The following is a 72,089-nucleotide window of genomic DNA, read 5'->3' on the forward strand; positions in this document are numbered from 1 at the left end:
AGAACGAAAGTCTAAGCTTCGACCACGAGCAGATGGACCCTTCAAGGTGCTCGCACGCTATAACGACAACGCTTACAAGATCGACCTCCCGCGCGACAAGTACAACGTGAGAGACATCTTCAACATCAAAGATCTCTATCCCTTCCATGGTGATGAAGAACTCGATCCGAGGATGGATCTTCCCCAAGGGAGGGGAGATGATGCGGAGCATCCCATGACCATCCCCATGGATGCCACCTCAACTATCCAAGCTCCAAGTGGACCAATGACAAGGGCTAGGGCACGTGCTATTCAATCCGAGGTGACATCACTCCTACTTGAGTTTTCCCCCTCTTCAAGTGAGACATGGCTACTGCCTAAGTCCGAGATACTATGTGTCATCAGGTACAATGCTCAAGACTCGGAGCCGAGGACTGTAGAAGAAGAGACAGGCCTCAACACTCTAGACAGCCCGGAACTTCCGGCCCCCGGACCTTCCGGCCAACCCGGAGCATCCGGCCACCGATGACTTCGACCAGCCCAGGCGTGCCAACTCTCAGGTTAGCCCGGCCCCGTCCCGGACCTTCCGGCGCCCGGAACCTCCGGCCTGCCCGGACCTTCCGGACCCCAAATGCCAGCACATCTCCACCGCGCCAACTCTCTGGTTAGGGCGGACCCTCCCCAGAACCTCCGGTGCCCAGAACTTCCGGCCCTGCCTGCGCGCAACCACTTGGGCCGAGGCCCGTGTACCCTTTCATCACCTAGACTATATAAACTCTATCCCGTACGACTTTCTAGGGTTAGCGCTGGTTTAGCTCATACTCAGAGATAGAGCTTCGCTCATCCATATCGGATCTACTCCTTGAGAGAGACCGCGGCCCCTCTTCGGAGAAGATCCACCGTGGATTCAAGACCCCTTTACGAGAAGATCCCCTTGTGGATTCAAGACCTCCTCACGAAGAAGAACCGGCTACCCTTGTATCGTCCTTAGTTGTCCGTGGATTCGTGTATCGTTCTATGTACCCGAGGATCTAGCACATGTGTGACTTGTTCTTTTTAGTTTGAGTGTTCCTCTTGTGTTTCCCCTTGTGTTTTCCCTCGTTTCCCTCCTCGTGTTCTTTGCATTCTTCGCGGGATCCTCTCCTTTCGTGAAAGATCGGGCCACTATCTACCCTACATCATTTTTGCTAGCATATTATAAGCCTTCCCAGCTCCACATACATCTACGTCGTGCATTTGACTCTCCCTGGTAATAGCTCTATCCAAGCTTTGATAGTTTTGACTACGACGGTTGCCGATCACCGCCTGCTGCTGGGTAAGAACTGGTAAGAATTTGAGATTTGCTTGACGGATTTGTGACATCCACCACCACCTCTTGTTAGTATTCTATAGGATCATATTCTTGTGTGTTTCTATTGCTGCTAACCATGGCAGGATCACAAGCCGACGAGACTGACCAGGAGAACCTGACGAATAAGGAGTTGCATGATAAATTTCAGCAAATGATGAGTGGACAGGTGCAAGATGTGCTAAACAGATTTAAAGAGGCCATGGAGAAGATAGATGGCATGGAGAAGACGTTCGAAACAAAGCTCGATAACAAGTTTAATGAATTGCTCGCGCGTCTTCCACCACCACCACCGGCTGCCCCTAACGCACCTCTCCAACAACAACAACAACAACAACAACAACAACAACAACAACATCGCTTTCCAAATCAAGTGGGACGAGCACAGCGTGTTCCCATGGACCCTGGGCAAAATTCTGGTGCCGCTGTTGATGCTTCTGCCGCTCCTGCTGCTACTGCAGAGGTGGAGGACCATTACGAGGATGAGGTTGACCAAAATAAGACTACATGCAACCACCCGCACCACCAGCACTAGGTCGTCCTCATGCATATCATCGCAACGGTAGGGCTGCCCCACCACCCGAGGTACATGACCATCTTCCTAAACTAAAATTGAATATTTCACCATTTGAGGGTAGATAAGTTCCTGATATTTTTCTTACTTGGGAGTTAGAAACTGAACAATGATTTACATGTTTACAATATCCTGAGGAGGGACGTGTTCCTGCTGCTGTTTGTGCTTTCATTAGCTTTGCATGTCTTTGGTGGTCTGAACATTGTAGATTATATCCTATTCCAGCTACTTGGGCTGCTTTAAAAACTGCTATGCGTACTCGTTGGGTTCCACCATATTATCAACGTGAATTACTTCAAAAATTGCAGCGTTTAAGACAAGGAATTTTTTTTGTAGAAGAATATTATCAGGAATTACAAACTGGCATGATTAGATGTGGTATTGTTGAGGAGAATGAAGCTCTGCTTGCACGTTTTATGGGTGGATTAAATGGAGAGGTTCAGACCATTCTAGAGTATAAGGAGTATACTAATATGACTCGTTTATTCCATCTTGCTTATAAAGCCGAACATGAAGTGCAGGATCGACAGGCATTGGCACGAACTAAGTTTTCTGCAGGTCGATCTTCATCATGGACACCACGTGCATCCTCTACTTCCACTCCACCAGCACCTCCATCACATGCCACCTCTAGCCGTGATACAAGAAAGCAGGCACAACCACCACTATCTGCCAAGAGCACACCTGCCGGACCTGCGCAAAGCTCTTCTTCTTCCATGGCATCAATAGGGCACACAAGTGATATTATTTGTCGTCATTGTAAGGGAAGAGGACATTTTGCGGGAGAATGCCAATCTCAGCGTGTGATGATTGCTACTTGATGAGGATATCAATACCATTGTTACAACCACAGCCCCTACTACTACCTATAGCGGACCAATTACTAGAGCTCGCGCACGCCAATTAAATTATCAGGTACTTTCGTTTCTTGGTAATGATTCTAATGTTCATGAGAATATGATGCTGCCTAAATTGGATACATTTGTTTTGCTTACAAATGAAGGGCCTGGCATGGATAAGAGTGATGAACATTGGAGCAAGAACAAGCATGGAGCTGATGGCATGCGCAAGGGGAACAAGAACGGAGTTACAAGTGATGATTTCAGGACATTGAAGCCACCATAATGAGTGCATGAAGCCTTGGACGAAATATACCAGATGCCATTTCATAAACTTCGTCCAGAGGCTATTCTAGGTTCTGCGTCACCTTATTATTGGGCCAGGCCCATGTAATTTCGAAGTACATAAGTATAGGCTGTTTTTAGAGTCCGTATGTGTGGGGAAACAAGAGATAGGGTTGGTTTCGGACCCCTTCCCCAAGGGCCACGAAATTCCCCCCTCTTCCTCCATATATACAGCCCTTAGGGCACCATTTAGACTTTGGGCATTTGTTTAGTTAAAAGTTAGCCATTGCAACGTTGTGTACTTCGTTTGTGTCCAACGACTAGACCAAGACCGCTTACGGATCCCCACCATTATCAATACTTCATATATATATTCACAATATTCAGATTGCTTTATCATATTCTTGCTCGTTCTTCGATTGCTTGCAGGAATAGACCTTCGTGGTCAGGCTGACCGTGCTTCCGGCATCGTCAGTAACCTCAAGAGATTGGTTTAGCGATTGCTAAGGTGCAACGTCTTGCACGTTTGTAGTCGGATCGTCAAAGTCGACTCCACCAAATCGATAGTTATCATCTAATCGAAAGATCGGGACCCTCGCCTCTATCACTACTGAGGATGGTGGGTATGAGTCTGCTAGTGACTATAATGAGGAGACGTTGGCTCTTATTACACATCAAGAACATGGTGGAGAGGATTCTGATCATGAGACGCAATACATGACTGCTGAAGATGCTGACATGTATGAATGTTTAGTTGCTCAACGTGTTTTGAGTGTGCAGGTTACACAAGTCGAGCAAAATCAGAGGCATAATTTGTTCCATACAAAGGGAGTTGCGAAGAAACATTCTGTTCGCGTCATCATAGATGGAGGGAGCTGCAATAACTTGGCTAGCATGGAGATGGTGGAGAAGCTATCTCTCACCACAAGACCACATCCTTACTACATCCAATGGTTCAACAACAGCGGCAAGGTTAAGGTAACACGTACTGTTCGTGTGCATTTTAGTATCTCTACATATGCTAATTATGTTGATTGTGATGTGGTACCTATGCAAGCATGTTCCTAATTACTTGGTAGACCATGGCAATTTGATAAAAAATTTGTACACCATGGTAGAAACAATCAGTATACTCTTGTTCATAAGGACAAAAACATTACTTTGCTTCCTATGACTCCTGATTCCATTTTGAAAGATGATATTAATAGAGCTAATAATGCAAAACAGGAGAAAAATAAAAGTGAAAATCAGATTGTGGCAAAAGAATTTGAGCAACAACTGAAGCCTAATAACAAACCATCTAGTGTTGCTTCTAAAATTAAATTGAAAACTGCATGTTTACTTACCACCAAATCTGATATTGATGATTTAGATTTTAGCAAATCTGTTTGCTATGCATTTGTGTGCAAAGAGGCATTATTTTCATTCAAGGACGTGCCTTCCTCTTTGCCTCCTGCTGTCACTAACATTTTGCAGGAGTTTGCTGACGTCTTTCCACAAGACATGCCACCGGGATTACCACCTATTCAGGGATTGAGCATCAAATTGACTTAATTCCCGGTGCATCATTACCCAACTGTGCACCATACCGTACCAATCCTGAGGAGACGAAGGATATTATGCGTCAAGTACAAGAACTGCTCGACAAAGGTTATATACGCGAATCCCTTAGTCCTTGTGTTGTTCATATCATTTTAGTGCCGAAAAAGGATGGTACGTCGCATATGTGCGTTGATTGTAGAGGCATTAATAATATTACTAGTCATTATCGTCATCCTATTCCTAGGCTAGACGACATGCTTGATGAATTGAGCGGCTCTACAATATTCTCCAAAGTTGATTTGCGTAGTGGATACCATCAAATTCGTATGAAATTGGGAGATGAATGGAAAACAACATTTAAAACTAAGTTTGGATTATATGAGTGGTTAGTCATGCCTTTTGGGTTAACTAATGCACCTAGTACTTTCATGAGGTTAATGAACGAAGTTTTACGTGCTTTCGTTGGACGCTTTGTGGTAGTTTACTTTGATGACATATTGATTTATAGCAAATCTTTGGAGGAACATTTGGAACATTTACGTGATGTTTTTATTGCTCTACGTGATGCACGTTTGTTTGGTAACCTTGGAAAGTGCACCTTTTGCATTGACCGAGTATCTTTTCTTGTCTATGTTGTTACTCCACAGGGAATTGAAGTTGATAAAGCCAAGATTGAAGCTATTGAGAGTTGGCGGTAGCCCAAAACGGTCACACAAGTGAGGAGTTTCCTTGGCCTTGCTGGTTTCTATAGGCGTTTTGTGAGACATTTCAGCACCATTGCTGCACCTCTCAACGAGCTTACAAAGAAGGATGTGCCTTTTGTTTGGGGGCACCGCATAGGAAGAAGCCTTCACGGTATTGAAAGATAAGTTGACACATGCTCCTTTACTCCAACTTCCTGATTTTAATAAGACTTTTGAGCTTGAATGTGATGCTAGTGGAATTGGATTAGGAGGTGTGTTATTACAAGTTGGCAAACCTGTTGCGTACTTTTCTGAAAAATTGGGTGGGCCTAGTCTGAACTATTCTACTTTTGATAAAGAATTATATGCTCTTGTTCGGACTTTAGAAACATGGCAACAATATTTATGGCTAAAGGAATTTGTTATACATTCTGATCATGAATATTTGAACCACATTAAAAGTCAAGCAAAACTGAACCATAGACATGCTAAATGGGTTGAATTCATTGAGACTTTCCCTTATTTCATTAAACACAAGAAGGGTAAAGAAAATGTTATTGGTGATGCATTGTCTCGTTGTTATACTATGCTTTCACAACATGACTTTAAAATATTTGGTTTGGAGACCATCAAAGATCAATATGTGCATGATGCTAAATTTAAAGATGTATTGCAGAATTGTAAGGAAGGGAGAACTTGGAACAAGTTCGTTCTTAACGATGGATTTGTGTTTCGTGCTAACAAGCTATGCATTCCAGCTAGCTCCGTTCGTCTTTTGTTGTTGCAGGAGGCGCATGGCTAATGGGACAGTTTGGCATGAAGAAGACGGAGGATGTACTTGCTACACATTTCTTTTGGCCAAAGATGAGATAGGATGTTGAGCATTTTGTAGCTCGCTGCACTACATGTCAAAAAGCTAAGTCACGACTCAATCCTCATGGTTTATATATGCCTTTGCCTCTACCTAGTGTTCCTTGGGAGGATATATCTATGGACTTTGTTTTAGGTTTACCTCGAACAAAGAAGGGGAGGGATAGCATATTTGTTGTCATGGATAGGTTCTCGAAAATGGTGTGCCAAATATTTGCTGTTAATCTTCCTGATTTGTTCTTTCGTGAAATTATTCGCTTGCATGGTGTGCCAAATACTATTGTTCTAGATCATGATACTAAATTTCTTAGCCACTTTTGGAGATGTTTTGGGCGAAGTTGGGGACTAAACTGCCTTTTAGTACTACTTGTCACCCCCAAACGGATGGTCAAACTGAAGTAGTCAATAGAACATTGTCTACTATGCTTAGGGCTGTTTTGAAGAATAATAAGAAAATGTGGGAAGAATTCTTGCCTCATATTGAACTTGCTTATAATCATTCGTTCCATTCTACTACTAAGATGTGCCCTTTTGAAATTGTGTATGGTTTCCTACCTCGTGCACCCATTGATTTGTTGCCTCTTCCATCTTCGGAGAAGGTTAATTTTGATGCTAAAGAATGTGCTTAATTGATTTTAAAAATGCATGAATTGACTCTTGATGAGGACATCAATACCATTGTTACACCCACAGCCCCTACAGTTATACATACTGGACCAATTACTAGAGCTCGCGCACGCCAATTGAATTATCAGGTACTTTCATTTCTTGGTAACGATTCTAATGTTCATGAGAATATGATGTTGCCTAAATTGGATACATTTGTTTTGCTTACAAATGAAGGGCCTAGCTTGGACAAGAAAGATGAACCTTGGAGCAAGTTCAAGCATGGAGATGATGGCATGCGCAAGGGGAACAAGAACGGAGTTATAAGTGATGATTCCACGACTTTGAAGCCACCATAATTAGTGCATGAAGCCTTGGACGAAATATACAAGATGCCACTTCATAAGTTTCATCCAGAGGCTATTCTAGGTGCTGCGTCACCTTATTATTGGGCCAGGCCCATGTATTTTCAAAGTACTTAAGTATGGGAACATGATAGCCCTGAGGATTTTGCTACTCAAAATTCCGAATGTTGCTGTGCTATGCGCTAGCTATCCCAAAATATCTATCCACCTAACGGTCATATCATTGAAGGGCATTTATGTCTTATCATGTCGGGCTTCTCCCTAGGCTATAAATAGCCGCCCCCTACAGCCACTAGCTGGTTGGCTGCTCCGAGAGAAACTGACACTTGTCATTTGAGAGCAACCCATCCTCCAAGGACTTTGAGCGAAAATCATCAAGTGAGGAAAAACCAAAAACCCAAAACCCAAACACCTACAAACCCCAAGTGATTGAGCATCACTGAAGAGATTGATCCTACGTGGATACGACGCTTGTTACCTTTGAAGACTATGCTTCTTCCAGACGGTTAGGCGTCATGGTCTAGAGCATCCAAGAGGAATTGTGGATCACTAAGTGACCGAGTCTGTGAAGGTTTGGAAGTCGCCTGAAGACTTACCACGAGTGATTGGACGAGGTCTGTGTGACCTTAGTTCAAGGAGAATACGGTGAGGACTGGGTTTCCAGAGCTGCGTGTTCAGGACTGGGTGTCTGTGACTGTGTGTCCTCGAGTTTAAATACTCAGCCACTCCAACCAGACGTACAACTGAGACAACAGTTGGAACTGGTCTACCAAATCATTGTCTTCACCAAGCTTACTGGTTCTATTTCCTCAATTCTTTCATTTCCTCATAACTGTGTTGTGTGCTTGTTCATATCTGTGTTTAAAGACTTTGACTGAAGACTTTCTCAATTTCCTCAGTTCAATTTCTTCAGTCTGTTTGTCTTCATCCTGTGTTATCCTGTGTTTACGCTTCTGTACTCTGTGCCTGTCTTCATTACATCATGATGACTATGCTTGTATTATGTTATGTTTACTTTTGAGTACTCATTCCGCTGCTGGTAGTTCTTCGCTAAGGAATTTCCTCACCAGCAAATTCCTCAGTGAAGAATTTCATAAAAATCGCCTATTCACCCCCCCTCTAGTCGATATAATGCACTTTCAGTTGGTATCAGAGCAAGGTACTCCCTTGTTCTGTGTGATTTTGGTTTAACCGGCTGGAGTTTTCGTTATGTCGAGGTATAATTAAGGTCTCTGCTGGGTGTCCTACCTTCGATGGGACGGACTATCCCTACTAGAAGAATAAGATGTTAATGCATCTTGAAGCAATTGATAACGATCTCTGGTATGTTGTGGAAAATGGTGTTCCCTTAGTCACACCTTCTCTGAATGATGCTGATGTGAAGAGATTCAAGCAACTCGACTCACAAGCAAAGAATATCATATCTGGCCATCTAAGCAAAGGACAATATGGCAGAGTGAGTGCTTTGGAGACAGCGAAGCTTATCTGGGACAGGTGGTCCAAAGTGAATGAAGGAGTCTCAACTCAGCGTGACTCTCGAATTGATGTTCTTCGCAATCTCTTCAACCGCTTCAAAAGACTTGACAATGAAAATGTTCAACAAACCTTCGATCGCCTCACTCACATCTCAAATGAGCTTCAAGCACTTGGTGCCACTGACCTCACCGACCATGAGGTGGTGAAGAAATTGCTGAGATCTCTTGATTCCTCATTTGACACTCTGGCATTGATGATACAAGAACGTGCTGATTAGAAGTCACCTGATCCCGCTGATATTCTCAAAAGGCTAAATACTCATCAGTTCCAACTTGCTGAAAAGAGAGATCTCTATGGTTCAAGCTATGGCAGAACACGTGCACTGAAGGCCAAGGCCATATCTGAGTCCGAAGATGAAGACTCTGGTAGCAGCCTTGGTGATCCTGAAGAACTAAGCCATGATCTGGTTCTACTTGTGAAGAAGTTCCAAAAGTTCTCAAGACGTGGTCGCTTTGGGAGACCCTCAAGGAGCAGTGATTCCTCATCAAGTGACTACAAGAGGACGCTCTGCCACAAATGCAAGAAGCCTGGACATTAGATTCAAGATTGTCCTCAATGGGAAAAGGAATCAAAGAATAAGAAATACAAGGATTACAGTTCTGATGATGCGAAGAAAAAGAAGAAATCCACAAAATCCTCATCATCAAAATCCTCAAAGCCTTCACATCACAAGAAGAGCAGCTCCAAGAAGGCCAAGGAATTCATTGGCAAGGAAATGGACTCTGAGGCTGAATCTGAAGAAAATGAGGAAGAGGAGCCATCTGAGGAGTCCGAATCCAGAGTGGCAAGCCTAGCTCTCGCTTCTACATTCATCAGCAAGTCTATCTTCAACACTGAAGAAAATAACCTCACCAACAAAGCTGATGAAGGGGATGATGACTACGCTCCCACCTACTGCTTCATGGAAAAGGGTGCCAAGGTACTCAAATATACCTCATCTGAATCAAGTGAGAATGAATCTGATGAAAATCTTAATCCTAGCTATTCTAAACTTGCTAAGATTGCTAGACAAAAGGGCTTTAGAAAAGGTTCAAAACATGCTAGACAAAAGTGATGATATGTTGGGTGAAGAATTGGATCGAACTAAAGCCCTGACTGAAAATCTTCAGAGATTTCAGACTAGGTTTGACAATCTTCAAAGTCATCATAACACTCTCTTATCCGATCATGAGAAGCTTTCTTATGAATTTCTTCAAAGAAAGCAAGACCTTGAGAAGCTAAGAGTGAGTTATGAAGATCTTCAGAAGGAGCGGAATTCATTACTTGCTCAACAAATCAGCGCTTCTCAGGAAGAATTTGTTCCTCCATGCTTGAAGTGCATTGAACGTGAATTTGCTAATTCTTCACCTGAATGTTCAAATGCTGCTAATGTTTCAAATTCTTCACATGCCTCTGCTATCACTAATTCCTCATCCGAGGACATTGCTAGTATCACTAACGATGCAGGGCTGAAGGAATTGTACACGACAGGCATGTACAAAAGCCTCAAAGGGCATCAGGCTATTTGTGATGTGCTTAAAAAGCAGATCCTCAACAGGAACCCTAGGAAAGAGGATATCACCTTTGAGAGGAAACTCAATGCTGATGGTACATATTGGAAGCCTGAGCAGTACCCCAAAACTAGATGGGTTGCTGCAAAGGGACCTCCAGTTGATTAATCTAACTTATCTGGATTTGCATGTGAATCTCCTCATTCTGATGATGAGTCAATTGACTCCAACTATAAACTGTTCAAAAATCAGAATGGTGAAGTATTTGCTAGATATGTTGGCACTAACTGCAGGAACGGCTCCCCTATGAAGAAAATCTGGGTTCCCAAAAGATGCCTTGAAAATCTTCAGGTGAATGTCATCATGACGCCACCTGTGAAGAATAGGAACCCCAGATCAAATTCTTCATATGGACCAAATTATTCATATGGATTCAAGTCCTCATACGGACCAAATTCCTCATATGGATCAAAGTCCTCATATGAACATCATCATGCTAACCCATCTGTTTCGCAGGGAAGATCTAAGGATTATGGATATGTGCATTATTCTTCAAATCATTATGTCCATAATTCCTCGAAGAATTTCTCTGCATACTCTTATGCTTACTCTAACCCCTCTTATGTGAAACGAAATGGACTGGCTTCTATGCCATCCTTCTCGTATGGAGCTCGCAGAATGATGAACTCTTTGCCACCCCTTCAGATGTGGGTGGTGAACAAAAAGAACTAATCTCTTCTACAGGGTCAGGTCTCCAGACATACGTAATCTTCTGAAGAATTTGCTGGAGACCTGACGCAGGCTAATCATGAAGAAATGAACTTTCATTTCTCACGTCCTCCTATTGCGTTATCAGTTCTTTTACTTGATGAAATTGATCTGATGAAATGATGTCATATTCTTCACTGATGAAGTATATGAGTTTGTAAGCTGCACTAATTCATCTGCAGGATGATCAACCCAAAGCCACTGAGTGGGTCCTCGATAGTGGATGTACAAACTACATGACTGGTGACAAGAATCTATTGATGGATGCTCCTTTATCTCCGTCGCATCTGAAGCATATCATCTTTGCTGACAAAGGCAAAAGTCAGGTATTGGGTCTAGGTAAGGTTGCGATTACAAAGGATCGACACATGGACAAAGTCATGCTTGTTGAGTCCTTAGGATACAACCTTATGTTTGTCTCAATGCTTTGTGATCTTGATATGGTTGTTGTATTTGGCAAGTACCGTTGTGTTGTGGTTATGGAAGCTGACAATTCCAAAGTCTTCGAAGGCTTTAGAAGAGGAGACCTGTATATTGTTGATTTCTCTACAGGACCACAACCAGCCGTGTGCTTACTTGCAAAAGCTTCAGAAGGCTGGCTCTGGCATCGACGACTTGGTCATGCAGGCATGAGGAATTTGCACACGCTTGCGAAGAATAAGCATGTCATTGTCATCGAGAATGTCAAATTCCTCAGGGATCACCTATGCGGAGGCTGTGAAGCTGGGAAGATGACCAAGGCCAAGCATCCAACGAAGACTATCATGACCACCACTCGCCCATTTGAATTGCTTCACATGGATCTCTTTGGTCCTAATCATTATTCTGCTATTTCAGATGAAGCATCTCAATATGGCTTTGTTATTGTTGATGATTATTCTCGCTACACATGGGTACACCTTGTTACTTACAAACATGAAGTGCAGGAAGTCTTCAAACGATTTTCCTCGAGGTCTTCAACCAACTTTGGTGTGAAGATCAAGCACATTAGAAGTGACAGTGGCAGTGAGTTCAAGAATTCTGGTCTCGATGACTATCTTGATGAACTTGGTATTACTCATGAGTTATCTGCTCCTTATACTCCTTAGCAGAACGGCGTCGTGGAGTGCAAGAACAGGACTCTTGCTGAGATGGCTCGCACTATGCTTGATGAATACAAAATGCCTCGTCGTTTCTGGACTGAGGCAATTGATACTGCGTGCCACATCATCAACAGAGTATATCTTCACAAATTCTTCAAAAAGACTGCCTATGAACTCCTCACTGATAAGAAACCCAATGTAAGTTATTTCAAAGTCTTCGGTGCTAAATGTTGGATTAGAGATCCTCATCACAACTCAAAATTTGTACCGAAATCACATGAAGGTTTCATGCTTGGTTACGGAAAGGACTCGCACACCTATAGAGTCTTCAACAACGTTCTTCACAAAGTTGTTGAAACTGTAGATGTGCGGTTCGATGAAACTAATGGCTCGCAAAGAGAGCACCTACCTACTATGATAGATTAACCAGCACCTGATGAAACTATCAAGTTCAAGGCTACTGAGGATGTCATTCCTACTGAAGAATCTGCTGAAGAATTCATTCCGGAACATGAAGAACGTCGAGCTAATGCACCTGAAGAAAATGTTGAAGAAAATGGTGCTGAAGAAAACACTGATCAAATTCTTCAACGACAACCAGCTCATCCTCGCATTGCAAAAGAAGTGCAAGTTGAAAAGATCATCAATGACATCAAAGTGCCAGGTCCTCTCACATGCTCAAAAGCTTCACATTTGTCTAACTTTTGTGGGCACTATGCTTTTGTCTCTATTACAGAGCCCACTAAGGTAGATGAAGCATTTCTGGAGCCTGAGTGGATTCAGGCCATGCAAGAAGAATTACATCAGTTCGAGCTCAACAATGTCTGGGAACTGGTCAAACGTCCAGAGCCTCGCAAGCACAATATCATCAGCACAAAGTGGATCTACCGCAACAAGCAAGATGAAAATGGCCTTGTGGTGAGGAATAAGGCACGGCTTGTAGCTCAAGGCTACACACAGGTTAAAGGAATTGATTTCAATGAAACTTTTGCACTTGGTGCTAGACTTGAGGCTATTCGTATATTACTTGCTTATGCTAAGCATCATGATATCACTTTATATCAAATGGATGTGAAAAGTGCATTCCTCAATGGTAAGCTTGAGGAAGAAGTATATATTGCTCAACCCCCAGGTTTTGAAGATCCAAAGAATCCTAACAAAGTCTTCAGACTCAACAAGGCCCTCTATGGCCTCAAGCAGGCCCCACGGGCTTGGTATGATACTTTGAAGGAATTCCTCATGACGAAAGGCTTCAAACCCGGTTCACTCGACCGTACCCTTTTCACTAAATCTTATGATGGTGAATTGTTTGTGTGCCAAATATATGTTGATGATATTATCTTTGGCTGTACTGACCAACGTTATATTGATGAATTTGCCTATATGATGAGTGAAGAATATCAAATGTCTATGATGGGAGAGTTGAAATTCTTCTTAGGTCTTCAAATTCATCAACAACACAATGGCATATTCATATCTCAGGAGAAATACCTCAAGGATGTACCGAGGAAATTAGGCATGCAAGATTGCAAAGGCGTCAAAATTCCATTGCCCACAAATGGCCATCTGTGCATTGATGAAAATGGTATTGACTTCAATCATAAGGTATACCGCTCCATGATAGGTTCTTTATTGTACTTATGTGCATCTAGGCCAGATATAATGCTTAGTGTTTGCATGTGTCCCCGATTTCAAGCTACACCGAAGGAATCACACCATAAGGCTGTGAAGCATATTCTTCGATATCTAGCTCACACACCAACACTTGGATTATGGTACCCAAAGGGCTCGGCTTTTGATCTCATTGGATATTCTGACTCTGACTATGCTGGTGATTGTGTGGACCGCAACTCAACATCTGGTACATGTCATTTCCTCGGACGATCTTTGGTCTGTTGGTCCTCGAAGAAACAGAACTGTGTATCACTATCTACTGCTGAAGCTGAGTACATTGCCGTTGGTTCTTGCTGTTCCCAATTTCTATGGATGAAGCAAACTCTCAAGGACTACGGCGTCAACATGAAGAATGTGCCTCTCTTCTTTGACAATGAGAGTGCCATCAAGATTGCTCACAACCCAGTTCAGCACTCGAAGACAAAGCACATTCAGATTCGTCATCATTTTCTTCGTGATCATGTGTTGAAGGGCGACATTTCTATTAAGCATGTGAAGACTGAAGAACAACTAGCCAATATCTTCATAAAGCCCTTGGATGAGAAGATATTTAGCAAGTTGCAGCGTGAGCTAAATATCCTAGAATCTTCGAATGTTCTTTGAAAAGGACACTCATCCTAACACTTATGCAAAAGTGATGACTTAGATGTGCAACACATGAAGAAACGTTTTTCTTCAATCAATGAAGAATAACACTCTTAGTGTGAAGAAATTAATGAAGAATTTGATTCTCAGAACCCTACGATAATTGTACGCGGTGTCTGAAATCATCATTCTTATACGGTGGATCACGCCACCACCAAAAGTTGAAATTCCTCAAATTATTCATATTCTTCAACTTTGCATAGTCTTCACTGGTTCCGTCGTTTTTCTTCATTGGCTATATATATATGAGTTTATGTCCTCTACAGCATTCACTTATTGCTATTTCTTCAAGTTGGTTTTCTGGTAAGTGAATGTGATCGGACCCTTCCCCTCTATGCTATACTCAACCCAATCTGTTCACAAATTCTTCATGTGCGTTCTATTTGAAACTCGTTCAAAATCTTCACTGTGTCCTTCTCAGCTGAAGAAATTGCGAACGGAACTTCAAAACCTATCTTATCGAAATTTTTGTCTTTGCCGCTCAAACCGTTCCGCATCCCACGATACACTCATCCACTCACCCATGGTCTAACACGATCTCCACCTCTCACTACGTGGGTGACACATGTCATGCAAATGAGAAGGTCCAGGGGCACGTTCGTCCAATTTCTTCGGGCGAGCAGTTTTTCACCGTGGCAATAAATACCCCTCCTTCCCTTCCTCACTTCTTTTACTCCGCTCGATCTCTCTCTAGCTCGAGTTTCTCAAACCCTAGCGCTGCCGCTACTTCATCGCCGCCGGTGAGGAAGAGCTTCACTGCCTCGACCTCGTCGTCGACGTACTCGCGCCGACCGCGGAAATCTTCACTCCGCCGCCGCCGTAGCCGTCTTCCTCCGCCAAGTTAGGGCGTGAAGATCTGCTCAAACAAACTTCACATCTCCTCACTCCAGTTCGTCGTGTTCTTCATCCAGGGTAGTTTAAAGTTACTTTTACTACCCTCCTTGATTTGAATGATTATCTTCAAAATCTTCAAAGGTGTTTTTCTTCATAGATTCACACACTAAACACCTCACAGGTCATCTGTTCTTGATTCGTTTCTCTAAGCCATGTTTTTCTTCAAGATTCCACAAATGTGTGGATTTTTAATCGACACATCTCTGGAACCTAAGACAAAGAACGCTTAGTGAAATTCTTCAAGACTCATCTGGTCAAATTCCTCTAACTTGTTCTTTTTACAAAACCTTCTGAGAATGCATATGACCTCTCCAAATTCCTCGCAACTATACTCTATTCACAGGTACACATGTCATCTACTGAATCACTAGGTTCTCATCAACTTAACTCATTTGCAGCATTCCTCGAAGAAAAGTTGCATACTTCTTCAGAGAATTCAATTGTTCAAATTCCTCAACTGATGAAAATGGCTGATGGTAAGAAGCCACAGAAGGGAGGAAAGAGGCCTGAGGTAAATACAGCGTTTGAGATCCCTGATGAAATATATGCTGGGTACTGCACACCTACTGAGGAAACCAAGAATGAGCGCAAAGTGCGCATTCAGAAGATAGAGAGGAGATGGGCAAGAGAGTGGAGGGAATACAGATATGTCACTCCTAAGTACATGAAGAAATTCACACTCAATCCTCCATGCCCAAGACCTCCATTGGCACCTGGCCAAATCGCTGATCCCACCAGCCTCAAGCGCGGTGAGGACTATCCTGATGAATGGGCCAAGCGCCAAGCCAAGTTGGCTAAGCAAGCTAGAGAAGAAGTGAGGAAATTCAATGAAGACTCTGCTGCTGCTGCTGCCTCTGCTGAGGCCTCTGTTGTCAAGCCAAAGAAGGCTATGTCAAATAAGCCTGCGCGCAAGCCAAGTGCTTCACCAACAATGCCCTCAAGGCCAAGTTCCTCAGCAATGCCCTCATGGCCAGAATCCTCAAAGCCCTCACGGCCAATTCCTCATGCTGCTCCTGTTCCTCCAAAGTCCTCAGCTCCTCCGCCAAAGCCCTCAGTTGTTCCGACTAAATCCTCAGCACATGTGCATCTCGCCTCGTGCCAAAGGACTGTAGGCATCTCCATTGCCTCAGGTGTCTCAACTAGTTCCTCAGCTGCACCAAGCCCCTCAGCTAGCCCCTCACTGTTGAAGACAAAGGCCACTGCTGGACGAGGTCCTCGCCCAAGTCCTCAAAAGAAACAAGTCACTTTCCAAGTACCGTCTGAAGAAGACGAAGTTGATGATGATGAACTTGCAGAAATCATCAGAGACAGGCAAGTTAGGGCCGCTAGAGCCAAAGGATCAGAGGTGCCACTGCTTTTAGATCCCAAGTTGATCCTCGATTACATTAATGTCTGGCACAAGGACCCCAACACTCCCTTGCCTGACTTCAAGCTGACTCCTGGCCAGAGTCACATGCTGACCCACTTCATTCAAGAAGAGAAGTGGAAATTTGAGAAGGCCAGGCAGATCAAGAAAGCGCAGTACAAGAAAGAGCGCTATCTGAAGAAAAATGTTGTCTCTATGACAACTGAAGAACTTGTCACTATTCAGACTGAGATTAAGAAACTCAGTGATGACTTTGACGCATATCGCGCTGATTGGCTTGGAGCCAAGGTTCATTTTGTGAAACTTGCGGATAACTTAACTTCCAATGTTGCAGCCCCAACACAACAGGAAATTTCTCAAGGTGAAGTATCTCCTCAGCCTACTGAAGAAAATACCAGCACCGCTGATGACAATTAGGCTGCTGAAGAAAATGTGAGTTCCAGGGCTGATGATTGCATCCCAGCCACTGAAGAAATTGCCAGGGCACCCACTAGTGGTGCGCCTGAAGAAACTGAAGAACTCGGGGCAACTGCATCAGTTGTGCCTGAAGAAAATCAACCAGATTCCTCAGCTGCTCCTGCACCAACTTCAACTCCAATCCTTCCATCTGCATCGGATGTGAAGAAGACCAAGGCTGCAGAGCGTGCTGCAGTGAAGAAAAGGAAAGCATCAGCTGCTTCAGGTTCTTCAGCTCCGAAGAAAATGAAGCCTATGACAAGTTCATTTGCAAATCCGATTGATACTATTCCCATCTCAACCAGGCCATCAAAGGACCTTGTTCCTTTTGATGAAGACTATGTGATATCCAGCGGAACTGATGAAGAAACTCCTTCTACTGCTTCGTCTGAACCGTTGGATGAAGAAATTGAAGTGGATGTGATCCCTTCAACACCTATCATCTCCTCGCCTATGTCTCAGTTCACAGCTAAAGAGGCTGGCGTTGAAGAAATGGAAGATGAAGATGTGGACATTGGCTGCTCCACACCCGTAATCAGTGATGAATTCTGGGAAAGTCAGCATCCAAACTCACCAATGTTCACCCCTCTACAGCAAATTCCTCAGTCCCCCACACAAACTGTACATATGGGCTCTGAAGAAACTCATCCCACTGCATCGGTCCATGAGGAAATTCCAGCCACTAGCGCTGAAGAAACTGTTGCTGCTGAACAACCAACGACGCAGACTGTCTCTGAGGAGGCACCAGAAATTCCTCAGCCTGAAGAACCTGCGATTGAGATTCCTGAGGTCGTGATGCAACTCACTGACACTCCTCCTCCGAAGCCAAAGGACCCATTCTCACACAAGCAAAAGTTCAAGGCTGATGATTTCTTCAGCGAGCACGTATTCTTCGAAGATTACAACCCATATAACTCTGCTCACATTAGGAAGATGCGTTTCTGGACTGCTAGGCAAGCCAATTTCTATTCCTCAGTGCTGTTCAACAAGGAGAAGATCTTCTACCATGAGCATATTCCTCACGTGGATATGGAATCTCTGCCGTGCTTCGCACCAGTCCTCAGTGTTCTTCACGACGCTGGACTGCTAAACTTTTGCTCTAACATCTGCGATTGGAATGAAGAACTGATTCTTCAATTCTATGCAACGCTGCACATCACTGGAGATGCTGAAGATGTGAATTCCTGGGTGTTGGATTGGATGTCTGAAAACACTCACTACACTGCACCAGACTCTGAATTGCTTCATGCTCTACCACTCAGTCCTCCCCTTGAAGAAGCTCACTGCATCTAAAGTGAACCTGAGCTCAGACATCATTACATGCAGGTGCTGATGAAACCTTTGAAGACAGGTCAGGCACCAAGAACCAAATTCCTCGTGAAGGAATTGCTGTACGTGCCCAGAACTGTCTATCGTATTCTTACGAGGACAAAAAGTCCTATCAAAGTCCATGACTCATCTGATGAGGAAATTGTTGGCATTATGAAAAATCTGGTATTCATCATCGTTCATGGCATTCCTATCAATTATCACAATTTCTTCATGAGGGCTATGGCCAATGTTGCACTGTCTCCGTTTGAGCTAAAGCCTTATGCAACTTGGATTATGAGATTCCTCAGGACAAGGTCTTCACTCAACTACAAAGCTGATTTCCAGAATCACCTCAGCTACTTGCCCCCAATTGAAGTCCTCAAGCAGACATATTCCTTAGTTGATGGAAAGGGCAAGGCACCAGCTGTAATAGATGAAGGCATTCGTCCATTGGATGGTCAGTTTCGCAAAGCTGCATCTTATTCCAAAAATGATGACTCTGCCACACATGACTCTGCCAATGCACCCAAGTCCACTCCTCAAGCCACTGCTCCGCGCGTGATGACTGACTATGAACTTATGCTTAGTCTTCACCAGAAGGTGGATCGAAATCACAAATGGGTTAAGCGTCCGTTTGGTTCACTTCTTCACAACATGACTGCCACACACAATGCAGTGAAGAAAAACCACTACTACTTCCATCAAGTCTTCGGTCGCACCTGGGCAATCCTGTCACATTTGTATGGTGACGAAGATCTGAAGAACATGGGTCTCAAAGAAGATTTTGACTGGTCTACACCTCCACCGAAGAAATTCAAGAAGGTCAAGGTTCCTTCTCTGGTGGCCAGCTCATATTCTTCATCGCACGATACTGATGAAAATGAAGACTTGGACGACACTGCGGCAGGCCCTACTACAACAAACGACCCCACCAACGCTGGCGCTCCTTCATCAACTTGATATTCTTCAGGGGCGTTAGTCCTCATATTTGTTCCTTTTGGTCATTTGATGACAAAGGGGGAGAATTTTGAGTTAGTCTTCAAGCGGGTCTTTCTATATGGGCGTTTTTTTGTTAAAGTTACAACTCTCATTCTTCTGCGACTTTATTGGATCGAGTTGTAAACTTAAACCCGATGGTGCTCTGATACTCTTGATACGTTTTTTTGCATGCTTATTCCTCGTTAATATTATTGCACGCATGCTGAATTACATCAGTCACCATATTTCATCATGCATTTAAAATTCTTCACTGTTATATATCAAATGTGTGTATGAATTACAAGATATAGGGGAAGATCTCCATGATTCAACTCTTCAAGTGTGCATTGCTTCAAAAGCAAATTCCACACTATGCACATCTTCAGGGGGAGTTCTTCTATATCTTGCAATCAAATTCCTCAATATTAGTAGTTACACTTCATATGTTTATCCCCGTTGAAAACTTAACCTATATTGTCATCAATCACCAAAAAGGGGGAGATTGTAAGTGCATCTAGTGCCCTTAGTGATTTTGGTGTATTGAAGACTTATAGGTTAAGGGACTAATGTGTTTATGAGTGTACACAGGTCTATAAGTCTATGAGGAGTTTGATATTTACAGAGAAAGTCGACCCCTAAAAATGAAGTTCTTCGTCTGAAGACTTTGGTATTCTGTAGACTTTCGGAAGACTTTGAAAGTGAAGAAAATGGTGTGACCTTGAAGACTTGGTATTCATTCAAGGAACATAAAGCGTGAAGACTTTTGTTTTCATAGTTTCATTTTCTCTTTCCTGAGTCATAGGAAACACAGTACTGTTAAAGGAGGTCGAGGAAATGCTAAGGAAAAATTTCCATGTGATACTCAACTCAAAATCCTACACCTACCAATCCCTTCGAGTGAAGCCATTGGAGATCTCATACAGTCCAGTCATATTCTTCAGTGACAGAGACGAAGTTCTTCTGGTTTCTGAGGAATTTGTTCTGACTGAGGAGTTAGGAATTCGCCAGTGCGGATTTCCTACACAGTGAGGAACATGATAGCCCTGAGGATTTTTCTACTCAAAATTCCGACCGTTGCTGTGCTATGCGCCAGCTGTCCCAAAATATCTATCCACCTAACGGTCATATCATTGAAGGGCATTTATGTCTTATCATGTCAGGCTGCTCCCTAGGCTATAAATAGCCGCCCCCTACAACCACTAGCTGGTTGGCTGCTCCGAGAGAAACTGACACTTGTCATTTGAGAGCAGCCCATCCTCCAAGGACTTTGAGCGAAAATCATCAAGTGAGGAAAAACCAAAAACCCAAAACCCAAACACCTACAAACCGCAAGTGATTGAGCATCACTGAAGAGATTGATCCTGCGTGGATCCGACGCTTGTTACCTTTGAAGACCGTGCTTCTTCCAGATGGTTAGGCGTCATGGTCTAGAGCATCCAAGAGGAATTGTGGATCGCCGAGTGACTGAGTTTGTGTGATTGGATGAGGTTTGTGTGACCTTAGTTCAATGAGAATATGGTGAGGACTGGGTGTCCTGAGCTGCGTGTTCAAGACTGGGTGTCCAGGACTGTGTGTCCTCGAGTATAAATACTCAGCAGCTCCAACCAGACGTACAACTGAGATATCAGTTGGAACTGGTCTACCAAATCATTGTCTTCACCAAGCTTACTGGTTCTATTTCCTCAACTCTTTCATTTCCTCATAACTGTGTTGTGTGCTTATTCATATCTGTGTTTAAAGACTTTGACTGAAGACTTTCTCAATTTCCTCAGTTCAATGTCTTCAGTCTGTTTGTCTTCATCCTGTGTTATCCTGTGTTTATGCTTCTGTACTCTGTGCCCGTCTTCATTACATCATGATGACTATGCTTGTATTCTATTATGTTTACTTTTGAGTACTCATTCCGCTGCTGGTAGTTCTTCGCTAAGGAATTTCCTCACCAGCAAATTCCTTAGTGAAGAATTTCATAAAAATCGCCTATTCACCCCCCCTCTAGCCGATATAACGCACTTTTAGATATTTTTCTCAAATACAATCCCAATGAAGGAAGACTTCTATCATTTAACCTTTTTTCTAAAAGAGAGATGGGTAAGAAACATGTAGAAAATATGATCAGAATGTTATAAAATTTCATGATGCGAGGATACGCACACGCTTCTTAGAATGGAGTTGACATTCTTTTGCTAGACTGGAGCGGACTAGTTCTTTGGCCAGTGGAATCTTCTTATTATCAGTGGGAGTTGGGTTTCTCTGTGCTGGAGCAGTATCTATGAAAAATGGAGTTGGTTTATTATCTCCTAGTGTTTGAATCTTTTGCAAAGACCTGGTTTGTAATCCCTCAGATTCTAACATAGCCGTCTTCCCCTTGCATGCCTTATATAGAAGAATGGTGCTTCAATTATAAAACGTGCTATAGTAGAGATAAATAGATGGGTGTAGGCGTATTGCAGTTCTAGATACATCCAGGTTTATCCATTTCTGCGACATGTAATCCGGACGGAGGGAGTATGATGTAAGAGCTAGGGATACGACAGGACAACACAGTAAAAAAACACTGAAAAACCCACTGCAGAACCAAAGTAATCAAACCCACTGATATGAGATAGTACAGTCATGCAGCTTAGGATGCAAAACTACCAGGCAATTTTCCTTACAAAAATCAACATTTTGGCATTTAATCATACATTTTTCTACAACTAAATTTACATCAGATAAAGGTTGGATTCACGCCGATTAACAAAATACATGCTGATGTAAAAATATAGTGATATACAATAGGTACTTACATCTGCATTGGAGCACAGAGAATTCCTCCAAGAATCTTTCCTCACAGACGATACCAGTGCAGAAATTCTTCTATCTGTTAAGCTTATTTTCTAAAAGAGAGATTGGTAAGAAACATGTAGAAAATATGATCAACATGCTATAAAATTTCATGATGCAAGGATACGCACACACTTCTTAGAATGGAGTTGACATATTTTTTCTGGACTGGAGCGGACTAGTTCTTTGGCCACTGGAATCTGCTTATTATCAGTAGGAGTTGGGTTTCTCCGTGCTGGAGCAGTATCTATAAAAACTGGAGTTGGTTTATTATCTCCTGGCATTTGGATCTTTTGCAAAGACCTGGTTTGTAACCCTTCAGATTCTAACATAGTCGTCTTCCTCTTGCATGCCTCGTATAGAAGAATGGTGCTTCAATTATAAAACATGCTACCGCAGAAAGATGGAATAAATACTGAAGAATATAAAGGCATGACATATTGACATGTATTCCCTCCATCCGGAAAAAATGGATGGGTCTAGGCGTATTTCAGTTCTAGATACATCCTTTTTATCCATTTCGGCAACATGTAATCCGAACGGAGGGAGTATGGTGTAAGAGCTAGGGATATGACAAGACAACACAGTAAAAAAATACTAGTTGAATGTAAAATTGTATGCTAGCGGAATACATACATAAAAATCTAAGGAAACATACATGTGTATGATTGGGAAACTAAGATGGCATTCCAACAGAACACTAGAACAACACTTCAATGTAAAAAAACATGGTATGGTAGACAGATGATGATAGAGGCGAAGGTGTCCCGATGTTTTGATGAGATGGTGGCTATCATTTCCGTGGGAGTCGACCTCGACAATACGACTACGAACGTGCGAGACGTCGCGCCTTAGCAATCGCTAAACCAACTTTTGAGGGGTTATTGACCACGCCGGTGTCACATCCCTAGCTTCTGGTAATGCACTAGGCTAGACCTCTTGCTGCATCATGTTTAAATTCAAATGAAATTTGGATTGAGGAATTTTCAAAGCCTCAGAAACCTCTAAAAATAACCAACAGTTAAATCTTCTCAAATATGTCCAAGAAAATGTTCCTGTTATCCTCTGGAAATATTGGCAAGAGGTAAAATCCAAACCAATATTTTTGGTGTCTCAGAAACATTTAATTTGGGCATTTGAATTAAATCAATAATTATTTGAATTGGATTTATATCTACTATTAAATAAATATAGGTCCAATAATTCTGAAATATTTTGTGGAGCATTGTTTTAATTCTTTTAGCTCCTAAAAATATTGTCAGAAGCAAAATAAATTGAATTGGTTTCAAAACCAAATTCAAAACAAACCTGCAAAATAGAAAACTGAAATAATTAGAAAAAGACAGAGAGAGAAGGGAATTACCTGGCGCCACTTACCTGGCCCAGCTGGCCAGCCCATCTGGCCGGCCCAGCCCACCTCCTCCTCCCCCTTGTCCTCTTCCTCCTCTGCCAGGAGGACGGACACCGCACGCACGCGCGCACGCGGAGGCCTCCACCTCCTGCTTCGCCGTGGCAGCCTCCCCGACTCCCTCGCGACGCCACGGAGACGCCCTCGACCCCCTCGACCGCCTCTCTCTCTCTGGACCCCCTCTCTCCCTCCCCTGACTCTCTTCCCCGAGCCACCCGAGAGTCGCCGTCGCCGCCGCTCGCCATAGCCACGGCCACCGACCACCACTCGCCTCGCCGACCAATCCAGAAGGACCGCATCGTCGTCCTCCTCGTCCACCCCGAGCCAAGCAACCAGGGGAGCGCTGCATCGCCGCCCCGGACGTCTTCTCCAACCTCGGTGCCGGCGATCTCCGTCGCTTGATTCGCCGCGTCCAGAGCCTCCCCAGCCCCGCCGTCTGCATCGTCTGACTCGCCGTGAGCCACTTACCTTATCCCCTAACTCCTTGTGCTCGCCCCCGTGCTGTAGCGCCATTCCCCACGAGCCCGAAAGCTCACCGCCGCCGGCCATGCCGCCGTCGTGGCTACAGACGCCGTAGCTCGTGCCTGGGCGCGTCATAGCACTCGGTTTGCTCCCAGGAGCCCATAGCGCCCACCAGCCCCTCCTCCCATGCACCATAGCGTCAACCCCGCACTCACCCGAACTGCGGCGCCGCCGCGAGCGCACTTCCGGCGAGCTCCGGCGCCCCCGCCACCACCCTCCTGCTCCTTTGGATATGGGAGAGCACGGGCTACGCCCCGGTGGTCTCCGCGAGTCCAGCCGCCGCCTGTAGCTCAAGTCCGGCGAGCCTCCGTCATTGTTTAGGTCGCCGGCGGGTTAACTCCGGCCGTGCCGACGTGGCACCGTAATTAGTGGCTAATGATGCCACTAACTAACCCCCCCCCCCTCTCACTGACTACTCGGCCCACGCCCCTAACTAACACTAGTTTAATTTCGGTTTAATTTTATCTAATCACTGTGGACCCACACGTCAGAGTTGACCATGATGACGTGGATGTTGACCTGACCCCACCTGTGAGTGAGCTAACAGCCCTGTGTCACTGACGTGTGGCCCCCACACGTCAGGTTTGACCTGGAGGCGCCCAGTTGACCTGCTGACGTCATGATGATGTCAGGCTGGCGCATTAATTCAATTACTGGATTTATTAATATTCAGGAAATTTCAGAAATGCCCTAAACTTCAATAAATCATAGAAAATTAACCGTAACTCCAAATTAAATAATTTATATATGAAAAATTATCAGAAAAATTAAAGGAATCCATCTGTACCATTTTCATGCATGTTAGAACAACTTATCACTACTGTTTAGGGCAAATGAAGTGAATGGCATTTGAATAATCACATATGGAGTTTGAATTTGAATCTTGTATTCAAACCAACTTCATTTAATCCGTTGCTAGTTGCATTAGCCCAAAACACATTCATTTTGCCATGTCATGATCATGCATCATATTGTGCATTGCATTGATTGTGTTCCCTTCTGTGTTGCCGGTATTTGTCCCCTCTCGATAGACGTGATACCGATGATGTGATCGTTGACACTGATGAAGACTCAATGTTATCTTCACAAGTGCCAGGCAAGCAAAACCCCCTTGTTCATTCCGATGCAATCCTACTCTCTCGCTCCTGCTCTCTTTTAATGCATTAGGACAACACCGATTCATCTGTTACTTGCTGCGGTAGCTGAACCCCTTTATCCTTTGCATGACCTGTCATTCCACAGTAAATAGATGAAACCCACTAGTATGAGTAGGAGTTGTTTGAGCCCTGTTGTGCCTACTCATTCTTGCTTGTTTGTCATGCCTGCTACTGCTTAGAGTTGAGTCAGGTCTGATTCATCAGGGATGAATCAGAGGTGTGTGAACATGTCCTACTGTGTGTGAGCTAAGTGGTAAACACGATTTGGTAAAGGTAGCGGTGAGAGGCCATGTAGGAGTACATGGTGGGTTGTCTCATTGCAGCCGTCCTCAGGAACTGAGTTCTGTGTTTGTGATCCATGATTCAGTTACTACCATACATTGGGCCCTGAAATATGACCCCGCTCGACTTCTTATTCACCCTTGTCCTTTGTCCAGGAGTTGCAAGTAGTTTCTGGTGTTTGTAGCTTACTGGAGGCCGTGGACAGCGCTGACCGTAGGGGTGGGCTGTGATGCGGTAGGTACGTGGCACGGTGTACCGGATGCCCGTTTGGTATCTCGGGAACCCTGTTCACATCGTTTGGGGCTGTGAGCGAAACTCCGGCCGGATCTCCTCATAGATGGAACCCGAATAGGCGATAAACCTGGACTAGAGACTTGAGTGTTTAGGTAGGTCGTGGTCTACACCCACGTCGGCTTTCGCTTGAAGTCTACCGAGCACATGTCGTGTGCAGACGCTAAGTGGTGGAAACATGTATGAAGAAGTACACCCCTGCAGGGTTAACATCATCTATTCGAATAGCCGTGTCCGTGGAAAAGGACTACTGGGTTGCTTATATCAGTTCATAGACAAGTGAAAGTGGATACTCTAAAATACGCAAGATAAGCGTGAGTGCTATGGATGGCGTTCTCGTAGGGAGATGGGAGCGGATCCATAGTGGTGTATTGATATGGTGAATATGTGGACTCGTGTGCGCCACCTCAAAAGTTACATTGCAGTCGTAGTTCAGGATAGCCACCGAGTCAAAGCTGGCTTGCTGCAGTTAAACCTCACCACCCCTTCGTTGATAATGATGCATATGTAGTTAGTTCTGATGTAAGTCTTGCTGGGTACATTTGTACTCACGTTTGCCTATTTTATGTTTTTGCAGAGAGACTTCGGTCTCGCTAGTAGTTCCGCGTGGACTTCGACGTTTAGCTTGTTACCTCAGCTACGATCTTGTGCCCTCGGCAGGATCTGGTAGATAGTCAGGCTTCTCAGCCTTTTTCATTTATAGATGTCTGTACTCAGACATGATAGCTTCCGCTTGTGCTTTGACTTGTATGCTCTGATTGTTGGGTCATGAGACCCATGTTTGTAATATCTCGCTCCTCGGAGCCTATTGATTAAAATACTTGAGTCATAGAGTCATGTTGTGATGCCTTGTTGTATTTGCACATATCGAGCATATTGTGTGTATGATTGAAATGCTTGGTATGTGTGGGATCTGACCATCTAGTTGTTTATCTTTAGTAGCCTCTCTTACGGGGAAATGTCTCCTAGTGTTTCCACCGAGCCATGGTAGCTTGCTACTGCTCCGGAACACTTAGGCTGGCCGGCATGTGTCCTTCTTCGTTCCTGTGTCTGTCTCTTCGGGGAAATGTCACGCGATGAATACCGGAGTCCTGTTAGCCCGCTACAGCCCGGTTCACCGGAGTCCTGCTAGCCCAGTGCTACAGCCTAGATTCACTCGCTGATGACCGACACGTTCGATGCTGGGTCATGGATGCCTGTCCCTGTAAGTCTGTGCCACTTTGGGTTTACGACTAGCCATGTCAGCCCGGGCTCCTTATCATATGGATGCTAGCGACACTATCATATACGTGTGCCAAAAGGCGCAAACGGTCCCGGGCAAAGGTAAGGCGACACCCGTGGGAATACCATGCGTGAGGCCGCAAGGTGATATGAGGTGTTACATGCTAGATCGATGTGGCATTGAGTCGGGGTCCTGACAGCCGGATCACGATCAACCTGTCCACGAGGGTTTGTTTCCTGTGAGCAAGCGAAGAACAAGCAAGAAACTGAGATTGCAATCTGGATATTGTGAATATAAGATGAAAGCTTTATTGATCAAGGTGGGGTTCTGTGACGTCTTGGTCTGGTCGTTGAACACAAACGAAGTACGCGAAGTTGCAGCTATGGCGAACTTTTAATCTAAACAAAACCCAAGGTCTAAACGATTCCCTAAGGGCTGTATATATGGAGTAGAGAGGGGGAATTTCATGGCCCTTGGTGGAGGGGTCCGAAACCAACACTAACTCTTGTTTCCCCATACATACAGACTCTAAAAACAACGTATACTTAAGTACTTCGAAAATACATGGGCCTGACCCAATAATAAGGTGACGCAGCACCTACAATAGCCTCTGGACGAAAATTATGAAGCAGCATCTTGTATTTTCGTCCAAGGCTTCATGCACTCATTATGGTGGCTTCAAAGTCATGGAATTATCACTTGTAACTCTGTTCTTGTTCCCCTGGCGCATGCCATCATCTCCATGCTTGAACTTGCTCCAAGGTTCATCTTTCTTGTCCAAGCTAGGCCCATCATTTGTAAGAAAAACAAATGTATCCAATTTAGGCAGCATCATATTCTCATGAACATTAGAATTGTTACCAAGAAACAAAAGTACCTGATAATTCAATTGGCGTGCGCGAGCTCTAGTAATTGGTCCAGTATGTATAACAGCAGGGGTTGTGGGTGTAACAATGGTATTGATGTCCTCATCATCCTCCCCTTCTTGAAATGAAGTCATCCTCGACGAAAGCTCATCTTCCACACCAAAATAAGGCTTCAAATCTGCAATGTTAAAAGTGGGACTAACCCCAAAATCTGCAGGCGGCTCAAGCTTATATGCATTATCATTTATTTTGTCTAACACCTTAAAAGGACCATCAGCACGTGGCATTAGCTTTGATTTGCGCAAATTAGGAAATCTATCCTTACGCAAATGTAACCAAACAAGATCTCCAGGTGCAAACACGACATGTTTTCTACCCTTAGCTCCAGCATGTTTATATTTAGCATTCATATGCTCAATGTTTTCCTTAGTTAACTCATGCATTTTTAAAATCAATTCAGCACATTCTTTAGCATCAAAATTAACCTTCTCCAAAGATGGAAGAGGCAACAAATCAATAGGTGCACAAGGTAGGAAACCATACACAATTTCAAAAGGGCACATCTTAGTAGTAGAATGCAATGAATGATTATAAGCAAATTCAATATGAGGCAAGAATTCTTCCCACATTTTCTTGTTATTCTTCAAAACAGCCCTAAACATAGTAGGCAGTGTTCTATTGACTACTTCAGTTTGTCCATCAGTTTGAGGGTGACATGTAGTACTAAAAAGCAGCTTAGTCCTCAAGTTAGCCCATAAACATCTCCAAAAGTGGCTAAGAAAGTTAGTATCACGATCTGAAACTATAGTATTTGGCACACCATGCAAGCGAATAATTTCATGAAAGAACAAATCAGCAACATTAACAGCATCATCGCTTTTATGACATGGTATAAAGTGTGCCATTTTCGAGAACCTATCCACGACAACAAATATGCTATCCCTCCCATTCTTTGTTCGAGGTAAACCTAAAACAAAGTCCATAGATATATCCTCCCAAGGAACACTAGGTACAGGCAAAGGCATATATAAACCATGAGGATTGAGTCGTGACTTCGCTCTTTGACATGTCGTGCAGCGAGCAACAGAACGCTCAACATCCCATCTCATCTTTGGCCAAAAGAAATGTGTAGCAAGTATATCCTCCGTCTTCTTGACGTCAAAGTGTCCCATTAATCCTCCTGCATGCGCCTCCTGCAACAACAAAAGATGAACGGAGCTAGCTGGAATGCATAGCTTGTTAGCACGAAACACAAATCCATCGTTAAGAACAAACTTGTTCCAAGTTCTCCCTTCCTTACAATTCTGCAATACATCTTTAAATTCAGCATCATGCACATATTGATCTTTGATAGTCTCGAAACCAAATATTTTAAAGTCAAGTTGTGAAAGCATAGTATAACAACAAGACAATGCATCAGCAATAACATTTTCTTTACCCTTCTTGTGTTTAATGACATAAGGAAAAGTCTCAATGAATTCAACCCATTTAGCATGTCTACGGTTCAGTTTTGCTTGACCTTTAATGTGTTTCAAAGATTCATGATCAAAATGTATAACAAATTCCTTGGGCCATAAATAATGTTGCCATGTTTCTAAGGTCCGAACAAGAGCATATAATTCTTTGTCATAAGTAGAATAGTTCAGACTAGGCCCACTCAATTTTTCAGAAAAGTATGCAACATGTTTGCCATCTTGTAATAACACACCTCCTAATCCAATTCCACTAGCATCACATTCAAGCTCAAAAGTCTTATTAAAATCAGGAAGTTGGAGTAAAGGAGCATGTGTCAACTTATCTTTCAATACCGTGAAGGCTTCTTCCTGTGCGGTACCCCAAACAAAAGGCACATCCTTCTTTGTAAGCTCGTTGAGAGGTGCAGCAATGGTGCTGAAATCTCTCACAAAACACCTATAGAAACCAGCGAGGCCAAGGAAACTCCTCATTCGTGTGACCGTTTTGGGCTGCGGCCAATTATAAATAGCTTCAATCTTGGCTTTATCAACTTCAATTCCCTGTGGAGTAACAACATAGCCAAGAAAAGATACTCAGTCGGTGCAAAAGGTGCACTTTCCAAGGTTACCAAACAAATGTGCATCACGTAGAGCAATAAAAATAGCACGTAAATGTTCCAAATGTTCCTCCAAAGATTTGCTATAAATCAATATGTCATCAAAGTAAACTACCACAAATCGTCCGATGAAAGCACGTAAAACTTCGTTCATTAACCTCATGAAAGTACTAGGTGCATTAGTTCACCCAAAAGGCATGACTAACCACTCATATAATCCAAACTTAGTTTTAAATGTTGTTTTCCATTCATCTCCCAATTTCATACGAATTTGATGGTATCCAGTACGCAAATCAACTTTGGAGAATATTGTAGAGCCAATTAATTCATCAAGCATATCATCTAGCCTAGGAATAGGATGACGATAACGAATAGTAATATTATTAATGCCTCTACAATCAACGCACATACGTGACGTACCATCCTTTTTCGGCACTAAAATGATAGGAATAGCATAAGGACTAAGGGATTCGTGTATATAACCTTTGTCGAGTAGTTCTTGTACTTGACGCATAATCTCCTTCGTCTCCTCTAGATTGGTATGGTATGGTGCACGATTGGGTAATGATGCACCGGGAATTAAGTCAATTTGATGCTCAATCCCTCGAATAGGTGGTAATCCCGGTGGCACGTCTTGTGGAAAGACGTCAGCGAACTCCTGCAAAATGTTAGTGACAGCAGGAGGCAAAGAGGAAGGCACGTCCTCGCATGAAAATAATGCCTCTTTGCACACAAAAGCGTAGCAAATAGATTTGCTAAAATCTAAATCATCAATATCAGATTTGGTGGCAATTAAACATGCACTTTTCAATTTAATTTCAGAAGCAACACTAGATGGTTTTTTATTAGGCTGCATTTGTGGCACAAATTCTTTTGCCACAATTTAATTTTCACTTTTATTTTTCTCCTTTTTTGCTTTATTAGCTCTATTAATATCATCTTTCAAAATGGAATCAGGAGTCATAGGAAGCAAAGTAATATTTTTATCCTTATGAACAAGAGTATAATGATTGTTTCTACCATGGTGTACAGAATTTTTATCAAATTGCCATGGTCTACCAAGTAATAAGGAACATGCTTGCATAGGTAACACATCACAATCAACATAATCAACATATGTAGAGATACTAAAATGCACACGAACAGTACATGTTACCTTAACCTTGCCACTGTTGTTGAACCATTGGATGTAGTAAGGATGTGGATGTGGTCTTGTGGTGAGAGATAGCTTCTCCACCATCTCCATGCTAGCCATGTTATTGCAGCTCCCTCCATCTATGATGACACGAACAGAACGTTCCTTCACAACTCCCTTTGTATGGAACAAATTATGCCTCTGATTTTGCTCAGCTTGTGTAACCTGCACACTCAAAACACGTTGAGCAACTAAACATTCATACCTGTCAGCATCTTCAGCAGCCGTGTATTGCGTCTCATGATCAGAATCCTCTCCTCCGTGTTCTTCATGTGTAATAAGAGCCAAAGTCTCCTCATCATAGTCACTAGCGGACTCATACCCACCATCCTCAGTAACAATCATCACACGCTGAGATTGGCATTCTCTCGGAAAATATCATCTTCCCTTACAACGACGACAGATAATATCACTTGTGTGCCCTATTGATGCCATGGAAGAAGAAGAGCTTTGCGCAGGTCCGGCAGGTGTGCTCTTGGCAGATAGTGGTGGTTGTGCCTGCTTTCTTGTATCACGGCTGGAGGTGGCACCTGATGGAGGTGCTGGTAGAGTGGAAGTAGAGGATGCACGTGGTGTCCATGATGAAGATTGACCTGCAGAAAAGTTAGTTCACGCCAATGCCTGTCGATCCTGCACTTCACGTTCAGCTTTACAAGCAAGATGGAATAAACGAGTGATATTAGTATACTCCTTATACTCTAGAATGGTCTGAATCTCTCTATTTAATCCACCCATAAAACGTGCAAGCATAGCTTCATTCTCCTCAACAATACCACATCTAATCATGCCAGTTTGTAATTCCTGATAATATTTTTCTACAAAAAAATTTCCTTGTCGTAAACGCTGCAATTTTTGAACTAATTCACGTTGATAATATGGTGGAACCCAACGAGTATGCATAGCAGTTTTCACAGCAGCCCAAGTAGCTGGAATAGGATATAATCTACAATGTTCAGACCACCAAACACATGCAAAGCTAGTGAAAGCACAAACAGCAGCAGGAACACGTCTCTCCTAAGGATATTGTAAACATGTAAATCGTTGTTCAGTTTCTAACTCCCAAGTAAGATATATATCAGGAATATATCTACCCTCAAATGGTGAAATATTCAATTTTAGTTTAGGAAGATGGTCATGTACCTCAGGTTGTGGTGCAGCCCTACCATTGCGATGATATGCATGAGGACGACCTGGTGGTGGTGGTGCTGGTGGTTGCACGTAGTTCTGATTTTGGCCAACCTCATCCTCGTAATGGTCCTCCACCTCTGCAGTAGCAGCAGGAGCGGCAGAGGCATCAACAGCGGCACCACAATTTTGCCCAGGGTTAATGGCAACGCGTTGTGCTTGTCCCACTTGATTTGGAAAGCGACGTTTTTGTTGTTATTATTGTAGAGGTGCGTTAGGGGCAGCCGGTGGTGGTGGTGGAAGACGTGCGAGCAATTCATTAAACTTGTCATCGAGCTTCGTTTTGAACGTCTTCTCCATGCCATCTATCTTCTTCATGGCCTCTTCAAATCTGTTTAGCACATCTTGCACCTGCCCACTCATCATTTGCTGAAATTTATCGTGCAACTCCTTATTCATTATGTTCTCCTAGTCAGTCCCGTCGGCTTGTGATCCTGCCATGGTTAGCATCAATAGAAACACACAAGAATATGATCCTACAGACTACTAATAAGAGGTGGTGGTGGATGTCACAAATCCGTCAAGCAAATCTCAAATTCTTACCAGTTCTTACCCAGCAGTAGGGGATGATCGGCAACCGTTGTAGTCAAAACTCTCAAAGCATGGATAGAGCGATTACCAGGGAGAGTCAAAAGCACGACGTAGATGTATGTGGAGCTGGGAAGGCTTATAATATGGTAGCAAAAAGGGTCAGCAATAATCAATTCAGAGATGCAAAGTTGAATAAAAGCTCAACGACTGTACTGTGCTGGTCCTAGGCTAGACCGTGCTAGAGACGCGAGCCTGGAACACTAACAAAATCACGGCACTGCACGTAAAGAAGGGAGGAGCAGGCTTTGAATTTTTTTCACTTTTTTTGCACTTTTTTGTTTCCTCTTTTCCTCTCTTTTTTTGCTCCCCAATTTTTATTCGAGAAAGTCTACAAATGCTCTAAAAACTGCCTAGCCAGAATTTTTTTCACTTTTCCAGAATTTTTTTGAGTTTGGAACTATTTTTCTTCTACGGATGGCTCAAAAGTTGGGGAGTCCTACTCTGTCACGACTCGGAGCATCGCGTGATCTGGAACTCGAAAACAAAGCAACAAATACTAGACTCGGACTAGGACTGGTGGCGGAGATGAATCTGGTGGAATCTCGGACTGGTGGCAGCGATGAATCTGGTGGAAATCGGACTGGTGGCGGATATATGTTGTAGGTGCTCTCGGATTGGCGTGATGGCGGCGGATATGTGGTGGCATATATGGACTCGGATTGGTGGTGAATATGTGGTGGTGAATATGGCAGCGACGATGAAGTTGGTATGGTGGTGGTATATGGCAGCAGCGATGATGATGATGCGGTGGTGATATATGGCAGCGGCGACGTGACAACCTGTGAACAGAACTCGAAACTCTAATGGACTAGACGCTAAGACCAGCAACTTGACACGACGATGCAACCGCAAATTCAACAAAGCAAATACAGAAAAGATTATGCAAAGGCTCAGATTGGTTCGGATAGGGTGAACTAACCCTATTTTTTGGCTTTTTCGTGGACTATAGGTACGAAGAACAGACTTGATCTAAACTACCAAAAACTGTAAAATCACACTGAGCAACCTGGAAATATGATACCACTTGATCAAGGCGAAGGTGTCCCGATGTTTCGATGAGATGGTGGCCATCATTTCTGTGGGAGTCGACCATGACAATCCGACTACGAACGTGCGAGACGTCGCGCCTTAGCAATCGCTAAACCAACTTCTGAGGGGTTATTGACCACGCCAGAGCATGGTCAACCTGACCACGAGGCTCTGTTTCCTACGAGCAAACGAAGAACAAGCAAGAAACTGAGATTGCAATCTGGATATTACGAATATAAGATGAAAGCTTTATTGATCAAGGTGGGGTTCTGTGACGTCTTGGTCTGGTCGTTGGACACAAACGAAGTACGCGAAATTGCAGCTATGGAGAACTTTTAATCTAAAGAAAACCCAAGGTCTAAACGATGCCCTAAGGGCTATATATATGGAGGAGAGAGGGGGGATTTTGTGGCCCTTGGTGGAGGGGTCCGAAACCAACCCTAACTCTTGTTTCCCCATACATACGGACTCTAAAAACAGCCTGTACTTAAGTACTTCGAAAATACATGGGCCTGTCCCAATAATAAGGTGACGCAGCACCTAGAATAGCCTCTGGATGAAACTTATGAAGCGGAATCTTGTATATTTCGTCCAAGGCTTCATGTAGTCATTATGGTGGCTTCAAAGTCCTGGAATCATCACTTGTAACTCCATTCTTGTTCCCCTGGCGCATGCCATCATCTCCATGCTTGAACTTGCTCCAAGGTTCATCTTTCTTGTCCAAGCTAGGCCCTTCATTTGTAAGCAAAACAAATGTACCCAATTTAGGCAGCATCATATTCTCATGAACATTAGAATCGTTACCAAGAAACGAAAGTACCTGATAATTCAATTGGCGTGTGCGAGCTCTAGTAATTGGTCCAGTATGTATAACAACAGGGGCTGTGGGTGTAACAATGGTATTGATGTCCTCATCATATGAAGTACGTACTGATGAATAACAATGCATAAGATATTCAGAAGCATGATGTCCAAGTTAAGCAGATGGCAATGCGATAGAGTAGAATGACAGTACTTGAATTTGAAAACATGTTATCATGAATGGAATAGGTACTGAAAAACAGGAAGGCATGACATATTTACATGCATGATCACCATGCTAAGCATGTGGCATTGCAACAGAGTAGATACACTCCAGGACATTATATGCATGTTGTACCCATATCACGGGCCAAGTTAGAGCAAGGACCTTGTGGGGTGAAGAGGATTCAACATCTTTCTGCAAGTCTTCTGAAGAACTACCTTTACATGTTCCATCATATTGGGTACCATTGATATCAAGTTTATTGGCCTTTATATTGCTCCGTGAGGTTCTTGTGGATATATCAGTGTGTGCAATTATATTTGACATACATGGAAGACAACTAGTAGTTAGATTTATGTAATGAGTGCCTGTAGGAGACACATAAATAGTAGGACTGGATTAACTAGCAGCAACAGGTCTCAAAAACTAAAGGGAGAACACAGTTGAAAGCTACAGAATATGTATCGTTTGTACTCGAGATTAACTAGATGGCACACAAAAGTATTAAAGAACAACATAGGTAATACTAGAAGTGGTATAATACTATAATCACCAGCCTATGGGATAGCATCGGCTGATGGATGATAACTATGGAACAGCGTTACCTAAAGAACAAGTATCTTAGCTGAACTATGGAACATCGTTAACTCCTGAACAAGACTTGTAAGAGATCAACATGAATATACAGTGAAATGTGATAATCTATTTTCCATTCTTAGATGAATAACAAAGCCAAAAATGTTGCACACAAGTAAGATGAGGGTACAACCTATCTGGCCGCCATCCATAGGAGTGAGAATCATGTGCTGACTTGTCGATGGCCCTGCAGTTGTTGTGACTGTCCATGTCGGGCATGCGGATTCGATGCAGGAAACTATTGAGTGGGGACTATAGCTCCCTTCTGGTGTATGCTTCCCTTGTTGGAGCAGCTGCGGTGAGTCGGAAGGTGGTGTGGCTGAAGATGCAGATAACGCATAATGTTAAGAATGACACATCTCTTTGATATGAAGAAATACACTAAGAGATCAACAGCAAGGTACGAGAGTGGTCACACGTCTGTTGACTGAAGACTAAATTGGGGTCACACGATTTTATTTTATTTTCGTACTGTTCGATCTATGCCGGATGGCTTGATGGCCGTCTTGTGCCTCTCAGCTGACACTGTTAGGATTCTTCCCTGAAGAGCCAGCGACCAACGGCAGAGCAACCTGCCTCCGCCGTGAGTGGCCCCGGCCAAAACCCCGCTCCCCGCCCCACCGCACTGCCGTGGTTGCGCCGCCCCCAGGCCAATCCACAAAGACTCCCCGTCATCCAGATCCGACGGTGGCAGTACCTTCAACCCACGCAACTCTAAGATAACCATCTAAGCGCTGCTCCCGCGGCGAACTTGCGGCCCCACACCCTTATGTTAGACACCAGCCAACCGGCAGCCTAGGAGCTCCGCGGCCTCGAGGGGTGCTGCTTCCCATTGGGAATCAATTCGCCCAGAATAAAAATTCAGACAACTGACGCCTAAATAAAGTGATTTGAGATGAGGGTGCGACCTATCTGGCATTATGGTGAAGTAGGAAGGTCCAGCTGCCGAGTCGGTGAGGCCGGCGCGATTGCGATGGCGACCGGCGGCAGGGAAACATCGATGTTGCGATGGTCGACGGCTACTGGGAAGTTGCGCCTGGACTCTGGACAGATTCGAAGTTGGAGCCGCTCCGGCGCGGTGAACAACGGCAGGGGTGAATCGGCTCCGGTACGGTTCACGCGGCCGTCGTCGAGGTAGCTCCAGCAGCACGGAGTAAGAGGCACACGGCCCAGTGCACGACGGCAAATGGACAGCGTCTCCGACATTAGGGAGGAGGGCGGCTGTTAAATTGGTGCGGTGGGGGCGCCATGGAGGAGGGGCTGAGGTTTCGCGGCTCGGGAGAAGGGAGCTTCCAGGGAGAAGGTGATTTGGTGCCCATGCGGTAAGAATGGGGGGGGGGATTGGGAGGGGAGTGGAACCATGTTTTACGGACGCAGTTGTCTGAAATGTGAGGTGGATTTATAGTTCAACCCCTGCCTTTAGGCTTCTCGGCTTGGGTCTGTGTACTGAGGGTCGGGGATAGTACAATAACTTTGCTTCTTCCCAAATAGTGGGCGGGTGCGATTTCGGGCGAGCAGAGCGTGTTTTGCCGACCATGGTTTATAAATTATTCGGCACATGTCATTTCGGCCGAGGAGAAGGCGCACTTGGATGAAGTTATGCACCTACCCTCGATGTACAATGGGCCAATTGATGCGTGTCCCACATAGGACGGTAATTTCGCGTCTCCCATTTATTTGCTCGAGCGAATTCCACCGAGCACAGGTTGTTTAACGGTTCGTTCAAAATTTGGGAGAACGAGCATCCACGTCTACCTTACCAAGTCGATTCGAATCAAATTTTGAAATATTAGCATGCCACTTCTTTTTTAGATGGAGAGATGATGCTCGGGAGTAATGTGTTTTTACATGCTCGTTGCTAGCGATTTACTATATGACAAATAGTTGACCCACTCAAAAATAGGAATCAAACCCAAAATGAAATATCTGGATTCAGTGAAATAGCTCATTCGCCACGTCAAAATAGTGAACTAAATCCAAAATTGAACACCTCAATCAAGTAGCATGTTGTACAGTATTATAGTACTCCATGAACATATTGAAAGTCAAATTAATGAACTTGTTTGATATACGCATATATCCGTTCATGTGTGGATTGCAGAAAACATGTTCTCCAATTTAAGTATTTGAATGCAAGTTTATATCGAAACATGGTTTATATCAGTCTTTGATGCATAAAACGCGACCTCCCCCTCTCCCGGACTCATGCTCTCTCTCTCTCTCTCTCTCTCTCTCTCTCTCTCTCTCTCTCTCTCGTCGACAATCTTCAATTCTGTTGCACACATCCAACACAGAAACCTTGTTGGTCCCTCTCGCTTTCTCTCCATCTCTCTCTCTCTCTCGTTGTGTCTGTGAGGGGGGGTCTTTCTAGTTCGCATGCATATATACTCCATCTATAGGTCTCTCTCGCACACTATGTATGATTCTCTAGTCCAAGCTAGATATCTTGGGTGCACTCATCGTACGCACACAAATTCCTTGGCTCGTTGCCCGTAACTCTCTCACGCACCACTCTGTCGTCTCGGAGCTCTCCCCCCTCTCTCTCAAACTCTCCATCTACCTAGGTAACACATACACATGCATATCTCACTCGCACTCGATAGGCCCATCTAAAACTCTATCTCTCTCCCTCATTCAATCTCCATCTCACACGCACACACACACACACAATCTCATGCCTAGCTAGCCAAGTATGATGGTCTCTCACTCATTTGTAGGTACACGCAGTCCCCCTATATGTATATGACTAGCTAATCTTTCTATCACACACGCACCTCCCTCGATCTCCCACCCATATATTCCCCTCGCGATCTCGAGGGGATCTCTCTATCCCAAACACACCCTCTCGCCCTCCCCATGGGTCCATGTTCTCCATGTGTCCCTCTCGACCGTTGTTCCTTGTTGCCCAGACCTCTATTGGACATGTGCTATAAGGGTGTCTCTCTCTATTGCAAACAATCACACACTAGCTATCTTCGTGTATCTCCTCGCCTCGCTTATCCATCTCGAAGATGCAAGCGTGAGATGTTCGCTTAAGAGACGAAAACACACACTCTCTCTAATTTATCATTTGTTGTCACTTTGTCTTTCACACACATACTCTTTTTGCATACTTATTCTCCTTCACACGCACTTGATCTCTCTCGATTTAGGCACTCTTCTCGGTCCACAACATATTGATTTATTGAAAAGTCAAACATCACAATGTTTGACCATATACGTGGAGAAAAACAATTACATCTAGAACGGCGAACATATACCATTAGATTCACGATGAGATGTAGTTTCATATGATGTATCTTTGGTATTGTAGATATAAGTAACATTTGCGTAAACCTGATCAAAGTTTCCAAAGTTTGACTTCTAAAAAATAAACATGCACTGCATTATCGAGCGGATGGAATATCTCTTTCCCCCTCTCAGCTATCTGACGCACCACTCAGCCTTATCGGGGCTCCTCAATCTCTCTCAAACTTTATATCTCCCTGGTTCACACATACACATGTCTCGCTCACGCTATACATATAGACCCATCTGATGTAGGGTAGAACCCTAACGGCCCGATCTTTCACGGAAGGAGCGGATCCAGTCCAAGAACGCGAAGAACACGGGGGGAAAACGAGGGAAAACACAAGAGGAAACACGAGAGAATCACTCAATCAACAACAATAGATCACACATGCGCTAGATCGATGAACACAAAGGTGAGATATAAGATCCAAAGTTGATAGAGGCTAAGGTATCCCAAAGTTTCGATGAGATGGTGGCTATCACTTCTGTGGGAGTCGACCTTGACGATCCGACTACGAACGTGTGAGACATCACGCCTTAGCAATCGCTAAACCAACTTCCGAGGGGTTATTGACCACGTCGGAGCACGATCAACCAGACCACGAGGGTCTGTTTCCTGCGAGTAGACAAAGAACAAGCAAGAAACTAAGATTGCAATCTGGATATTGCGAATATAAGATGAAAGATTTATTGATCAAGGTGGGGTTCTGTGACGTCTTGGTCTGGTCGTTGGACACAAACGAAGTACGCGAAGTTGCAGCTATGGCGAACTTTTAATCTAAACAAAATCCAAAGTCTAAACGACGCCCTAAGGGCTGTATATATGGAGGAAGAGGGGGGGGGGGATTTCGTGGCCCTTGGAGGAGGTGATGCATACCATGATCATCCGCATGGACGCACTGATATAGGATGAAATCCTAGAGGGGGATTTTTTCACACTTGGAGGGGGAAAAGGGCAAACTCTCAAGAACACAAAGAGGAAATCACTCAAACAATTCCCCAATTACACATCCACTAGAATAGCAATACAAGATCCACAAGTCACAAACACAATCAAAGGAAAGATACAATGGCAAACTTCTTCCCACTCCTAGGAGATGAGGTCTTGAAGATAGTCTTCTCCTAGAGGAGGTCTTGAAATCCACTAGGATTCTTACCAAAGGGGCCTTGATTCCACAAGTGGGAAGGTAGAAATAGCAAAGCTCACAAATATCTCATCTCATACTTTGCTAACCCTAAACATAGCTGATGCGGAGCATCCCAAGGTCATCCCCATGGACCTACCATCGTCTCATCAAGTGCCTAGTGGACCCATGACTCAATCACGTGCAAGAGCTCTTGAAACCGAGGTGACATCTCTCCTCTCACAATTCCACTTCGATGTACATGAAGCATGGCTACTACCTCATATGGACACTTTGTGCATACTCAAGTACCATGAAGAAGCTAAGGAACAAGGACACGAAGAAGAGGAAGATGGACGAGAAGACGGAGAAGAAGGAGGGCTGAAGGAAAAGTCCCAGCCACCGGACGACTGGCCGGGACCGGACGTCCGGCGCCAGAAGCATCAGCCGAACCCCAGCAAGCGGACGTCCGGTCTAGACCGGTGCCCCTGCACCCGAAGCAAACGAGCAGACGTCCGGTCCGGACCGGACGACCGGCGCACCTCCATCCGAGCTGACATCAACGGAAGTCCGATGTTTCCGGATGTCTCGCACCCCCATCACAGAGCAGAACCAGCGGACGTCCGGAGGACACCGAAGGACCGGCCGCTCCTGAGACCCCGGACGACCGGCCACCAGCGGACGTCCGGTACCTGGCTGCGTCCAGATTCGGGCCCGAGGCCTATGTACCCCTACTTTCGCCCCCATTTGCACTTAGACTATAAATGGACCTCTCCCACCTCTTTTCTAGGGTTAGCAAATGTTTAGCTCATTTTTGTGAGAGAGCTTTGCTCATCCACTTGGTTACCTTCTCCTCGGAGATTCGAGCCTCCACCGGAGAAGATCCCCCAAGAGGATTCAAGCCCCCTTTACGTGAAGATGCCCTTGTGGATTCAAGACCTCCTCACGGAGAAGAACTGGTTAATTTTTATCGTCCTTAGTTGTGCGTGGATTCATGTGTCTCTACCTATGTACTCGAGGATCTAGCCCATGTGTGACTTATTCGTGTCGGTTTAGTGATTTCCTCTTGTGTTTTCCCTCCGTTCTTCCCCGTGTTCTTCGTGATTTCCCCGGGATCCGCTCCTTTCGTGAAAGATCGGGCGATTAGGGTCCCTACCCTACATCATCTTGGCATCTAGAGACAGGTTGATCATGATTTCGGAGCCCCCCTCTTTGTTTTCTAGCTTGATTTTGTTGTTTTTCGTCGTAATCCGAAAATCCCCACAAAAATAGCCCCAAAAATTTTTCTTGTGATTTGTGAGTTTTGATGATGTTTTGTTGGTTTTGATCCATGAATTTGTTGTGTTGCAAGTGGATCTAGCCTTCCCCCACCATCTCCACCTCGAAATCCATCCAAGATCCACGAAATCCTATCAATTTTGACCCCGACCCACCGGACGACCGCAACTTACCGGACGTCCGGAGCCGCAGGAACCACCGGACGTCCGACCTTACCGGACGACCGGAACCCCTAATCCGAGCCGAATTTACGGACTTCCGATCCCGCCCGGATGTCCGGCCCCCGGACATCCGACCTTGTCCAGACGTCCGTAACCTGTACAACTGATTTCGCTCAAATTTTGTTTAAGCTTCCACCACATCATCCGCTACACCACCACCGACTTCCGCAAACCTTTCCAATATCCCAACCCACACCACTAGACGTCCGACCTTACCGGATGACCGGAACCCCTAATCTGAGCCGAATTTATGAACTTTTGATCCCGCCCGGACGTCCGGCCCCTGGACATCCGACCTTGTCCGGACGTCCATAACTTGTACAACTGATTTCGCTCAAATTTTGTTTAAGATTCCACCACATCATCTGTTACACCACCACCAACTTCCGCAAACCTTTCCAATATCCCAACCCACACCACCACTTACCCGCTACCTACTCTGACGCTTTTTGTCGAACTTGGTTTTGAGAATTTGAGTTGCGGTACCGTATCCTTTTGTGTTTTGGCTATCTAGGTACGGTTCGACATCGACATCACCGCCGCTCATTTTCTCCACGGACAAGTCATCAACAACAACCACCTCGACTACGACTTGGTATTCGTGCCACCATTTTGACACCATACCGGAAGCAAGACCGTTAACCTCATCTTGGTATTGGACATATCACTCTTGCCATTACATTGATAGCCATCATAGCCTTACTCCTTTGCATTGCTTACCCATCGAGACTAGCCATTGAGTATTGCCGGCAATGAGACTTGTGCACATTAGTGATCATACTTCCCATAGCATACATACATCATTGTTGCCTATATTGGTATCATCTCTTGTGTCACAAAGTTGTCATCGCATACTCACTTACTATCTTGGTTCGTCAAGCATTGCATGAGAAAAGAGCTCAAACATCAAAGAGCCAAACAAGCTTTTAAGCATAGAGGAAAGATAAGCAAAGAGCTTTCAAGCAAGAACCATAGCATCATACAACATTAAGATTGTCATTCTCGATCATCTTGGATCATATCATAGCAACACCTCACATAGAATATATTTGGGATAGAAGTCGTTGCATTTTTGCTAAGAAGGTTGTGCACAAGTTCTTGTATCCGCCTATCGTGTAATCGTGCCAGCATCTCTTTATTGTTGTGCAACACGAGCATTTTTTGTGAATTCCACATTTTGTCTCACCCTTGGTTGCACAACCCCACTTATCTTTTTACACGTGTGTTTCCGTGTACCATATATGCTTGGTCTACTTTTTACATTTCATCTTGCGAATCTTTTCCAACATTATTGAATCTTGCTTACATTCACATCGAAAATTGTGCCACCATCCTAACCAAGCTCCCCCATAAGCTTTTACTTGTGTAGGTGTGAGAAACCGACGAGAATTCGTACCAATTGGGCTTTTTCCTTGTCCTACATTGGAGTGATCATTGATTCACTTTCAACTTCGGTCAAGGTACATTTGGTAATCGTTCTTCTCTTTCTACCACTCACATTTGTCTTGGAATGATGGATAGGCCAAGTACTTCTACCAACCCACTCTTCATGGAGGAAGACGACGACATGAACTCCTTCGTCACCAAGAGTCACCTCTTTGGTGCACAACGTGCTTTGCATCAAGAGCAACAAGCTATGAGTGAACGCATCGACAACCTTGCCGCCGACTTGCGACTTTCCAAGCAACGTACAAGGGACTAATTCGACCACAAGCTCGACGATCACAAGCAAGAGAATGACGCAAGGATGGACGAGATTCGAGCTTTGTTGCTCAACAGCTCTTCTTCCACTTCAAGAAGGAGCCGTTCAAGTTGCCATTCCGACTTTACCCTCTCAAGCTCTTGCGGTGCAACAAGCTCTACGCGATTCGAGTCGAGCCGTTGCCGACCGAGGCCAACAAGCCTGTGAACAAGAGGAGGCACTTCGCAAAGAAATTCAAGAACGACGATTTCAAGCTCGCATGCATCGTCTAGTTCCTCCTCGAGCTTGACGCGCTCCTCCACAAGCTCGCCAAGACCATCAAGTTCATTAAGATCATGAAGACAATGGGAATCCTCCGCGACAAGCGCAACACGAGGTTGACAACCCTCCTTGTCAAGAGAACCACGAGTTGAACAATCATCTACAACATGGGTGTCATCATCCCCGACCCCGACACAATGAAGAGCAATGCTACGGCAAGCTCAAGTTCACCATGCCCAAGTTCAACGGAAGCAACGATCCCGAAGAGTACCTTTCATGGGCATTGAAAGTTGACAAGATCTTCCGTTTGCACAATTATGAAGAAAAGAAGAAGATCGCGATGGCATCCCTTGAGTTCCAAGACTATGTCCTCATCTGGTGGGAATGACTAGTGCCCTTGCACCTGAAGCAAATGAGCGGATGTCCGGTCCGGACCGGACGACCGGCGCACCTGCATCCGAGCCGACATTAGCAGAAGTCCGACGTTTCCGGACGTCCAACACACCCATCACAGAGCAGAACCAGCGGACGTCCAGAGGACACCGGACGACCGGCCGCTCCTGAGACACTGGACGACCGGCCACCAGCGGACGTCCGGTACCTGGCTGCGTCCAGATTCGGGCCCGAGGCCCATGTACCCCTACTTTCGCCCCCATTTGCACTTAGACTACAAATAGACCTCTCCCACCTCCTTTCTAGGGTTAGCAAATGTTTAGCTCATATTTGTGAGAGAGCTTTGCTCATCCGCTTGGTTACCTTCTCCTTGGAGATTCGAGCCTCCACGAGAGAAGATCCCCCAAGCGGATTCAAGCCCCCTTTACGGGAAGATCCCCTTGTGGATTCAAGACCTCCTCACGGAGAAGAACCGGTTACCCTGTATCGTCCTTAGTTGTCCGTGGATTCGTGTGTATCTACCTATGTACTCGAGGATCTAGCCCATGTGTGACTTATTCGTGTCGGTTTAGTGATTTCCTCTTGTGTTTTCCCTCCGTTCTTCCCCATGTTCTTCGTGATTTCCCCGGGATTCGCTCCTTTCGTGATGTCCCTACCCTACATCAATAGCCCTAGGTACAGTTTATATAGTCTTGGGGTCGAAACAGATGAAGAGGGGCTCGTTTTGGGGATCTCAGCCGTCCATCCTGGGAGGCCCGTGCACACGGCGTAAGTTGGGCCCGTGCGCACGGGGTGCTCCAGTGCCAACTTCCTGGATAGCACGTGGGCATGGGGTCTTGGGGTCCCGTGCGCACGGGGTAACCTGGGACTTCCAGTTTTGCTGCTGTTGCACTCCGTCTTGGTCCGCGTGGCCTCGGGGTGGTTCCTCTTCTCCTTGGGGGTGCTCCTGAGCCTCTTGGTGGTGTTCCTCTTCGTACCTAATGAGACATAGCGTATCTTGGTGAGGTCGCAATGATGTTCCATTCGTATCCATATGCAAGCTAAGTAGGAAGGAGTTCACCTCGGTTTCCAAAGCACGTGCTCTAGCTCTTGTCATAGATCCACATGGGGCTTGATGTGTCAGTGTAGAGTCCATGGGGATGATGGAAGGATGCTCCGCGTCATCTCGCCCCCTTGGGAGAGATCCTTCCACGGATCATGTTCTTCATCACCATGGTACTATGCCAAGTCTTTGACGTTGAATGTGTCGCTCACATTGTACTTGTCTCGTGGGATGTCGACCTTGTAGGCATTGTCGTTGTAGAGTGCGAGTACCTTGAATGGGCCATCGGCTCTTGGAAGTAGCTTGGACTTGCGCTCCTTGGGAAAACGAACCTTGCAGAGATGTACCCAAACTAGGTCACCCGGTTGGAACACCATTGGGGACTTGTTGGCATTGCGCTTGGTCGCGAGTCGTTGTACTTGGCGCTCTATGGTGTGCCTTGTATGTTCATGCATCTTCTTGAGGTGGTTCACTCGATCGCTCGCGTCCATGTTGATGCGCTCTTGTAGTGGTAGAGGAAGAATGTCCAATGGGGACAATGGGTTGATCCTTAGACGACCTCGAAGGGGGACTTGCCAGTAGTCGAATGTCGTGCATGGTTGTAGGCGAACTCGGCGATTGGGAGACACTCCTCCCACTCCTTGATGTTCTTCTTGATCAAGACTCATAGTAGAGTGGAGATTGTACGGTTTTTCACCTCCGTTTATCCGTCGGTTTGAGGGTGGTACGCCGTGGAGAAGAGTAACTTGATTCCGAGCTTGACGCACAAGGTCTTCCAAAAGTAACTCAAGAACTTGACGTCGCGGTCCGAGACAATTGTCCTTGGCATTCCATGAAGACGTAATATTTCCCTACAAACAAATTTGCAACATGTGAAGCATCGTCTATCTTGTTGCAAGGAATGAAATGAGCCGTTTTGGAGAAACGGTCCACAACAACAAACACGGAGTCCTTGCCATTTCTAGTTGTAGGCAAACCAAGTACAAAGTCCATGCTAATGTCTTCCCAAGGGTGGTATGGAATTGGTAAAGGCATATAGAGACCATGAGATTGAGCTTTGGACTTAGCTTTGCGACATGTAGAACACCGGTTGGTGAAACGGTTGACGTCCCGAAACATCTTTGGCCAAAAGTAGCTCTTCGAGAGCGTGGCGAACGTCTTGTCGCGTCCGAAGTGTCCCATTAAGCCTCCTCCATGCGATTCCTACAAAAGTAACAAACGAAGAGACGACTCAGGGATGCAATGTTTGTTAGCTCTCATAAGATATCCGTCTTTTAAGTAATAGCATTCCTAAGATGTATGCGACAAACACTTGGCATAAGGAGTAGCAAAAGTTGCATCATGCTCATACAAGTCTTTGATATGCTCGAAGCCAATGACATCTAACTCAAGTTGCATGACAAGCATGCATATGCGGGAAAGAGCATCCGCTACGATGTTTTCTTTGCCCTTGATGTACTTTATGACATAGTGAAAAGACTCAATAAATTCACTCCATTTAGCATGACGCTTGTTCAACTTAGTTTGACCCTTAAGATATTTGAGGGTCTCATGGTCGGTATGAATGATAAACTCATGGGGACGAAAGTAATGTTCTCATTCATGCAAAACATGGACTAAAGGATATAGCTCTTCGTCATAGATGAGGTAATTGAGTTGCGCTCCGGAAAGTTTCTCACTAAAGTAAGCTATGGGGCACTTCTCTTGCGTTAACACAACTCCTATGCCGTTACCACTAGCATCGCAATAAATTTCAAAAGGTTTGTCGAAGTTGGGTAAAGCAAGCACGTGAGCATGAGTAAGCAAATTCTTAAGCTCATTGAATGCGCTATCTTGGGATGGTCCCCAAACAAAAGGCGCATACTTCTTGCTCAAAGCATGCAAAGGCGAAGCAATGGTGCTAAAATCTTTCACAAAGCAACGTTAGAAACCCGCAAGACCAAGGAAACTACGCACTTGATGCAAGTTGGTTGGTTGCGGCCAAGTTTTAATAGCATTGATCTTGGACTCATCTACATGAACACCCTTAGAAGAAATAACAAAACCCAAGAAAACGAGCTTATCAACACCAAAAAGGCATTTCTCCATATTAGCATAGAGGCGCTCTTTTCTAAGAGTTTGCAAAATGGTGCGGACATGGGTGACATGCTCTTAGATGGATTTGCTAAATACAAGAATGTCATCGAAGTAAACCACAACAAATATACCAACGTAAGGGCGAAAGACATGATTCATAAGGCGCATAAAAGTTCCCGGTGCTTCGGAAAGACCCGTAGGCATGACTAACCACTCATACAAACCAAACTTGGTTTTGAAGGCAGTTTTCCATTCATCACCCTCTTGTATGCGGATTTGATAATAACCACTCTTAAGATCAGTTTTGGAAAATATAGTGGCACCGCTAAGCTCATCAAGCATATCATCTAGGCGTGGAATGGGGTACCTATAGCGAACAGTGATAGCATTGGTAGGTCTACAATCGGAGCACATGCGAAAGCTACCGTCACGTTTTGGCACAAGAATGACCGGTACGGCACAAGGGCTCAAACTTTCACGCACATGTCCATGGTCTATGAGATGCTTTACTTGCCTTTGAATTTCTTTGGTTTCTTCGGGGTTGACGCGGTAGGGAGCTTTCTTTGGAAGTGGCGCTCCGGGGATGAGGTCGATGCGGTGCTCAATGCCTCGTAGTGGCGGTAGTCCCGGAGGTAGCTCATCGGGGAAAACATCTTGAAATTCCTGCAATAGTGAAGATAACACCAAAGGTAGATTGTGAGAGGTGTTAGTTTTTGGTGCCTCGTCCTTGCACAATAGGACGTAGTGTAGGACACTTGATGGGTTCTCATACACTTCTCGCATCTCACGTTTGGTGGCAAATAGGACTAAGTTTTTCTTGTCGCTCATCATGGAGGCACTCAATTTGGGCTTGTGTCGCTCACTCTCTTTTTGGTGGATCACTCTCTCACTATTCTCTCCACGATGGGTGTTTTGCTTGTCGGCGGGCACTTGGCTTGGAGACATAGGATGTAGTACAAACTCTTTCCCTTCCATTTTGAAGCTATAGTGATTGGTACGCCCATTGTGAATGACACCTTGGTCGAATTGCCATGGCCCCCCAAGAAGGAGGTGGCAAACGGTCATCGGAAGGACATCACACTCCAAAGTGTCTTCATAGGCGCCGATCTTGAAAGAGACTTGTACTCGATGCTCGACTTGTATGGTGCCGGTGTCACTTACCCATTGTCTTCATGCTCTTAATGAACTTGATGGTCTTGGCGAGCTTGTGGAGGAGCGCGTCGAGCTCGAGGAGGAACTGGACGATGCATGTGAGCTTGAAATCGTCATTCTTGAATTTCTTCATCAAGTGCCTCCTCTTGTTCATGCGCTTGTCGGCCTCGGTCGGCAACAGCTCGACTCGAATCGCGTAGAGCTTGTTGCGCCGCAAGAGCTTGAGAGGGTAAAGTCGGAATGGCGACTTGAATGGCTCCTTCTTGAAGTGGAAGAAGAGCGGTTGAGCAACAAAGCGCGAATCTCGTCCATCCTTGCGTCATTATCTTGCTTGTGATTATCGAGCTTGAGGTTGAAGTAGTCCCTTGTACGTTGCTCGGAAAGTCGCAAGTCGGTGGCAAGGTTGTCGATGCGTTTACTCATAGCTTTTTGCTCTTGATGCAAAGCACGTTGTGCACCAAAGATGTCACTCTTGGTGACGAAGGAGTTCTTCTCGTTGTCTTGCTCCATGAAGAGTGGGTTGGTAGAAGTACTTGGCCTATCCATCATGAGAAAGTGGTGGTGAGTAGGAAAAATGAGAGAACAAAACCAAAGTTACCTTTTCCGAAGATTGTGGATGTAACAAGTACGATCTCATGATGCTATAATAGGGGAATTGGTACCGGGAATTGTTTCTCACACCTAGAAGTAAAAGGCTTATGGAGGAGCTCGGTTAGGATGGTGGAAAAAAATTTCGAGCAAATATTAGTCAAGATGTCGATAAGGTTGAGAAGATTCACAAAAATGCAAGTAAAAACAAATAGATCAAACCCAATGATATCACTAGGAACACACACACGGAAGATAGATGGGATCCGCACAACCAAGGGGTGAGCTCAAAATGTGCAACCACGGAAAATGCTCTTGTTGTGCGAATACTAGAGAGATGCTAGCTCGATTGCTCAAATGGGCTAGATACGCATGTGCACCAACCTATAAGAGAAACGTGCCGTCTTCAATCCCAACTATGCTACGTATGAGGTTTCAAAGATGATATGCAAAAATGACTCGATGCTATTTCTTACAAGCTTTTTGTTGCTCCTCTTTTGCTTAAAAGCTTTTCTTGTTTTTTAAGCTAGAGCCAAGAATGATATGAGACAAGTATGTAAGATATGCACGGGAGAGACTTATGGCAGTAAGATGGTAACATGATGACTATGGTGCACAATAGCGTGGCCCGACAATTCTCAACTTGCTAGTCTCGATGGGTAAGCTATGTGAAATGGCTTGAGTTCTCAATGCAAAAGCAAGGGTTAGATGTCGTCGAGGTTACTGTCTGATCGTACGGTAAGAATTAAGTTGGTGAAGCTGGTGTGGTGTCCGAGTTGATGATCGAGTGGCGGCAACGATGATGTCCAAATGTGCCTAAGTAGCCGAAACACCTTAGGACACAAGAGAAACCGCGGTCCGAAACTCAAACAACCACGAGAAATAGTGCGGAAGAATACGAGTGTTGGTATGGAAGAAAAATGGTGCAAACAAAAGATGGCCGAAAGTTCCTGGATGGTCCGTGCGCATGGGGTAAGTGAGGCCCGTGTGCACGGGGTCTCGAGGGCCCGTGTGCACGGGGTGTGCTGGGAGCGGATGACAAGCTCCGGATCTGTGGGGATTTTCCAAGATAAGGAAAATTTCGATGGTTTGGAAGGTGGTGAAGCAGGAAGATGGGTAGATCCACTTGCCAAACTCCAAATTCGTGGATCAAAACAACCAAATCTCACAAGATCCAACAAATTGCAAGAAAAAAAATTGGGCTATTTTTGTGGGGATTTTCGAATTTGGATGAAAAACAACAAAATCAAGCTAGCAAATGGGGGGATGGGACTCCAAGATGTGAATAAACCTTGCTCATGATACCAAAATGATATAGGATGAAATCCTAGAGGGGGATCTGATAGAGGCAAAGGTTTCCCGATGGTTCGATGAGATAGATATCGTTTTCTGTGGCAGTCGACTTTGACGATCTGACTACGAACATGCAGCGAAGACGTCGCGCCTTAGCAATCGCTAAACCAACTTCCGAGGGTTATTGACCACGCCGGAGCACGATCAACCTGACCACGAGGTTCTATTTCCTGTGAGCAAACGAATAGCAAGCAAGAAACTGAGATTGCAATCTGGATATTGCGAATAAAAGAGGAAAGCTTTATTAATGAAGGTGGGGTTCTGTGACGTCTTCGTTTGGTCGTTGGACACAAACGAAGGATGCGAAGTTGCAGCTATGGCGAACTTTTAGTCTAAAAAAAACCCAAAGTCTAAACGATGCCCTAAGGGCTGTATATATGGAGGAGAGAGGGGGAATTTCGTGGCCCTTGGATGAGGGGGTCCGAAACCAACCCTAACTCTTGTTTCCCCACAGATACGGACTCGAAAAACAGCCTATACTTAAGTATTTCGAAAATACATGGGCCTGGCCCAATAATAAGGTGACGTAGCACCTAGAATAGCCTCTTGACGAAATTTATGAAGTGACATCTTGTATATTTCGTCCAAGGCTTCATGCACTCCTTATGGTGGCTTCAATGTCCTGAAATCATCACTTGTAACTCCGTTCTTTATCCCCCTTGCGCATGCCATCATCTCCTGCTGCTGTTTGTGCTTTCACTAGCTTTGCATGTGTTTGGTGGTCTGAACATTGTTGATTATATCCTGTTCCAGCTACTTGGGCTACTTTGAAAACTGCTATGCGTACTCGTTTGGTTCCACCATATTATCAATGTGAATTACTTAAAAAATTGCAGCGTTTAAGACAAGGAAAAAAATCGGTAGAAAAATATTATCAGGCTTTATAAACTGGCTTGATTAGATGTGGTATTGTTGAGGAGAATGAAGCTATGCTTGCACGTTTTCTGGGTGGATTAAATAGAGAGATTCAGACCATTCTAGACTATAAGGATTATAATAATATCACTCGTTTATTCCATCTTGTTTGTAAAGCTGAACGTGAAGTGCAGGATCAACAGGCATTGGCGCGGAGTAACTTTTCTGTAGGTCGACCTTCATCATGGACACCACATGCATCATCTACTTCCACACGTTCTGCTACACCGGCACCTCCGTCGGCTGCCACCTCCAACCGTGATACAATAAAGTAGGCACAATCACCACTATCTGCCGAGAGCACACCTTCTGGTCCTGCAAAGAGCTCTTCTTCATCCATGGCATCAACAGCGCAAACACATGGTATTATTTGTGGACGTTGCAAGGGTGGAGGTCATTATGCGAGAGAATGCCCATCTAAGTGTGTGATGATTGTTACTGTGGATGGTGGGTATGAGTCCGCTAGTAACTATGATGAGGAGACTTTGGCTCTTATTACACGTGACAAACATGGTGGAGACGATTCTGATCATGAGACGCAATACATGGCTCCTGAAGATGCTGACAGGTATGAATGTTTAGTTGCTCAACGTGTTTTGAGTGTGCAGGTTACACAAGCTGAGCAAAATCAGAGGCATAATTTGTTCCATACAAATGGAGTTGTGAAGGAACGTTCTGTTCACGTGATCATAGATGGAGGGAGTTGCAACAACTTGGCTAGCATGGAGATGGTGGAGAAGCTATCTCTCACCACAGACCACATCCACATCCTTACTACATCCTTTGGTTCAACAACAGCGCCAAGGTTAAGGTAACACTTACTGTTCGTGTGCATTTTAGTATCTCTACATATGCTGATTATGTTGATTGTGAGGTGGTACCTATGCAAGCATGTTCCTTATTACTTAGTAGACCATGGCAATTTGATAAAAATTATGTACACCATGGTAGAAACAATCAGTATACTCTTGTTTATAAGGATAAAAATATTACTTTGCTTCCTGTGACTCCTGATTCCATTTTGGAAGATGATATTAATAGAGCTAATAAAGCAAAATAGGAGACAAATAAGAGTGAAAATCAGATTGTGACAAAAGAATTGGAGCAACAAATGAAGCCTAATAATAAACCATCTACAGTTGCTTTTGAAATTAAATTGAAAAGTGCATGTTTACTTGCCACCAAATCTGATATTGATGAGCTAGATTTCAGCAAATCTGTTTGCTATGCTTTTGTGTGCAAAGATGTATTATTTTCATTCGAGGACGTGCCTTCCTCTTTGCCCCCTGCTGTCACTAACATTTTGCAGGAGTTCGCTGACGTCTTTCCACAAGACATGCCACCGGGATTACCACCTATTCGAGGGATTGAGCATCAAATTGACTTAATTCCCGGTGCTTCGCTACCCAACCGTGCACCATACTGTACCAATCCAGAGGAGATGAAGGAGATTATGCGTCAAGTACAGGAGCTGCTCGACAAAGGTTATATACGCGAATCTCTTAGTCCTTTTGCTGTTCCTATTATACTAGTGCCTAAAAAGGATGGTATTCGCGTATGTGTGTTGATTGTAGAGGCATTAATAATATTACTATTCGTTATCATCATCCTATTCCTAGGCTAGATGATATGCTTGATGAATTGAGTGCCTCTACAATATTCTCCAAAGTTGATTTGCGTAGTGGATACCATCAAATTCATATGAAATTGGGAGATGAATGGAAAACAACATTTAAAACTAAGTTTGGTTTATATGAGTGGTTAGTCATGCCTTTTGGGTTAACTAATGCGCCTAGTACTTTTATTAGACTAATGAACAAAGTTTGACGTGCTTTCATTGGACGATTTGTGGTATTCTATTTTGATGATATACTGATTTATAACAAATCTTTGGAAGAACATCTACGTGATGCACATTTGTTTGGTAACCTTGGGAAGTGCACCTTTTGCACCGACCGAGTATCTTTTCTTGGCTATGTTGTTCCTCCACAGGGAATTGAAGTTGATAAAGCCAAGATTGAAGCTATTGAGAGTTGGCCGCAGCCCAAAACGGTCACACAAGTGAGGAGTTTCCTTGGCCTCGCTGGTTTCTATAGGCGTTTTGTGAGAGATTTCAGCACCATTGCCGCACCTCTCAACGAGCTTACAAAGAAGGATGTGCCTTTTGTTTGGGGTACCGCACAGGAAGAAGCCTTCACGGTATTGAAAGATAAGTTGACACATGCTCCTTTACTCCAACCTCCTGATTTTAATAAGACTTTTGAACTTGAATGTGATGCTAGTGGAATTGGATTAGGAGGTATTACTACAAGATGGCAAACCTGTTGCATACTTTTCTGAAAAATTGAGTGGGCCTAGTCTGAACTATTCTACTTATGATAAAGAATTATATGCTCTTGTTCGAACTTTAGAAACATGGCAACATTATTTATGGCCCAAAGAATTTGTTATACATTCTGATCATGAATCTTTGAAACACATTAAAAGTCAAGAAAAATTGAACCGTAGACATGCTAAATGGGTTGAATTCATTGAGACTTTCCCTTATGTCATTAAACACAAGAAGGGTAAAGAAAATGTTATTGCTGATGCATTGTCTCGTCGTTATACTATGCTTTCACACCTTGACTTTAAAATATTTGGTTTGGAGACCATCAAAGATCAATATGTGCATGATGCTGAATTTAAAGATGTATTGCGGAATTGTAAAGAAGGTAGAACATGGAACAAGTTTGTCGTTAATGATGGATTTGTGTTTCGTTCTAACAAGCTATGCATTCCAGCAAGCTCTGTTCTTCTTTTGTTGTTTTTGGAGGCGCATGGAGGAGGACTAATGGGATACTTTGGTGTGAAGAAGACGGAGGATATACTTGCTACACATTTCTTTTGGCCAAAGATGATACGGGATGTTGAGCGTTTTGTTGCTCGCTGCACAACATGTCAAAAAGCTATGTCACGACTCAATCCTCATGGTTTATATATGTAACGCCCCAAGACCGGAGCTTTAGATGCCTTCCAGAGTTTCCGGGTTTCGTCGTGTTTTGTTTGGTTCGTTGCATCATGTGCATTGCATCATGTCATCATGCCATCATCTCATAAATCTTTGCAACTCAACTAAATAAATTGCATGGATCTTCGGTCCATTTAAATCGAGGGAATTCACATGGTAATTCTCCTTATAACAAATCCTCCCAATATTAGGGAGCTAAATAAAAATATTCCATTCGTTTGGATTCACCGCAAACACACTTGCAAAATATCCCAATGCCTTTGTTATCTTAATTCTCGGTCTCCAACATGGCCATAAATTTCTTTCATCATATTTCGGAGCTCTCCCAAAAACCCGAACATTTTTGGCCTCACCGAACCTAGTCCCAATTCAAAACCATTTGAATTATATTCAAATGAATTTGAATTTAATTCCTACAGTCTTGCCACTTCTATTTTTCTGTGGTCATGTTATTTTTTATGAGTCTAGGAAAATTATCCTCCTGCTCAAACTCTTTTTCCCTAACCCCCTTATTTTTCCTCTATCTCTATTTTATTTTCAATTAAAGAAGAAAGAGAGGAGAGGGAGAGCCCAATCCAGCAAGCCCAGCTGACCCCTCCTCTCTACTGGGCCGGCCCCAAGCCCACCTACCGGACCTAACCCTAGCATACACTAGGCCTGACCGGGACCACCATCTCCTTCGATCCCTCGCGCACCTCTCCCTCTCGTACCCCTTCCACCCAGTGCCGCCAGGGAGAGCACGCCCGATCTCATCTCCCTCGATCACACTCCTCTCCCTCTCATCCTCCCGAGCCCGATTCCCATCTCTCGCTCTCTCCCTCTCCCATCGATCTCTCCCACACCGCCGCCAAAGAGCCACACTCAACCCCCACCTCTCGCCCGCTGTCCTACTTCCTCTTGATCCCTCTCCTTTCCCCGCGCTTCCTCCATCCGCAGCCACCCTGCAGCAGAGCACCACGGCGCCCGTCTCCTGTGCCTCCTCGTGCTGACAAACTCCGCCTTTCCTGCGCCTGTGCTTCGCTGACCGAAGGCGTCATCCTCGAACTTCGCCAGCACCGCTCCTTTCGCCTGCGTGCTCCCTCCTGCTCCTTGGACCTCGCCTTGCCCTGCGACCGCACCGCCTGGCGAGCCCATGCTCCGACACCGCGTTGCTGCACCCTTGTTGCTCGCGGGCGCCCTGGATGTCCGCGGCCTCGCCTTCCTGTGTCTCCACTTCTTCCTCCGCCCGAGCCTCCCTTGAGCTCCTCTGCCTCCGCGCCCACCTGTCGTCGACGTTCCCGACGGCCTCGCCAGGAGCTTCCCCGAGCTACAGCAAGAACCACACCGACACTTGTTCTCCCCAGATCCACCTCGGCCTCACCGGACAGATGCACCACCAGCCTCCTGTCTTGTTTCTTTTGGACCAGCAAGTACATCGCCAAGTACCACAAGTTCCTGATGGATGCGCCAAGTCCCCAGCGAGACCCGTTTTCGTCAAGTTCGACTACACGGCTAAGACCTCGGAGTCGGACCGCAAGCGCCAAGTACCCCACCGGCAAGACCACACGGATGCCTGAACGATTCGCAAAGACCGACGAGAACGACTTTGTGGACCGACGAGTACCACGGCGACCGTTGTACGCCAAGTACCTCTCCTAAAAATGAACATGTACCACTACGTCCGGAGGTATCGGATCCGTCAAGTCCAACCACGAGTGGGTACAACTATCGGCGACCCCGAACGACTACGAAATGTGAACCTCTACCGTCGACCCTAAAGCATGCGAGATCGACTACTTCCACTACCGTCGTCGCGAGAACGCCTACTTCCGTCTACGAACGAGAACCGTCCCCTTTGCACGCTACAAAGGTATAACCACCGAGATCGGCGTCCGAGAACGAATGCTTGTGTTGTATGAGACGCACCCTTTGTCTGCACCGTGTCCGTTTTGCCACTCGTTTCCGTGCCCCTAACTCGTGGGAACCCGGTTACCGGGATCACCCCATCATCTTTTGCACGCTCCCGTCACATTTTCTTTTACACTGACGTCTCAATGAGTTGTCGGAACCGGAACGTTGCCGTGGCACCGTTTCGTTATCGGCGCCGTGGCACCCCTTTCTTTTCCGCCATGATGACAAATGCTTCATAATGCTCTTGTCAACTTTTAATAAAAATTGCATAAACTTGTTCATGTCATCCGCATCATGATAACAACTTCAAGAATGTTGAAATTGTTGTTTGCATTTAAGTTGGTAATGCATATGGGGATTACCAGGTTTGTTTTTTATTATATCCGGCCCCATTTAAATTGTTTATGTGGTTTAGTCTTGTTATGTTTCACCTCTTGCCATGTTAACCAACATTTAATATTGTTGAGTACCTAAACGCGAGAGAACTAAATAATTGATGTGGTGTTCCGTCAATATGCAACTCGTTGCATATTGAGCTCCACTTAACTTGTAGTTTTGTTTGTGCCCTTTGCCATGCCATACATATTTAAACCGGACATGCATCATACTTGTTTGCGCATCATGCCATGTTATGTGATGGTTGTTTACTATGTTGTTTGCTTCTTTCCGGGTTTCTTATCGCATTAGCTTCGGTTTCGTTCCGGAGTTGTGAAGGTCCGTTCGACTACGTCCGTTTGTCTTCTTCGTGGAATCGTTCTTCTTCATTGCGGGATTTCAGGCAAGATGACCATACTGTCAGGACCCCGACTCAATGCCACATCGATCTAGCATGTAACACCTCATATCACTTTGCGGCCTCACGCACGGTATTCCACGGGTGTCGCCTTACCTTAGCCCGGGACCGTTTGCGCCTTTTGGCACACGTATATGACAGTGTCGCTAGCATCCATATGATAAAGAGCCCGGGCTGACATGGCTAGTCGTAAACCCAAAGTGGCACAGACTTACAGGGACAGGCATCCATGACCCAGCATCGAACGTGTCGGTCATCGGCGAGTGAAACCAGGCTGTAACACTGGGCTAGCAGGACTCCGGTGAACCGGGCTGTAGCGGGCTAACAGGACTCCGGTATTCATCGCGTGACATTTCCCCGAAGGGACAGACATAGGAACGAAGAAGGACACATGCCGGCCAGCCTAAGTGTTCCGGAGCAGTAGCAAGCTACCATGGCTCGGTGGAAACACTAGGAGACATTTCCCCCTAAGAGAGGCTACTAAAGATAAACAACTAGATGGTCAGATCCCACACATACCAAGCATTTCAATAACATACACACAATATGCTCGATATGTGCAATACAACATGGCATCACAAAATGACTCTACGACTCAAGTAGTTTATTCTATAGGCTCCGAGGAGCGAGATATTACAAACATGGGTCTCATGACCCAACACTCAGAGCATACAAGTCAAAGCACAAGCGGAAGCTATCATGTCTGAGTACAGACAACTATAAATGAAAAAGGCTGAGAAGCCTGACTATCTATCAGATCCTGCCGAGGGCACAAGATCGTAGTTGAGGTATCAAGCTAAACGTCGAAGTCGACGTGAAACTACTAGCGAGACCGAAGTCTCTCTGCAAAAACATAAAATAGGCAAACGTGAGTACAAATGTACCCAGCAAGACTTACATCAGATCTATCTACATATGCCTCATTATCAACAAAGGGGATGGTGGAGTTTGACTGCAGCAAGCCAGCTTTGACTCAGTGGCTAACCTGAACTACGACTGCAAATAACTTTTGAGGTGGCGCACACGAGTCCACATATTCACCATATCAATACACCACTATGGATCCGCTCCCGTCTCCCTACGAGAACGCCATCCATAGCACTCACGCTTATCTTGCGTATTTTAGAGTATCCACTTTCACTTGTCTATGAACTGATATAAGCAACCCAGAAGTCCTTTTCCGTGGACACGGCTATTCGAATAGATTAGGTTAACCCTGAAGGGGTGTACTTCTTCACACACGCTCTCACCACTTACCGCCGTTTACACGACATGTACTCGGCAACCTTCAAGCGGAAGCCCAACGTGGGTGTTGGCCACGACCTACCTAATCACCTAAGTCTCTAGTCCAGGTTTATCGCCTATTCGGGTTCCATCCATGAGGAGATCCGGCCGGAGTTTCGCTCACAGCCCCAAACGATGTGAACAGGGTTCCTGAAACACCAAACGGGCGCCCGGTACACCGTGCGCACGGCCTCCAGCATACTACAAACACCAGAAACTACTTGCAACTCCTGGACAGAGGACAAGGGTGATTAAGAAGCCGAGAGGGTCCATTGGTTTCGGGCCCAATGCGTGGTAGTAGCTGAATCATGGATCACAAACACAGAACTCAGTTCCTGAGGACGGCTGCAATGAGACAACCCACCATGTACTCCTACATGGCCTCTCACCGCTACCTTTACCAAAACGTGTTCACACACTTAGCTCACACACAGTAGGACATGTTCACACACCTCTGATTCATCCCCGATGAATCAGACCTGACTCAACTCTAAGCAGTAGCAGGCATGACAAACAAACATGAATGAGTAGGCACAACAGGGCTCAAACAACTCCTACTCATGCTAGTGGGTTTCATCTATTTACTGTGGAATGACAGGTCATGCAGAGGATAAAGGGGTTCAGCTACCGCAGCAAGTAACAGATGAATCGTTGTTGTCCTAATGCAGTAAAAGAGAGCAGGAGCGAGAGAGTGGGATTTTATCAGAATGAACAAGGGGGTTTTGCTTGCCTGGCACTTCTGAAGATAACATTGAGTCTTCATCAGTGTCAACGATCGCATCATCGGTATCACGTCTATCGAGAGGGGACAAATACCGGCAACAAAGAAGAAATACAATCAATGCAATGCACAATATGATGCATGCTATGACATGGCAATATGAATGTGTTTTGGGCTAATGCGACTAGCAACAGATTAAATGAAGTTGGTTTGAATACAAGATTCAAATTCAAACTCCATATGTGATTATTTAAATGTCATTCACTTCATTTGCTCTAAACAGTAGTGATAAGTTCTTCTAACATGCATGAAAATGGTACAGATGGATTCCTTGAATTTTTCTGATAATTTTTCATATATAAATTATTTAATTTGGAGTTACGGTTAATTTTCTATGAATTATTGAAGTTTAGGGCATTTTCTGATATTTCAAAATTAAGTTAAATCCAGAAAATGAATTATGACATCAGCACTGCGTCATGCTTGCATCAGCAAGTCAACAGGGCTGCCCCGGGTCAAACCTGACATGTGGGGGCCACACGTCAGTGACACAGTGCTGGCTGGAGTCACAGACATGTGGGGCCGGTCAAAGGCCACGTCAGCGAGGTCAACGCCGACGCGTGGGGCCACTGCAATTAGATTAAACTTAATCTATTTTAGTTAGCCGGTTAGTTAGGCCGTGGGGCCCGGCTGTCAGTGGCTCTGGGGGGTTAGTTAGTGGGGTCATTAGCGCTAATGACGACGCCACGTCAGATACGCCGGCGATGAGTCGCTGGTGACCACAGAACACGGCGGGGCATGCCGGACTTGCGCTAGAGGCGTCAGTTTGGCGCGCTGAGGGCACCAGGGGATGGCCCTTAACTATTTTCAGAATTGTTGGAGCATTTAAAAATATTAATAGTATTTAAATGCCCCAATTCAAATACAATATGGATTATTCAAAAATCCATAATGGCCCAAAAATATTGGCATCATTTTTGGTAGAGGTTTTTCACCTTTGTCAAAAATCATGAACATTTTTGAAAGCCATTTGGACTTACTTGAAAGTATTTTAGGTGAACCTAGTGAATTCCTTTAATGCTAGGGTTTGAGCAATCCCCATTTCAAATTTCATTCAAAAGTTAAACATGATGCACACATGAGGCTAGGCTAGAGCAATGCCAGAAGCTAGGGATGTGACAATTCACCCCCACTAAACAAAAATCTCGTCCCGAGATTCAAGCGTAGGGTAAGGTGAAGGGGAGACGCAAACTGGTATAATCTTCACGATCCAGGTTGCACTTCAAATGAACGTTGATTTGAACACCATCTTTGTCTTGTCGTCTTGCTCTGAGAACTTCAGCTAATCATGACAAGAAGAGGAAAGGAAAACTCTAGAACAATCGATCTTCGAGAAGACCGAACAACTTAGGATCAACTCATGGGATGAGATATAGCAACATCTCTTGAGCTGAGAGACGAAGCACAGATCCGAAGAAATGGAGTAAGACAAATGACGAGGGTTCGCTAAGTAGACAACAATTCCAGACTTAAGAATGTGGCGATCGGTTGTCAACGTAGCGAGGAGTTGGATTGCCATGATACCACAACGAGGCATCTTAGGGATGGTGACTCATAGATATATCCCCTTAAGTGGCAAAAAGAATTACCTTTGATTCAAAGATCATTGAAACTCTTTATACCATCCTAAGGCAATCACAAGCAATCGATTGGCGGGGTCGGTAGAATGGCATACTCGGACTTGGATGATGTGGATTACCTTGTTGAAGACAACGTAATGGATGAATTTGCTTATCACGGGAAATGGATGAGACCCATGGTAGAATGGCACATTGGTGGTGCAAGCTGGGAACAAAATGCAAATGCTGGAAATGATTCTGGTAACCGGGGAAGAACCCAACAACAGAGAGTGAGTTCACTGTTTGAAGAGGTCATAGCATTGCCGAGGAAACTGAGAGGAATCCCAGTTAGTGCCGATGATAACACGTAGCGCTTGTGCGTGCTCTCAAGAACTTGAGCATTTCCATATTCATCAAGGTTTTACCAACATCCGTGTCAGGGGTCCGGTAACACAACTTGCTGCCATGATGAATGATGATGGATGATGCAGATGCAAAGGAAGACAACACTTTCTCAGATTTCACCTTAGCGAGACCAAGGAAATAAAAATCTGGATGATCGACCGAGAGACATTTAGCACTCCGCTTCTAATGTTCTCCTTGATGTGCTAGTATAACCCATTCATAGATATGGTTTGATATCTAAAACATCAAGTAAAAGGTCGGACTTCGGGAACACAAAAATCAATAGGGGCAACTAGGGAGTAAATCCTACGAAATCCCTAGGGGGGGGGGTGGCCAACTTCCTCAAACAAGATACTATAATAATAGGTCTACCGGATGGGTGTGTTGTCCATGACATCCACCTTGCCGGTTATTGAGAGACCAATATTATAATTCTTGGGAAATGTTCCAACCATCACATCTGCCTGAGATTCAGATCTGGTTGGTGTCAGGATATTCCAGACTCATCGAGTCTAGGAAGAAAAATGAAAGGTTGCAACACAAATCGACGAGATGACGTTGCGAGATTCTCGGGAGATGAACTACGATAGCAAGCTCCAAAACATGAGCTGGTTCTGCTACACACGTGTGAACACGCTGTCACAGACAAACATGAACACATGGTAGTCTTATAATAAAACACTACCGAATTCAGGAGGGGAACCATCATCGAGGATATCGAAGTCCTTGCATAAGGTATACTCTTAAGAAGGAACTTCTTCTCCTTGAACAATTCAATCAGTGGCTTGGTGTGCTAGGGACACATATAGATTGAAGGTTGCAAGTCTTCAAACCACAGAATTCTTCGCACGTGTGCATGACTGATTTGGAATGATTCCAAGAAAACAACATTGACTTTCTCGAATCCACGGCGGCAACTTGCATCAGATGCACATGAATTAAAGGAAGTCACTACCTTCATCCAAACATATGCTTCATGAGCTAGCATGAACAAATGCTTTCAAAAGTTTCCAACACTAGCTTAATGTTCAACAAAATTATGGAGGAGATAAGGATGTTGTCAATGGGCTCAACAACAATTCATCTAGGTTTCCTTTTTAAAAGGAATTCCATAGTTAAGTGAACACGGTGATAGCATTGGTCAGACCAAAGATATAATGGTGTATGCTCGAGGGATCAACCATGAATAAGACAACATTACGAGCATCGTTGGTTCTGATTTGATTTGACGATAGCCCACACTCAAATCAAAGAATTGATAAGACAATAGATCCAGCAACTGATCACAGGGACCAATCGATGAAGATATCATCTTTCTTCAACACACACTACACAAGAATATCCCTTTGAAACGAACTAAGTCAGGCAAGCTTTTATCTTCCAACTCTCCAAGTTGTTGTCTAGCTTAACCAACTAGCTCAGGGATAACTAACACCGATTCTTGGATAAAGGGTGGTTCACAAGAAACCAACTTGATCACGAGCTCAACATAGCGGTCAGGTGACAACCCGGTAACACCTCCAAGAAGATATTTGGAAAGTCACGAACCACCGGTATGTTACTAAGATCGAGAACAATCTTGCCTTTTGAGGCAAGACGATATGATCAATAGAGCGAAGATTTGAATAATCCTAACTCATCGATCGAGGAGTGCACCGAGAACAAGGACTAGGTAGCATGATCAACCTTAGAATGATGATTCAAAACCAGCATGCTAAGAATGAAATTATTGTCCTTTAACTACCAAGCAACAAGGTTGCTAGGAGTATTGAATTCACACATCACGATTCACTTGTCGGCATTCCGGTTGCGACAACACGGAATCGAGGGATGAATAATAATGGCGAGAAGTATCACTACATCAAGAATTCACAAGAGCCGGTGCAATTCTCATGAAAATCCTGACATAAAGACGGTAATACTTCAGGGTAGAATAGAATCAAAAGCTGGGCTGGCATTTGATCTGCGGAGCACAATTGCTTTGACCCAATCCTAGATATGGAGGAGGTACTGGAGTTTGTTTCTCCAAGTCATTCAGGACAGAATGGCTTGACGGACCACAAGAGTAATAGGCATCGATAAACGAACGCACGCATACTCTTGACTATCAATTGGTAGACGAGGGTCAGAATGCAACTAAGGAGAACAACTCAAAGGAACATATAATTTTCTGAGTTGTGGATGCATAGATTAGTATGTCGAACCAAGTTCAACATATTTCTTCCGGATAACCCATGCAGAAAGGTAGAACTGGCAGAGTCACGATTTATGAATGGAGAACTCATCAAGAATAATCCTGTTGTGATATTTCAGTTCAACGAGGAACTTCTGCCATAAGTAGTTCATGGTATTTGGAAGAAGAAGATACCACGGACTTCAAGGACTATCGCAAAGGTTACTAATATCCTAAAGGCACTAGCAATTACTTATCAACAGGAAGTAGGTAGAGTGAATCTCGGGTTCAAGAACCCAGGAACAGAATACCTATTACTAAGTAGCATCACGGGATGCTTTCGAGAATAAAAGCCAGAATCATCACACTGGGACACAAAACATTGCTAGATTACTAGGTGACTCCCTAAAACACCTAGGGTCATAATAATAGCTCCAACATATATGTCAAGGCAATAATTTACCTCAACTCACCGATTAGTGTGGTTAATCTGGCCCAAAGGAACATCGGAATGGGAGGAAGGAATTTTGCAAATGCTTCAGACTATTCAGAAACGTGGGGTGACTCGGATAACATAACGGCTGTAAATGCTCAGAAAAGATTTGAGACATTCACAAAAATGGTGGCATAACCACTCAGAAGCACAATATCAAGGTTTCGAGATCAACAATTAACATACGGAAGTAGTAGGAACTGAACTGAGACTTAAATCCAACAATCTTATAAGTCTACTGATTAGTAACACGTGATCCTAATAGAAAGAAGAGATAGCCTAGTTCTTAATCCCCGCAGGAAAGATAAGATGACTCAGATCAGAAGGGCATGAGGTATAAGGAGTAAAAAGAGCCTTACGTTCCATCCCACAATCAATTCCCTTATATAACTAAAGAATTTCTAAACTCAACTTCGACCAGTTTGGCTTGGTAATCCTACAGGCAGTCAAGCTCTAATACCAACGCTGTCAGGACCCCGACTCAATGCCACATCGATCTAGCATGTAACACCTCATATCACTTTGCGGCCTCACGCACGGTATTCCACGGGTGTCGCCTTACCTTAGCCCGGGGCCATTTGCGCCTTTTGGCACACATATATGACAGTGTCGCTAGCATCCATATGATAAAGAGCCCGGGCTGACATGGCTAGTCGTAAACCCAAAGTGGCACAGACTTACAGGGACAGGCATCCATGACCTAGCATCGAACGTGTCGGTCATCAGCGAGTGAAACCAGGTTGTAGCACTGGGCTAGCAGGACTCCGGTGAACTGGGCTGTAGCGGGCTAACAGGACTCCGGTATTCATCGCGTGACATTTCCCCGAAGGGACAGACACAGGAACAAAGAAGGACACATGCCGGCCAGCCTAAGTGTTCCGGAGCAGTAGCAAGCTACCATGGCTCGGTGGAAACACTAGGAGACATTTCCCCGTAAGAGAGGCTACTAAAGATAAACAACTAGATGGTCAGATCCCACACATACCAAGCATTTCAATAACATACACACAATATGCTCGATATGTGCAATACAACATGGCATCACAAAATGACTCTACGACTCAAGTAGTTTATTCAATAGGCTCCGAGGAGCGAGATATTACAAACATGGGTCTCATGACCCAACACTCAAAGCATACAAGTCAAAGCACAAGCGGAAGCTATCATGTCTGAGTACAGACAACTATAAATGAAAAAGGCTGAGAAGCCTGACTATCTATCAGATCCTGCCGAGGGCACAAGATCGTAGTTGAGGTATCAAGCTAAACGTCGAAGTCCACGTGAAACTACTAGCGAGACCGAAGTCTCTCTGCAAAAACATAAAATAGGCAAACGTGAGTACAAATGTACCCAGCAAGACTTACATCAGATCTATCTACATATGCCTCATTATCAACAAAGGGGATGGTGGAGTTTGACTGCAGCAAGCCAGCTTTGACTCAGTGGCTAACCTGAACTACGACTGCAAATAACTTTTGAGGTGGCGCACACGAGTCCACATATTCACCATATCAATACACCACTATGGATCCGCTCCCGTCTCCCTACGAGAACGCCATCCATAGCACTCACGCTTATCTTGCGTATTTTAGAGTATCCACTTTCACTTGTCTATGAACTGATATAAGCAACCCAGAAGTCCTTTTCCGTGGACACGGCTATTCGAATAGATTAGGTTAACCCTGCAGGGGTGTACTTCTTCACACACACTCTCACCACTTACCGCCGTTTACACGACATGTACTCGGCAACCTTCAAGCGGAAGCCCAACGTGGGTGTCGGCCACGACCTACCTAATCACCTAAGTCTCTAGTCCAGGTTTATCGCCTATTCGGGTTCCATCCATGAGGAGATCCGGCCGGAGTTTCGCTCACAGCCCCAAACGATGTGAACAGGGTTCCCGAAACACCAAACGGGCGCCCGGTACACCGTGCCACGTGCCTACCGCATCACAGCCCACCCCTACGGTCAGCGCTGCGCACGGCCTCCAGCATACTACAAACACCAGAAACTACTTGCAACTCCTGGACAGAGGACAAGGGTGATTAAGAAGCCGAGAGGGTCCATTGGTTTCGGGCCCAATGCGTGGTAGTAGCTGAATCATGGATCACAAACACAGAACTCAGTTCCTGAGGACGGCTGCAATGAGACAACCCATCATGTACTCCTACATGGCCTCTCACCGCTACCTTTACCAAAACGTGTTCACACACTTAGCTCACACACAGTAGGACATGTTCACACACCTCTGATTCATCCCCGATGAATCAGACCTGACTCAACTCTAAGCAGTAGCAGGCATGACAAACAAACATGAATGAGTAGGCACAACAGGGCTCAAACAACTCCTACTCATGCTAGTGGGTTTCATCTATTTACTGTGGAATGACAGGTCATGCAGAGGATAAAGGGGTTCAGCTACCGCAGCAAGTAACAGATGAATCGTTGTTGTCCTAATGCAGTAAAAGAGAGCAGGAGCGAGAGAGTGGGATTTTATCGGAATGAACAAGGGGGTTTTGCTTGCCTGGCACTTCTGTCAACGATCACATCATCGGTATCACGTCTATCGAGAGGGGACAAATACCGGCAACAAAGAAGAAATACAATCAATGCAATGCACAATATGATGCATGCTATGACATGGCAATATGAATGTGTTTTGGGCTAATGCGACTAGCAACAGATTAAATGAAGTTGGTTTGAATACAAGATTCAAATTCAAACTCCATATGTGATTATTTAAATGTCATTCACTTCATTTGCTCTAAACAGTAGTGATAAGTTGTTCTAACATGCATGAAAATGGTACAGATGGATTCCTTGAATTTTTCTGATAATTTTTCATATATAAATTATTTAATTTGGAGTTACGGTTAATTTTCTATGAATTATTGAAGTTTAGGGCATTTTCTGATATTTCAGAATTAAGTTAAATCCAGAAAATGAATTATGACATCAGCACTGCGTCATGCTTGCATCAGCAAGTCAACAGGGCTGCCCCGGGTCAAACCTGACATGTGGGGGCCACACGTCAGTGACACAGTGCTGGCTGGAGTCACAGACATGTGGGGCCGGTCAAAGGCCACGTCAGCGAGGTCAACGCCGACGCGTGGGGCCACTGCAATTAGATTAAACTTAATCTATTTTAGTTAGCCGGTTAGTTAGGCCGTGGGGCCCGGCTGTCAGTGGCTCTGGGGGGTTAGTTAGTGGGGTCATTAGCGCTAATGACGATGCCACGTCAGATACGCCGGCGATGAGTCGCCGGTGACCACAGAACACGGCGGGGCACGCCGGACTTGCGCTAGAGGCGTCAGTTTGGCGCGCTGAGGGCACCAGGGGATGGCCCTTAACTATTTTCAGAATTGTTGGAGCATTTAAAAATATTAATAGTATTTAAATGCCCCAATTCAAATACAATATGGATTATTCAAAAATCCATAATGGCCCAAAAATATTGGCATCATTTTTGGTAGAGGTTTTTCACCTTTGTCAAAAATCATGAACATTTTTGAAAGCCATTTGGACTTACTTGAAAGTATTTTAGGTGAACCTAGTGAATTCCTTTAATGCTAGGGTTTGAGCAATCCCCATTTCAAATTTCATTCAAAAGTTAAACATGATGCACACATGAGGCTAGGCTAGAGCAATGCCAGAAGCTAGGGATGTGACACATACCCTCGAAATCACTTCTATTTTTGCTTGCTTAGTTGCTCGCTCTTTTGCTATGCCTATGATGCGATAGCTACCACTTGCTTATCATGCCTCCCATATTGTTAAGCCAAGCCTCTAACCCACCTTATCCTAGCAATCTGTTGTTTGGCTATGTTACCGCTTTGCTCAGCCCCTCTTATAGCGTTGTTAGTTGCAGATGAAGATTGGAGCTTGTTCCATGTTGGAACATGGATATCTTGTTGGGATATCACAATATCTCATATTTAATTAATGCATCTATATACTTGTTAAAGGGTGGAAGGCTCGGCCTTATGCCTGGTGTTTTATTCCACTCTTGCCGCCCTAGTTTTCGTCATATCAGTGTTATGTTCCTGGATTTTGCGTTCCTTACGTGGTTGGGTATAATGGGAACCCCTTGACAGTTCGCCTTGAATAAAACTCCTCCAGCAAGGCCCAACATTGGTTTTACCATTTGCCACCTAGCCTTTTTTTCCCTTGAGTCGGCCGGCTCAAGGGTCATCTTATTTTAACCCCCCCGGGCCAGTGCTTCTCTAAGTGTTGGTCCAACAGAGCGATGTCCGAGGCTACCAGGGGCAACTCTGGGCTGGCTTACCCGACGTCTTGCTCATCCGGTGTGCCCTGAGAACGAGATTTGTGCATCTCCTATCGGAATTTGTCGGCACATCTGGGTGGCTTTGCTGGTATTGTTTTACCATTGTCAAAATGTCTTGTAACCAGGATTCTGAGTCTGATCGGGTCTTCCCGCTAGAAGGAATATCCTTCGTTGACCGTGAGAGCTTGTGATGGGCTAAGTTGGGACTCCTCTGCAGGGATTTGAACTTTTGAAAGCCGTGCCCGCGGTTATGGCCAGATGGGAATTTGTTAATGTCCGTTTGTAGAAAACCTAAAGTTGACCTTAATTTAAAATGCATCAACCGCGTGTGTAACCGTGATGGTTTCTTCTCGGCAGAGTCCGGGAAGTGAACACGGTGTTGGAGTTATGCTTGACGTAGGTTGTTCTAGGATCACTTCTTAATCATAGTTTCTTGACCGTGATTTGCCTTCTCTTCTTTTATTTTGGCTCTGTAGTCGGTCCTTGATTGTATTTGGATGATGTAATGCTTTATTCATGTAATTGTGTGAAGTGGAGAGTGTAAGCCAACTATGTATCTCTGTCCCTTATATATTACATGGGTTGTGTGAAGATTACCTCACTTGCGACATTGCTTTCAATGCGGTTATGCCTCTACGTCGTGCTTCGACACGTGGGAGATATAGCCGCATTGAGGGCGTTACAATATATGCCTTTGCCTGTACCTAGTGTTCCTTGGGAGGATATATCTATGGACTTTGTTTTAGGTTTACCTCGAACAAAGAAGGGGAGGGATAGCATATTTGTTGTCGTGGATAGATTCTCAAAAATGGCACACTTTATACCATGTCATAAAAGCGATGATGTTGTTAATGTTGCTGATTTGTTCGTTCGTGAAATTATTCGCTTGCATGGTGTGCCAAGTACTATTGTTTCAGATTGTGATACTAAATTTCTTAGCCACTTTTGGAGATGTTTATGGGCTAAGTTGGGGACTAAACTGCCTTTTAGTACTACTTGTCACCCCCAAACTGATGGACAAACTGAAGTAGTCAATAGAACATTATCTACTCTTCTTAGGGCTGTTTTGAAGAATAATAAGAAAATGTGGAAAGAATGCTTGCCTCATATTGAATTTGCTTATAATCGTTCATTGCATTCTACTACTAAGATGTGCCCTTTTGAAATTGTGTATGGTTTCCTACCTCGTGCACCTATTGATTTGTTGCCTCTTCCATCTTCGGAGAGGGTTAATTTTGATGCTAAAGAACGTTCTGAATTGATTTTAAAAATGCATGAGTTAACTAAGGAAAACATTGAGCATATGAACACTAAATATAAACTTGCTGGAGATAAGGGTAGAAAACATGTTGTCTTTGCACCTGGAGATCTTGTTTGGTTACATTTGCGTAAAGATAGATTTCCTAATTTGTGCAAATCAAAGCTAATGCCACGTGCTGATGGTCCTTTTAGGATGTTAGAGAAAATAAATGGTAATGCATATAAACTTGAGCTACCTGCAGATTTTGGGGTTAGTCCCACTTTTAACATTGCATATTTGAAGCCTTATTTGGGTGAGGAAGATGAGCTTCCGTCGAGGATGACTTCATTTCAAGAAGGGGAGGATGATGAGGACATCAATACATTTGTTACACCCACAACCCCTATGGTTACATATAGTGGACCAATTACTAGAGCTCGCGCACGCCAATTAAATTACCAGGTACTTTCATTTCTTGGTAATGATTCTAATGTTCATGAGAATATGATGCTGCCTAAATTGAATACATTTGTTTTACTTACAAATGAAGGGCCTGGCTTGGAGAAGGATGAACATTGGAGCAAGAACACGCATGGAGTTGATAGCATGCGCAAGGGGATCAAGAACGATGTTACAAGTGAATATTTCAGGACTTTGAAGCCACCATAAGGAGTGCATGAAGCCTTGGACGAAATATACAAGATGCCACTTCATAATATTCGTCCATCGGCTATTCTAGGTGCTGCGTCACCTTATTATTGGGCCAGGCCCATGTAATTTTGAAATACTTAAGTATAGGCTATTTTTAGAGTCCGTATGTGTGGGGAAACAAGAGTTAGGGTTGGTTTCGGACCCCACCCTCAAGGGCCACGAAATTCCCCCCTCTTCCTCGATATATACAGCCCTTAGGGCGCCGTTTAGACTTTGGGTTTTGTTGAGATTAAAAGTTCGCCATAGCTGCCACTTCGCGTAATTCGTTTGTGTTCAACGACTAGACCAAGGCGTCACAGAACCCCACCTTCATTAATAAAGCTTTCCTCTTATATTCGCAATAACCAGATTGCAATCTTAGTTTCTTGCTGTTAATGTTGTTGATTTCTTCTTTCGTGAAATTTTTCGCTTGCATGGTGTGCCAAATACTATTGTTTCAGATCGTGATACTAAATTTCTTAGCCACTTTTGGAGATGTTTATGGGCTAAGTTGGGGACTAAACTGCTTTTTAGTACTACTTGTCACCCCCAAACTGATGGACAAACTAAAGTAGTCAATAGAACAGTGTCTACTCTGCTTAGGGCTGTTTTGAAGAATAATAAGAAAATGTGGGAATAATGCTTGTCTCATATTGAATTTGCTTATAATTGTTCATTGCATTCTACTACTAAGATGTGCCCTTTTGAAATTGTGTATGGTTTCCTACCTCGTGCACCTATTGATTTGTTGCCTCTTCCATCTTCGGAGAAGGTTAATTTTGATGCTAAAGAACGTTCTGAATTGATTTTAAAAAAGCATGAGTTAACTAAGGATAACATTGAGCGTATGAATGCTAAATATAAACTTGCTGGAGATAATGGTAGAAAACATGTTGTGTTTGCACCTGGAGATCTTGTTTGGTTACATTTGTGTAAAGATAAATTTCCTAATTTACGCAAATCAAAGCTAATTCCACGTGCTGGTTGTCCTTTTAAGGTGTTAGAGAAAATAAATGATAATGCATATAATTGAGCTACCTGCAGATTTTGGGGTTAGTCCCACTTTTAACATTGCAGATTTGAAGCATTATTTGGGTGAGGAAGATGAGCTTCCGTCGAGGACGACTTCATTTAAATAAGGGGAGGACGATGAGGACATCAATACCATTGTTACACCCACAGCCCCTACTGTTACATATACTGGACCAATTACTGTTCCAAGTTCTCCTTACAATTCTGCAATACATCTTTAAATTCAGCATCATGCACATATTGATCTTTGATGGTCTCCAAACCAAATATTTTAGAGTCAAGTTGTGAAAGCATAGTATAACGATGAGACAATGCGTTAGCAACAACATTTTCTTTACCCTTGTTGTGTTTAATGACATAAGGGAAAGTCTCAATGAATTCAACCCATTTAGCATGTCTACGGTTCAGTTTTGCTTGACTTTTAATGTGTTTCAAAGATTCATTATCGGAATGTATAACAAATTCCTTGGGCCATAAATAATGTTGCCATGTTTCTAAGGTCCGAACAAGAGCATATGATTCTTTATCATAAGTAGAATAGTTCAGACTAGGCCCACTCAAATTTTCAGAAAAGTATGCACTAGGTTTGCCATCTTGTAATAACACACCTCCTAATCCAATTCCACTAGCATCACATTCAAGCTCAAAAGTCTTATTAAAATCACGAAGTTGGAGTAAAGGAGCATGTGTCAACTTATCTTTCAATACCATGAAGGCTTCTTCTTGTGCAGTACCCCAAAAAAAGGCACATCCTTCTTTGTAAGATCTATGAGAGGTGCAGCAATGGTGCTGAAATCTCTCACAAAACGCCTATAGAAACTAGGGAGGCCAAGGAAACTCCTCACTTGTGTGACTGTTTTGGGCTGCGGACAACTCTAAATAGCTTCAATCTTGGCTTTATCAACTTCAATTCCCTGTGGAGTAACAACATAGCCAAGAAAGATACTCGGTCGGGGCAAAAGGTGCACTTTCCAAGGTTACCAAACAAACGTGCATCGCGTAGAGCAATAAAAACAGCACGTAAATGTTCCAAATGTTCCTCCAAAGATTTTCTATAAATCAATATGTCATCAAAGTAAACTACCACAAATCGTCCAATGAAAGCACGTAAAACTTCGTTCATTAACACAAAAGGCATAACTAACCACTCATATAATCCAAACTTAGTTTTAAATGTTGTTTTCCATTCATCTCCCAATTTCATACGAATTTGATGGTATCCACTACGCAAATCAACTTTGGAGAATATTGTAGAGCCACTCAATTCATCAAGCATATCATCTAGCCTAAGAATAGGATGACGATAACGAATAGTAATATTATTAATGCCTCTACAATCAACGCACATACGCGACGTACCATCCTTTTCCGGCACTAAAATGATAGGAACAACACAAGGACTAAGGGATTCGCGTATATAACCTTTGTCGAGCAGTTCTTGTACTTGACGCATAATGTCTTTTGT

This window comes from Triticum aestivum, chromosome 1A, assembly GCF_018294505.1.
Source record: "Triticum aestivum cultivar Chinese Spring chromosome 1A, IWGSC CS RefSeq v2.1, whole genome shotgun sequence".
NCBI lineage: Eukaryota > Viridiplantae > Streptophyta > Magnoliopsida > Poales > Poaceae > Triticum > Triticum aestivum.